The 71,461-nt window shown below is 49.8% G+C and overlaps 3 protein-coding genes, 1 non-coding gene and 1 pseudogene across 4 annotated transcripts; 3 read left to right on the forward strand and 2 right to left on the reverse strand.

The window, feature by feature from the left end:
* Positions 1–25,339: 25,339 nt before the first annotated feature.
* LOC144609496 (uncharacterized) lies at positions 25,340–26,071 on the forward strand (annotated as a pseudogene).
* A 1,170-nt stretch (positions 26,072–27,241) lies between these two features.
* On the forward strand, positions 27,242–27,652 carry LOC144609386 (histone H3). The gene has a single exon (XM_078427849.1). The coding sequence runs from the start codon at positions 27,242–27,244 to the stop codon at positions 27,650–27,652; it is 411 nt and encodes a 136-aa protein (XP_078283975.1).
* An 18,412-nt stretch (positions 27,653–46,064) lies between these two features.
* trnas-uga (transfer RNA serine (anticodon UGA)) lies at positions 46,065–46,146 on the forward strand. Its single transcript has one exon. It is a non-coding gene; the product is annotated as a tRNA-Ser (tRNA).
* Positions 46,147–50,828: 4,682 nt separating this feature from the next.
* Positions 50,829–51,140, reverse strand: LOC144609500 (histone H4). Its single transcript, XM_078427981.1, has one exon. It carries the CDS (start codon positions 51,138–51,140, stop codon positions 50,829–50,831), a length of 312 nt encoding a protein of 103 aa, XP_078284107.1.
* Positions 51,141–51,909: 769 nt separating this feature from the next.
* Positions 51,910–52,656, reverse strand: LOC144609512 (uncharacterized). Its single transcript, XM_078428000.1, has one exon. The coding sequence runs from the start codon at positions 52,654–52,656 to the stop codon at positions 51,910–51,912; it is 747 nt and encodes a 248-aa protein (XP_078284126.1).
* Positions 52,657–71,461: the final 18,805 nt, after the last annotated feature.

Genomic DNA, 71,461 nt, shown 5'->3' on the forward strand with positions numbered 1-71,461 from the left:
TGTATCCTGGGGAGTTCAGTAAAATCTACCTTTACTCTCTGGAATGGTCTGATGGCTAACTGTTGACCTCCTCCCGGCGTTGCCCTCATCACTTTCTTATTTATCTTCTGACAGATTACACAGCTTGAGACGGCTTGTTTAGCCAGAGTATATATCCCCCTACAAGCATACGTACGTAAAAGAGTATCACATAATGCCTGAGCCCCCCAGTGTGACTGGGAATGTAATCTTCCCAATAATTCTCTGATCACCTCCTTATTTAGCAGTTGCTTCCCATCCGGCGTCCACCACCATTGTCCATCTTTTGCTATTCTCGCTCCCAACTCATTCATCCTATCTATCTCGAATTCGGAAAACACGGGTATCTTCTCTATCCCCTCCCTGAGAAGTATCAGAGACATCATCTTTACTGTCTCCTGTAAAGCCGCCCGTTTTGTCATTTCGTCCGCGGCTCTGTTTCCCCGGGCCTCTAGAGAATTTCCCTTCTGGTGTCCCGCCACATGTACTACTGCTATTTGCTCTGGCTTTGCTAATGATTCCAAGGTTTTTTCAATCAACTGTTCATGTGCTAACTCCTTTCCTCTCGCTGTTATCATTCCCCTTTCCTTCCAAATCTTTCCAAAGGTATGCACCACCCCGAAGGCATATTTCGAATCAGTATATATAGTGCCTTCTTGGCCTTCAAATAACTCCAATGCCCGCATCAGGGCATAGAGCTCACAAGACTGGGCTGACCAGCTCCCAGGTAATCGCCCAGCCTCTATATCACTTAACGTATTCCCGTCAATTATGGCGCATCCACTGTGTCTCTTCCCATCTATGCACCGAGATGACCCATCTATAAACCACCGACCTCCCTCGGCCAGAGGCTGTTCCTCCAAGTCTTCCCTACTCTTGGTCTCTAATTCTATTATTTCGCTACAATCATGTTCTGGCTTCTCTGTCTCTTTTTCTTTTTCTTCGGGCGGGTACAAAAACTGAGATGGGTTTAAATTTTTATCCGTAATCAGGGTCAAATCATCCTTTTCCATCAGGATAGCTTCATATTTTAATATCCTTGAGTCTGTCAACCACCTCTGAGACTTCTGTGCCAATATTGTTCTCACCGTATGTGGGGTGGAGACCACCAAAACCCCCCCGAAGGTCAATTTCCTGCTCTCCTCTACTAGGACCGCTGTGGCTGCCACTGCCTGTATACAGACAGGCCATCCTCGTGACACTGGGTCCAATATTTTTGATAAAAATGCCACGGGCTGCCGGTTTCCCCCCCTCCTTTGAGTCAATACCCCGAAGGCTATCCCATTTTCCGCATTTACAAACAGATGTTGGGCAAGGCGTTTCTCAGCCCCTCTAGGTCTCGCGTCGCCCAAGGAATATACTGGGTTTGTCCTGCCTTTTTCAAAAGTAATGGCATCATTCTCCCCCTCAGCTCCTGTCTCTCGTTCACCATCTCCTGTTGTGGTTCTATCTGTATACTTTCCCACCTCATTCTTCTCTGGGCGTACCCCTGGCTTTCCTTTCTTTTTCTTTCCATATCTTTTTCCATCTCCCTTATCTCTATCTCTAAGCGCTTTATGGATGCCTCTATTTCCCTTCTACACTCCCTTGTTCTTTCCCCATCACTTTCTAATTCTGCTTCATTCTCACAGTTTTGCCCTCTCTCTGCTGCCTGCTGATTACTTGCCTGTGTTTCTGCGTTGCTGTCTCCCTCATACTCCTCATTTGCTGCCTGACAGGTCCCATAAATCTTTCTGTCCCTGAGGTCCCTGAGGTCCTGCAGCCTTTTGATGTCTGCTTCTAGTTCCCGTGCTTCTTGCTTCATCTTTTCCTTTTCTCGCTGCCCCCTTCTCTGTCTATATTCCTTTATGTCTTGCTCACCGTTCCAAGTTGTGACTTCTCCCTCTATCTCTATTATTTCCTTTTACCAAAGGGCACTGCTTTGTTCCGTCCTGGCCGGAATAGGGAGGGGGATACCCAGGGTCCCTTAGGCTGGGGTACAGAGTTGATTTTTTCTCCTGAAGCTCCTGACTTTCATGCTGTTTTGGGGGGTTTTCACCCTTGTTTGGGATGGTATTCTTTTCCTGGTATGCTTTCCTCAGCCTTTCTCCTTCTATTCTAAACAATTTAAGTACGTCTAGTTCTTTTTCCTTTTTCGTTACTCGGGTTTCTGATTTATCCTTAGGCTTATAGTTCTTAATTAACACTCCCATTTCATCACACATATTTATATCAAAATATAAATATATCAAAAATTATATCAAAATTCATATCATATTTATATCATTCCGTGGGCCATTTCGTAACCATTTTTTTCGTCCTTTTTCCCATTTCTCAGAGTGTTTTTTAATATCCTCTTTGGATACGGGGAACTTCCTACTTAGTAGTTCAACTGCAGTTATTTTATTCATTGTATTCGTCTTATGTTAGTGCACTTGGTCAGTCAGTTTAAATGCAGTCCTTGTTCTCACTCCGTTCCGTCTCTATAGTCACTGTGCTACCTATTACGCTATTTCTATCTTCTATAGTTCTACTATATTCCTTTAATATATATTCCGAGGCATCGGCAAGCCTGTGATTCCTGTGATTCTTTCAGGATTTATTCTTCGCTTTCCCCTTACAAGCATAACAACTTTCTTCCAGATTAGGGGAAGCTTTTGAATTAACAAACACATTTAGTGGCTGCCGTACTCAATCCTCATCGGAGCCCAGTCGTGGCCACCAGACTGAACTCCCTTTTATTGGTTCCTTTGGCCAATCAAAATAACAGAACTTAATCATAGTCTCCTTATTTTTACCCCCAGTGCCACTTTCTCCCCAGAGTTGCAACATTCGCCCCAACGGACTATCGGGCGGAATGTGGGGACCCTCTTTCCTTGGTCCCTTTTCCTTGGCACATTGTTTATCTCCTGGGTCATTATTCTTAACACAATAATTACCCATCCTCCCTGTCCGACCTCTCCCGTCCGACAGAACCCAATCGCCTGAGTAATACTTAATAGTCACTTTTCTTACCCGGGTCCTGTGCACAGAAATTGCTCGATTGATCCCTTCCTTACTCCGGATTCCCTCTTGTTTCCACAAGTCTCTTGTCCGGATATCACTCGCTCAAACCGCTGATGGCAAGCAAGGAGATCAGAGACTGCTGAAATCAGCAGGGTGCACCTTCCCTTCCTTCCGTGCCTCCGCCAAGCGGCTGAAGTGGCGATCCCGGACGAGCCCCCAAGCTTGTGAGATGCAAATGTGAGTGCTCACAATCACGATGCCAGAGACAAAGTCGTGGAAACAAGACAAGTTTATTCACGAGTCTGCAGAGCCGGGTGCCTCTCCAAACCGAGACACACCGAGACAAAGACAGTGCCTTCTCTTTATACAATACAACTTTGTTGAATCTCCCTCCCCTTCGGGCTCCTTCCAATCAGAGCGCTGAGGTGCACAATCTTCTGTACCCCCCCCCCCCCCCCCCCAGATCATACATTGTATGTGCATGGTAATTAGCAGTTTCCCGATCAGGGGCATATTTGCAATATTCATTTACCTCATTGAGCAAGCGCAGTAGTTATCCACATGACCCATAGTTATCCTCATGACCCATTTCAACCCTTTCCTGCCGCTTAGACACTTTCTTAAATTTATGGCTGTTTGTACAGCCTGTCTCTGTCCCTGTACCACATTATCAGTGCCCTAACGAACGCGGTGATAGTTTAATCATCCTGTCCCTGACGGTTTAATCGTCCTGTCCCTGGTGGTTTAATCATCCTGTTTCTCACAATACGGGTTTTATCTGTCTTGGTCGAGGAGGCTCAGGTATAAAGACTAAAGGCTACCCTGGGGTCAGATGGTGTCCCAAGAGAAGAGAGACTGAGTGATAGAGATGCACACACTCAACCACAGGACCAGACTGGGTCACAGAACAAGGGAATGAAATCTCTCACCGTGACGGGGACATTAACCAGTTAGTGTGTTAGTTAGTTCTCACTCACTCTCATATATACACACACGCATGCACAGGGGATTGCTGCAGCCCTGGCAAAGATTTTTACATCTTTACCAGCCACAAGTAATGACCCAGATGACTGGAGGACAGGAAATGTGGTCCCTTGTGCAACAAGTTCTACATCAGTGGAAAGGAAATTACTGGTCAAAGTTCAAAGGGACAGGATTTATTTACACAGGCAAAGTCGATCATTAGGATAACCAGTAGGGCTTTCTTCATTGAAATGTTGCACCACTGATTTGATCAAATAGTTTGAAGAGGTAACTAAGTGTACTGAGTGCAGTGGGGTACATGTTATTTACACAGACTTCAGTCAGGCCTTTGATGAGATCAGGCATTGTTGGCTGATCTAAAAGCTTAGCATAATCAAACGTTGTTTATGTGATTTTATCAACAGTAAATCATGTTTGACAAACAGACTGCAGTTGGAGGTAAAAACCTAAGATGATTGAGAGGAACATGGAGATATGATGTACAGTACTTAGATTTACAGATGGCATGTGACAAGGTGCCACATGAAAGGCTGATGCATAAGCCAAGAGCTCCCGTTGTTGGGGGAAGTGTGTCAGCACGGATTGAAGACTGGTTGCCACATAGAAGACAGAGATGGAATGAACAAGTCATTTTCAGGCTGAAACAATGTAACTAATAGACAGAGCCATGGATCAGTCCTGGGCTTTCAATTATTTACTCTCCTACCTCAGCATCAATGATCTACTATGGACTGTTCTTTTAGTTGCACTACAGACTTCATTGCCAGTATATGTGACAATTCCACACTTGACTCTTCTCTCGAGGGGGCAGTGTGTATGGATCCAAGTTTGATGATGACACAAAAACGGGTGAGAGGGCATGTTGTGATGAGGATATTTGGACTTTGCAACAGGATACAGAGAGGTTGGGCGAGTGAGAGTAATCTTGGGTAAATGGAGCCTAATGTGGGAAAGTGCGAGGTCATACACTTCAGTAAGAGAAATCAAATGACAGACTGATATAAAAGGAGATAAATTGTAGATGAGTGAAGGAGAAAGGGATCGAGGTTTTCTTGTACACAAATCACAAAAGATCAGCAGGGCAGGTGCCACAAGTGGTGAGTGAGGGAAATGGCATGTCGGCATTTACTGCAAGAGGGTTGGCGTTTAGAAAGAGGAAAGTGTTGTTACAGTTGTACAGGGAGTTGGTGAGGCCACACCTGGAGTACTGGGTACAGTTCTGGTCCCTGAACTGAAGAACGGATACGCTGGCTGAGGACTCAGCCCAGAAGAGCTACAGGAGGATGATTACTGGGAGATGGTTCACTAGGATGTTCCCTGGATCAGAACATTCTAGTTACAAGAAGAGATTGGATAGAATGGTGTGTTTTCCCCGGGGTGGAGGAGTCTGAGGGGTGATCTGAGCTGAGGTGCACAAAATCATCAGGAGATCTATATGGTAAACATAAGATGGTGCGGGCACCCAAATCAAATTGACAGAGATATCAGATTAGAGGGGAGGAGGTTTAGAGTGGACTTGAGTGGTATCTACTTCACACACAGTGGTTGGAATCTGGAAAGCACTGCTGAGGAGGTTGTTGATGCAGGTAAGCTTGCAACATTGTAGCATCCCAATACAAATTCAATCACCAAGCAGAGAAAGCTACGGCCCACCGGGGATAAATGGGACCCATTCCTTCTCTCCAGTGATGCTGCCTGCCCCGCTGAGTTACTCCAGTATTTTGTGTCTATCTTCGATTTAAACCAACATCTGCAGTTCCTTCCTACATACGGAGGCTAATCTTTGTAGGAAAGAAACTGGAGATGCTGGTATAAATCGAAGGTAGACACAAAATGCTGGAATATCTCAGCGGGTCAGGCAGCATCTCTGGAGAGAAGGAAAGCAGACCTCCCAACACTTGATTTTACAAATTCAGAATTTTGATGTCCAAACTTCAGCATTTTACATCAAAATTCATAATATGGCGCGTAATGCAACTTTAAAGCAAAAAAATGTATGCACGCCAAATGCGCGTATGCAATGCGCTACATTCATGTGTGGAAAACTACTATTATTTCCAACAGTCTGTAGTTCTTGTACTACATGTACAATGTCAGGCCTGTCATGAGTATATTCAGTCTGAAGAAGGGTCTCGACCCGAAACGTTGCCCATTCCTTCTCTCCCGAGATGCTGCCTGACCTGCTGAGTTACTCCAGCATTTTGTGAATAAATACCTTCGATGAGTATATTCTGCTATTTATAGAAAGATTATTGAACAGAAATACTTTTCACAACACAAAGAAAAATTGATTTGTTTTGTTTTCTCTGTTTTGGTTTTTCCTACACAAAATGCATGACTAAGTTATGAAGAAAGAGTTTCATTTAAAACTGCACATACCTAATTTCATTGAACACATACTTGCTCCAGTGGTCGTCAACAGCAAATCACAACAGTCCATGTCCCCCCCACCCCCCGCTACCCTCTCCACCATCCCCTCCCCCACTCCCACTCTACCCCAACTCCCCCTTTTCCCCGCCTCCCGTCCAACCCCCCACTCCCGCCTCCCCCCTACTCACCCCCTTTCCCCCCACTCCCAACCCCCCCACCTTTTCCCTCACCTTCACTACCCCTCCCCTCCTCAACCCCCACTCCCCCCTCCCCTGCACCCCATCCCCTCTCAACATCAACGGGCCTCGTGCTACGCAGGGAGGCCAGCGACGAGGCGAGGCCAGCAGCAAGTCAAGGTGAGGCCAGCGGCGAGGCGAGGCCAGTGGCAAGTCAAGGTGAGGCCAGCGGCAAGTTAAGGTGAGGCCAGCGGCAAGTCAAGGTGAGACCAGCGACGAGGCGAGGTGAGGCCAGCGGCGAGGCGAGGTGAGGCCAGCGGCGAGGCGAGGTGAGGCCAGCGGCGAGGCGAGGTGAGGCCAGCGGCGAGGCGAGGTGAGGCCAGCGGCGAGGCGAGGTGAGGCCAGCGGCAAGTCAAGGTGAGGCCAGTGGCAAGTCAAGGTGAGGCCAGCGACGAGGCGAGGCCAGCGGCAAGTCAAGGTGAGGCCAGCGGCAAGTCAAGGTGAGGCCAGTGGCAAGTCAAGATGAGGCCAGCGACGAGGCGAGGCCAGCGGCAAGTCAAGGTGAGGTCAGCGGCAAGGTGAGGCGAGGCCAGCGGCAACGCGAGGCCAGCGGCAAGTCAAGGCGAGACCAGCAGCGAGGCGAGGTCAGCGGCGACGTGAGGCGAGGCCAGCGGCGTGAGGCGGGGCGGGGCTGGGCGAGAGGCAGGACGAGCGACAAGGCATGGGTTTTGCGGAAAATTGTGAGGTGAATTCGGAGTGTCGGAAATGAAATAAGAAAGCGGAATCTTTCCGCCAAATTCGGAAGGGTTGGGAGGTCTGGGAATGGGTGACGTTTCGGGTCGAGACCCTTTTTTAGACCGATGTCGGGCGAGGGGGTGGGACAAAGATAGAATGTGGTCGGAGACAGGAAGACAAGTGGAGGAACTGGAAAGGATGAGGGGATATAGAGGGAAAGCAGGGACTATCTGAAGTTAGAGAAGTCAATGTTCATCCTGCTGGGGTGTATACTACTCATGTGAAATATGAGGTGCTGTTCCTCCAATTTGCGCTGGGCCTCACTCTGACAATGGAGGCCCAGGATAGAAAGATCAGATTGAGAATGGGGATCTAGTCGTGCAGGTGCATTGTTCCTTGAAGGTGGAGTCAGGTGGTCAAGGTACATCAGGTGATCAAAAAGCTTTTGGAACGTAGGCCTTCATCAGCCAGAGTATTGAGTATAGAACGTAGACACAAAATGTTGGAGTAACTCAGGGGGTCAGGCAACATCTCGGGAGAGAAGGAATGGATGACGTTTCGAGACCCTTCTTCAGACTGTAGAATTTGAGAGGTCATGTTGCAGTTGTATAAGACATTGGTGAGGCCGTATTTACAGTATTGTGTTCAGTTCTGGGCACCGTGTAAGAGGATAGATGTCAAGCTGGAAAGGGTGTACAGAAGATTTACGAGGATGTTGCCAGGACTCGAGGGTCTGAGCTATAGGCAGAGGTTGAGTAGGCTAGGACTCTATTCCTTGGAGCACAGGAGCATGAGGGATGATCTTATAGAGGTGTGTAAGATTATGAGACAAATAGATCAGATAGATGCACAGAATCTCTTGCCCAGAGTAGATGAATCGAGGATCATAGAACATAGGTTTAAGATGAAGGGGAAAAGATTTGATAGGAATCTGAGGGGTCACTTTTTCACACAAAGGGTGGTGGATGTATGAAGCAAGCTGCCAGAGGAGGTAGTTGAGGCAGGGACTATCCCAACATTTAAGAAATAGTTAGACAGGTACGTGGATGGGACAAATTTGGAGGGATATGGACCAAATGTTGGCAGGTGGGACAAGCGTAGCTGGGACATGTTGGCCGGTGTGGGAAAGTTGGGCTAAAGGGCACTGTTTCCACACTGTATCACTCTGTGACTATGAAAGGCCTGGATAAAGTGGACGTGGAGAGGAATTCCACTCGTGGGAAAGTCTAGGACTGGAGGCCATAGCCTTAGAATAAAAGGCTTATAGAAAGGAGATGAGGAGGAATTTCTTTAGTCAGTACAGTGAATCTGTGGAATTCATTGCCACAAAAGGCGATTATTATTTTTAAAGCAAAAATTTAGATACTTGATCAGCACGGGTGTCAGGGGTTATGGGAAAAATGCAGGTGAATGGGGTTGAGAGGGAAAGATAGATCAGCCATGATTGAATGGCGGAGTAGCCTTGATTGGCCAAATGGTCTAATTCTGTTCCTATAATTTATGAACTTATAACTACATGCAACACAGGACAGTAATTAGTGACACAAACCCCAACAACCCAGCACTGCCTGTGGGGCCACAGATTCCCAGCACCAACTGCTCTGCTGGACAGATAATGACAGTAACACCACCAACACTGTGAAGTCACAGCCCAGTACAGACCATACCAAGCCCAGTGTGAACAGAGAGCTTTGCACCAACCACAGCAACACTGGAAGGACACAGACTCGTACAAACCAGCTCTGGACTGCAAAGAGACTGCCCAGTAAAAGTTCCAGCACTGAAAGCAGGCAGATAGACAAGGAAAAAACAACCACAGTCCTGGTGCAACCTCAGCACGGGAGGGGGAGGTGAATCTCTGGAACTTTTTTGACACAAATGGGTTGTGGAGACGGGATCATTGGAGATATTTGAAGAGAGGGGGGATACATTGTTGTGGAAGTTCAGTACTAACGGAATGTGGAATTCATTGAGTCATAGGGCCAAACAGCACGGAAACAAGCCCGTCACCTCAGCTTGCTCATGCACATTATTCCCACTTGCCAATACTTAACCCAGATCCCTCTAAATGTTTCCTATCCATGTACCTGTCCGAATGACTTTCAAATGTTATAATTTCTGCCTCATCTACCTCCTCCAGCAGCTCTTTCCATAGACCCACCATCCTCTTGTGAAAAGGTTGCTTCTCAGATTCCTATTCTTTCCCTTCTCACTTTAAAGCTATGTCCTCTGGTTCTTGATTCCTCTGCTCTGGGTAAAAGAACTAGCACAGAAGAGGGGTTGAGGCCTGGGACACATCAGCCATGATCACAGTGAAGGGTTGGCAGGCCAGATGGCCAGCTCCTGCTACTTGCTTTGTGGTAATGAACGGACACAGGCCTTTACAACACAGGGCGCCGCATTGTGATGACACAGACCTTTACTTTAGTTTAGTTTATTGTCACTTGTAAAGAAGTACATTGAAAAGCTTTTGTTGCATGTTACGTGTTGCATGTTACAACGTGGAGCATTGCACTGTGATGACACTGACTTTTACAACACAGAGTGTCGCACTGTGAGGACATAGGCCTTTACAACCCGGGGTGTTACACTATGAGGACACAGGCCCCTAAAACACAAAGCATTGGACTGGAGGACACAGGGCTTTGCAGATCTCAGCAAAGTATAGATATAAATGGCATCATCAGACAACTATCAGTTGAGGACAAAGGCTGATGCGATTAAGATCACCTAAGTGTGAAAGGATAAGGAGTGAGACTTTTGAAGTGCAGTAGATAGTCCATAGATAGTCTGAGTTTGATGGGGTAGCGCTGGACCTAATCCTAAGGAATGAAGTTGGGCAAGCAGATGCAGTCCTGGGAACTGTGGATTTTGATGGATATTGAGGGATTGATTAAAACAAGTCGTGTCAAAAGTGTTTTATTGTCATATGTCCCAGATGGAACAATGAAATTCTTAATTGCTGCAGCACAACACAACATGTAAACATAGTACACCGTAAACAATATGATAAACGAGAGAGAAAAGAAAGAAAAAAAGAAAGGAGAAAAGAAAAAAAACCAGAAGTGTACGAGGATTAGTGACTGGGGAGGTTCTTCAGGGTTACAGAGAGGGTGGGGTTCTGTAGATTGAATTTAGGAGAGCAAACTGTCTTGAAATATTAGTGGCAGCTCAGTTTGGGGAAAACCTCACAGAGCCCGAGATATTTTGAACACAAGAGGGTTGACAAAGACTGAAGCTGTGAGGTACCAAAGTGGCAACCAATGCAGAGGGGCAGAGGGTCTGGGCAAAGTCATAGATTAATGGTTAATTTCATGTCATAGGAGAAGAGTTAGGCCATTCGGCCCAACAAGTCTATTCAGCGATTCAATCATTGCTGATCCATCTTTCTCTCTCAACCTTATTCTCCTGCCTGGGCAGGAGGCACTAAATCCTGAGGTTCCACACCACCAGGTTCAGGAACAGTTGCTTTCATACAACTCTCATATTCTTGAACAAATCTACACAATCCTAATCGTACCTCGAGAATAGAAAACCATGGCACAACTCTTGCACTGTTATACTTTTTTTGTAGCTATTTTTGCACTTTGTTTTGGTTTTGCAGTCATCTTTCTTTAACAAGTTTATTTATTTTAATGTACAATTTATATGTATTTTGTTTTGCGCATTTATCTAAGCATTGATGCAGCTGTAAACTAGATTTTTTATTGTTCCAAAAGCTGATTGTACTCGTGCATATGACAATAAACTCAAATTGAACTCTATTAGGCATGTCCTGTCCTGGTTCAACTTCTTGTCTTATGTGGATTTATCTCCATTATCTTATCTGAGTTAAACTTGCCTACTTTCCCAGTTGATAAATATTCAGTTGTAAACTTGTAAGATAACCTTATTCATCACCGATCCCTCCACAGACCACTGCAGTCACAACAGAGACAGAGTCTCCCTAGTCCTTAAATTTCAACCCATCCCCTGTCCCAAAGTTAGGAAAAGGGGAAGTACAAAGAGATCTGGGTGTCCTTGTTCATCAGTAAGCATGCAGGTACAGCAGGCAGTGAAGAAAGCTAATGGCATGTTAGCCTTCATGACAAGAGTTGAGTAATAATAATAATAATATTCATTTATTGTCATTGCAACGAGTACAACGAAATTAAAAAATAGCCAATCCTGACGGTGCGTACAAACATATATGCAATAAATGCAAAAACAAATAAATACAATTATATTAAGTACAAAGATTTTTAACGGTGTTGCCTAGTGCAAAAGGTAGTGTTCAGTTCTCGTATGGCCCTGGGGTAAAAACTGTTCTTAAGTCTGTTTGTTCGGGGTTTGATCGACCTGAAACGTCGACCAGAGGGCAGATGAACAAACAGACGGTGGCCGGGGTGGGATGGATCTTTTATTATTTTGCCTGCTCTACTGAGGCAGCGTAGGCTGAACAGGTGCTCCAGGGAGGGCAGTGAGCAGCCGATGATCTTCTGGGCCATTGTGATGACCCTCTGAAGGGCCTTCCTGTCCTTTTCTGAGCAGCTGGCATACCATGTGGTTATACAGTATGCCAGCACACTCTCGATGGAGCAGCGATAGAAGGACATCATGAGCTTCTCCTGCAGGTTGGTTTTCCTGAGGATCCTCAGGAAGTGGAGTCTCTGCTGTGCCTTCTTTACTGTGGTGATGGTGTTGGTAGACCAGGTAAGATCCTCTGCGATGTGCGTACCCAGGAACCTGAAAGCGGGTACCCTTTCCACACAGACCCCATTGATGTAGAGTGGGTCGTATTCTACACTGGTTTTCCTGAAGTCAATTATAAGTTCCTTTGTTTTGGAGGAGTTCAGGACAAGATTGTTCACTGAACACCATGCTGCCAGCCTTTGGATTTCATCCCTATAGGCTGTCTCATCTCCTCCTGAGATGAGTCCAACCACAGTCGTGTCATCCGCGAACTTGATGATGGTGTTGGTGGGATGGGTGGGGGCGCAGTCGTGAGTGTAGAGGGAGTAAAGGATGGGGCTCAACACACAGCCCTGTGGTGAGCCGGTGCTCAGTGTAATGGTGGAGGAGAGGTGAGGGCCTATTTTGACGGTCTGGGGGCGGTTGGTCAGGAAGTCCTTGATCCATTGGCAGATGGTTTGGGAAAATCCAAGGTCAGAAAGTTTGGTGACCAGTCTGCTCGGGATGACCGTGTTAAAGGCAGAGCTGAAGTCGAGGAAGAGCATCCTCACATAGCTCCCCTGGTGTTCAAGGTGGGTCAGTGCAGTGTGAAGAGCAGTGTCGATGGCATCCCCTGTAGACCTATTTGCTCTGTAGGCAAACTGGTATGGGTCGAAGGTGGGTGGGAGGCTGGCTTTGATGTGCTGCAGGACCAGTCTCTCGAAGCACTTTGTGATGACCGGTGTGAGTGCTACCGGACGGTAGTCGTTAAGGCCGCTGATGACAGACTTTTTCGGCAGTGGAATGATTGTGGTGGACTTCAGGCAGGGAGGGATGGTGGATTTTAAAAGGGACAGGTTGAAGATTTTTGTGAAGACCTCAGATAATTGGTCTGCACATTCCCTCAGCACTCTGCCCGTCACACCATCGGGGCCTGCAGCTTTCCTGGGATTCACTGCTCTGAGCACGCGCTTAACATCATACTCCTGCACAGTGAAGGTGTTGCTGTCAGGTGCTGGAGAGGGTGTTATGTCTGCCACTGTAGCTTTCACCTCGAAACGAGCAAAGAAACAGTTAAGTTCCTCTGCCAGCGAGGCGTCGCCGTCGGCAGTCGTGCGGTTGCTGGTCTTGTAGTTGGTGATGTGCTGGATGCCTTGCCATACCCGCCGTGGATCATTGTTGGTAAAGTGGTCCTCAATCTTCCTCTTGTAGGACGCTTTGGCATCCTTGATGCCTCTCTTCAGGTTGGTTCTAGCAGCACTGTATAGAGCTCTATCACTAGACCTGAAGGCGGTGTTACGGTCCTTGAGGAGAGACCTGACATCCTTTGTCATCCAGGGCTTCTGATTGGGATACAACCGGATGCGTTTGTCGACGGTGACATTGTCAACACAGTTTTGGATGTAGCAAAGTACAGTTGATGTGTACTCCTCCAAGTCCTGATCCTCAAAAATATCCCAGTTGGTCCTTTCGAAGCAATCCTGCAGCTGCGAGGAAGCTCCTTCAGGCCATGTCTTAACAGTCTTTATGGTGACTGGAGCTTTCCTCCTGAGTGGGGTGTATGCTGGAGTTAAGAATATGGACAGGTGATCTGACTGCCCCAGGTGTGGTAGTGGTGCTGACCTGAAACCCTTCTTAATATTTGAATAAACCTTGTCTAGTGTGTTTTTCCCCCTGGTAGCACATCTTATGTGTTGTTCAAGTTTCGGGAGAACTGACTTTAGGTCTGCATGATTGAAGTCCCCGGCTATGATGTGGGCTGCTTCTGGATATGTGCTCTGTTGTGAGTTTATTGCACCGAGCAGGTAGCCTAAAGCTGTGCTAGCGTTAGCATTCGGTGGGATGTAGACTGCTGTTACTATAACCCCTGTAAATTCACGAGGAAGGTAAAAAGGCCTGCATTTAACTGTTAGGGACTCCAGATCAGGAGAACAATGGCTATCTATGATTTGGATGTTAGTGCACCAGTTGTTGTGCACGTAAATGCATAACCCCCCCCCCCTTTCTCTTACCGGAGTCGATGTTTCTGTCCCAACGAAACGCTGTACGCCCGGCTAGCTCAATGGCTCCGTCTGGGATAAGTGGATGAAGCCATGTCTCTGTTACTAAGAGAATGCAACAGTCCTCCACGAGTTTGTTTGCTGATATCTGTAGTTTTAGTTCGTCCATTTTGTTGATGATGGATCTGGCGTTGGTGAGGAACATGCTGGGTAGCGGTGGTTTGTGTGGCTGTCTCTTTAGCTTGGCAAGTATACCGGACCGGCATCCTCGCTTTTGCTTCCTGTTTCTCCTCCGCCTGCGACGCCTGTTCGCGCCGACAACTATCCACGGAGAGCCCGGTGTCCTGGCTATCTCTTCCGGTATATTTCGCGGGTGTGGAAATTCGCGCATAAGGTCCCGATTGCACTGGAATCCTATGATCAGAAGATCCTTGCGGTTGTAAGTAGGATTTGCCTGATTTGCCTGGTTTGCATGACTAAATTTGACTAACAGACATAACACAGATAACACACATAAAACGCACCGAAAGTGAGAGCTGTGAGCCGCTGCGTCCGTGCGCACCGCCATGTATAGAAGCAAAGAGGTCCTTCTGCAGTTGTACAGGGCCTTAGTGAGACCACATCTGGAGTACTGTGTGCAGTTTTGGTCTCCAAATTTGAGGAAGGACATTCTTGCTATAGGTTCACTAGGTTAATTCCCCGAATGGCGGGCCTGTCGTATGCTGAAAGACTGGAGCGACTGGGCTTGAATACACTGGAATTTAGAAGAATGAGAGGGGATCTTATTGAAACATATTAAATTATTAAGGGATTGGACACGCAAGAGGCAGGAAACATGTTCCCAATGTTGGGGGAGTCCAGATCCTGGGGCCACAGTTTCAGAATAAGGGGTAAGCCATTTAGAATGGCGATGAGGAAAAACCTTTTCACTCAGAGTTGTAAATCTGTGGAATTCTCTGCCTCAGAAGGCAGTGCCGGCCATCCCTCTGGATGCTTTCAAGAGAGAGTTAGATAGAGCTCTTAATGATAGCGGAGTCAGGGGGTATGGGGAGAGGGCAAGAACGGGGTACTGATTGTGATCAGCCATGATCACATTGAATGGCTCGAAGGGCCGAATGGCCTACTTCTGCAGCTATTGTCTATTGTCTATTATCGCATACAACACATAATGCTCCTACATATTCGCCATTTCCAACGGGTTCCTAACACTAGTCACATCTTCCCATCTCCACCCCTCCCCAGGTACCTTCCCAGGTACCTTCCCCGCAACCACAGGAGATGCAACCTGTCCCAAAACCTCCTTCCTCGACTCTGTCCAGGGATCCCGAAAGTCCGTTCTCAGCGAGACCAAATGCAGAATGTGCGATCGTTTCGCTGAACACCTTTGCTCAGTCCACCTGAACCTACCCGATCTCCCGGTTGCTAAACACTTTAATTCTCCTTCCCTTTCCGACACTGACCTTTCTGTCCTAGGTCCCCTCCATTGTCAGAGTGAGGCCAAACACAAATTCCAGGAACAGCATCTCATATTTCTCTTGAGCAGCTCACAGCCCACAGTATATTGATTTCTCTAATTTCAACTCTCCCTCTCTCTATCCCTCCCTCACCCAAATCGCACCAGCTTCTCGTTTTCACCCAACATCTAACAATGGCCTGTTTCCTTTATCATTATTACTTTTTTGCATATCTTTCATCCATTGTTCTTTATGTTTCTACATAATACTCTAGATCTCTCATTTCCCCTTTTCCCAACTGAAGGGTCTCGATCCGAAAGTCACCCATTCATTCTCTCCAGCTTTTTGTGACACTGAGGCCTCCAAATTGTGAAGCCAAAGAATGTGAGCAAGAAAAAGGGGGCCACAGATAGAGGAGAACCAAGATTTCAGAGGGTCACAGGAGTGGAGGAGGTGACAGACTGAGTGAGGGTGTGAGGACCAAGGAGGGATTGGTACACTAGGATGAGAATGCTCAAACTGAGGCAGGGAGTAAGACACTAACACACTCACTATTCACTGCCCGGCGGGCAGGAAGAGAAGAGCAGTCAGGCCCACAAGACTCCACCAGTCAGGCCCCAGATCCACACGGGAATGGCAGAGAGCAAGGACCAGCTCGTCTGATACAATCGCCGCTTTCTCCATCTCTCCAAACCAGTCTGCAAACCACAAGAGCATCCGTGAGATCACCTCTCATTCTTCTCAACTCCAGCAAGTACAGACCGACCCCACTTCAGTCCAGTCCTTTACCTCAGGTTCCATCCCCGGGCCCAGGCCCCTCCCCCTCCGTGGGCCTCGACGCCGCCCCGCGCCCCGACCGGCCGGTTGCCGGGGGAACGACGTCAGTGACCTGTGTGACGTCATCGCGCAGATGGTTCGCCGACCATTTCCCGCATCACGTGACAGGGGCGGCCGCAGCCCGGGGGGAGGGGTAGAGTGAGCTGTTAATCAGGAGGGAAACTGATCTGCCAACAGTCATAAAACACAAGGTACATGATATTTGATATTGAGTTGACAGAATCTGAATATATTAATAATTGTAAAAATAATACTGTCGTCGGTAGGGGTGCCAACTATCTCACTCCCAAATGTGGAACAGATGACGTCCAGAGTGTTTGGAGCTAAAATGTCGGAAAACTCGATTGTCTGGACCTAAACTTAGCTCAAAATATGGGATGTCCCGGCTAATACGGGACAGTTGGCAACACAACTGGCAACAGTCATAAAACACTAGAAACACGAAACACGAAACATGAAATTAAAGTGACGTGTGGAAAGGGTTGGGGATGTGCAAAGATTTGAGGGTGGGGGAGGGGAGTCAGTCTACCCCACGACAGAGAGGGGAGGAGTTGCACAGTTTGATGACCTCAGGGAAGAGGGATATCCTGTGGCGTTCTGTACTGCATCATGGTGGAACCAGTCTGTTACATAGTGTGTCATTGAGTAGCATCCTCCCCTCCAAGACCAGCTCCTATGAATCCACTTCCGCTCCCAGGATGGAGCCAGATGAGTTTGTGAATTCTGATGGTGTCCGCGGCCTTTGCCCTGCTGCTCCAGCACACAAGAGCGAAGAAGGTGTCACTGGCTACAACCGTTTGGTACAACATGTATTTCAACCCACACCACTCAACAAAGTCTTTGACCACACCTCTGCATTCAGCTTCCCTCCCCTCAATGATGCAGCCCACAGTTGCAGAGTCATCCAAAAACTTCTGCAGGTGGCAGAAGTCCGAGTTATATCTGAAGTCCGAGGTGTAGATGTTGAACAGGAATGGAGAGAGAACCATCCCCTGTGAGGCCCCCATGTTGCTCACTACCATGTCCGAGACAATGTTCTGTTGCCTGACATTGTGGTCGTCCAGTCAGGTAGTTGGTGATACAGGACACCAATGGTGCATCCACCCGCATCTTCGTCAGTTTTCTGCCTAGCAATGCAGGCCGGATGGTGTTAGGCACTGGAGAAGTTAAAAAAGATGACTCTCACAGTGCTTCCCGGCTTCCGGAGACATTTTGGTGTCAAATGTGCAACTGGGGAAGCGAAATAGAAACTGTTTTCTCAAGACAGAAAATTGAACAAAATAAATTGTTTCCAAGGCAGAAGCAATGAAACAGATCAGAGAAAATGTAATGAAAGCGATAAAGAGCAAAGTAAGAGGCGAGAGATGCAGCCAGTCAGAATCGTGTAAAGAGTAAGCATTTCTGGTGAGATAAAATAAAATGGAAATTTATTGAGAAAGTCAGCGGTGATTCTGTGCAAAGTGAGTCTGAGGGGCAATGGTGGTAAATTGTTGAGAGCAGAATGAGTGAGAAATACTACCAGGTAAGGAAGGCGAGAATTAGACGGGGCCTGAGTGTTGTATTACACTCAGAACGTGCATGCAATGTGGGACATGGTGCCTGAGAATGTGGAATGCTATATTGGCAGCCATTGAGAAAGTCACATAAACTGGGGAATTCAGGGACGAGAACAGTGATGTCTGCAAACATGTCCCATGTTTAGACGCATAGAAAAGGTCGACAGTCAAAACTTTTTCCCAGGTGGCAAAGAACAGTATTCGCGGGAAGAGCTGTAAGTTGAGAGGGGGGAAGTATAAAGGAGATATGTGGGGCAAGTGTTTTCACCCAGAGTGGTGAGGGCCTTGATCGCATTGTCTGGGGAGGTGGTGGAGGCAGATGTACAAGTGATGTACAAGAGGCTTTTAGATAGGCACACCAATGTGCAGGGAATAGAGAGGTATGGATCATGTACAGGCAGATGAGATTAAGGGCTTTGTGACCAAGTTTGCGGATGATACGGAAATAGGTGGAAAGGCGGGTAGTGTATCTTCGAACACATCAGTATAATATGGCTAGGGAGGAACTGCAGATGCTGTTTTAAATCGAAGATAGACACAAAATGCTGGAGTAACTCTGGCAGACAGGCAGGATCTCAGTCTAATGATCATTTGGAAGAAGGGTTTCGAACCAAAACAACACCCATTCCTTCTCTCTAAAGATGCTGCCTGTCCTGCTGAGTGACTCCAATGTTTTGTGTCTATCTTACTGCAATATGGCACCAGTTTCAGACAGTCAAGCTGAGGAAGGATGTGCTGACTCTGGAGAGGGTCCAGAGGAAATTTACAAGAATGATCCCAGGAATGAGTAGGTTAACCTACGATGAGTGTTTGTCAGCACTGGGCCTGTACTTGCTGGAGTTTAGAAGAATGAGGAGGGACCTCATTGAAACATACAAATAGTGGAAGGTTTGTGTGGGGTGGATGTGGAGAAGATGTTTCCATTCGTGGGAGAGTCTTGCACTATAGGAGCCTCAGAATTAAAGGACGTTCCTTTAGGAATGAGACAAGGAGAAATTTCTTTAGTCCGAGTGTGGTGAATATGTGGAACTCTTTGCCACAGAAGGCTGTGGAAGCCAAGTCAGTCGATATTTTTAAGGCAGAGATAGATAGATTCTTGATTTGTACAGGTCTCAAATGTTATGGGGAGAAGGCAGGAGAATGGGGTTAGGAGGGAGAGATAGATCAGCCATAATAGAATAGCGGAGTAGACTTGATGGGCCAAATGGCCTAATTCTACTGCTCTCACTTCTGACAATATGACCTAATTAGGCATCATGTTTGGCACAAACATTGTGGGGTGAGGGACCCACACTGTTCTTTGCACCATTACGAAAGAGTGGTCTTAAAGTGCATAAAGTGTAAATCCTTGGAGCCTGATCAAGGGTATCAGAGGACAGTGTGGGAAACCAAGGAAGAAAATGCAGGGGCTCTGCAGAGTTATTTGCATCACTGTTAGCCATGGATGAGGTACTGGAAGACTGCGGGGTGGCTATAGTGGTGCCTTTACTTAAGGACTGCAAGGAAAAGGCAGGGAACTACAGGCCAGTGAGCCTAAAGTCAATTGTGTGAAAGTTACTGGGGGGGAATTCTCAGAGACAAGTTCTGCCTGCAATTGTAAAGGCAAGGACTGAGTAGGAACAGTCACGGTGGTTCTGTGAATGGAAAATTGTGACTCACAAATTTAACTGAGTTTTTCAAAAAGGAACCATGAAAATTGGTGAGGGACAGGCAGTTGATGTTGCTACATGGACTTTAGCAAGGCTTTTGACATGGTGTTGTATGGTATGCAGGTCCAGAAGTTAGATCACAAGGGATGCAGAGTGAGCTCGCCAATTGATACAAAACTGGTTTGGTAGAGGTGATTCTGTAGGTCAGTTTCACAGTTTGGAGGCCTATGACCAGTGGTGTGCTGCAGAGATCAGTGCTGGATACACTGTTGTTTATCATCTATGTACAACATTTGGATGATTATGTGATTGTCTTGGTTAGTAAATTTACAGATAATAAATTAGTGGTAGAGTGGACAGTGAATAAGATTATCGAAGATTGATGTTGGATCGAAATTAGTTGGGACAGAGGCCCAAGGAATGGCAGAAGGAACTTAACTCACACAACTGCACAGTGTTGCATTTTGGCTGAACAGTAAACGGCACCAGATTGTAGGAAGGATGTGGTTTTAACATAGAAACATAGAAAATAGGTGCAGGAGGAGGACATTCGGCCCTTCGAGCAAGCACAGCCATTTATTGTGATCATGGCTGATCGTCCCCAATCACTAATCGTGCCTGCCTTCTCTCCATATCCCTAGATTCCACTAGCCCCTAGAGCTCTATCCAACTCTCTCTGAAATCCATCCAGTGATTTGGCCTCCACTGCCCTCTGTGGCAGAGAATTCCACAAATTCACAACTCGCTGGGTGAAAAAGTTTTTTCTCACCTCTGTTTTAAATGGCCTCCCCTTTATTCTAAGACTGTGTCCCCTGGTTCTGGACTCGCCCAACATTGGGAACATTTTTCCTGCATCTAGCTTGTCCAGTCCTTTTATAAATTTTATATGTTTCTATAAGATCCCCTCTCATCCTTCTAAACTCCAGTGAACACAAGCCTAGTCTTTTCAATCTTTCCTCATATGACAGTCCCGCCATCCCAGGGATCAATCTCGTGAACCTACGCTGCACTGCCTCAATTACAAGGATGTCCTTCCTCAAATTAGGAGACCAAAACTGTGCACAATACTCCAGATGTGGTCTTACCAAGGCGCTATAAAACTGCAGAAGAACCTCTTTACTCCGATACAGAAATCCTCTTGTTATGAAGGCCAACATTCCATTAGCTTTCTTCAATGCCTGCTGTACCTGCACGCCAACTTTCAGTGACTGGTGTACAAGGACACCCCGGTCTCGCTGCACCTCCCCCTTAACTAACCTAACTCAATTGAGAAAATAATTTGCCTCCATGTTTTTTCCGCCAAAGTGGATAACCTGACATTTATCTATATTATACTGCATCTGTCATGCATGTGTCCACTCACTCAACCTGTCCAGGTCACCCTGCAACCTCCTAAAATCCTCTTCACAGTTTACACTGCCAACCAGCTTTGTGTCATCCGCAAACTTGCTAGTGTTGTTTCTAATTCCCTCTTCCAAATCATTAATATATATGGTAAACAGTTGCGGCCTCAACACCGAGCCTTGCGGCACTCCACTCGCCATTACCTGCCATTCTGAAAAGGACCTGTTTACTCCTATTCTTTGCTTCCCGTCTGCCAACCAATTTTCTATCCATGTCAACACCCTACCCCCAATACCATGCGCTCTAATTTTAATCACCAATCTCCCGTGCGGGACCTTATCAAAGGCTTTCTGAAAGTCTAGATACACTACATCCACTGGCTCCCCTTCATCCATTTTTGCCTATCACATCCTCAAAAAATTCCGGAAGGTTAGTCAAGCATGATTTCCCTTTCATAAATCCATGCTGACTTGGACTTATCCTTTTACTGCTATTCAAATGCACTGTTATTACCTCTTTAATAATTGACTCGAGCATCTTTCCCACCACCGAAGTCAGGCTAACTGGTCTGTAATTCCCCGTTTTCTCTCTTGCTCCTTTCTTGAAAAGTTGGATAACATTAGCTATCCTCCAATCCACAGGAACTGATCCTGAATCTATTGAACATTGGAAAATGATCATCAATGCATCCACTATTTCTAGAGCCACCTCCCTGAGGACCCTGGGATGTAGACCATCAGGCCCAGGGGATTTATTATCCTTCAGTCCCATTAGTCTACCCCCCAAAATCCTCTGTCCTCCAATACATCTGGGAGATTGTTTAGTTTTGCTGGAGAGAGTGCAAAGGAGATTCAGCAGAATGTTTAGGAAAGAACTGCAGATGCTGGTTTAAATCGAAGGTCGACACAGAATGCTGGAGTAACTCAGTATCTCTGGAGAGAAAGAATGGTTGATGTTTTGGGTCGAGATCCTTCTTCAGATCAGTATGAAGAAGGGTCTCGACCCGAAAAGTCACCCATTCCTTCTCTCCAGAGATGCTGTATGTCCCGCAGATTTACTCCAGTATTTTGTGCCTACCTTCAGCAGAATATTGCTTGGACTGGAGGACTTTATCCATGGGGAGAACCTGGAGAGGATTTTCTTGTTTTCCTTGCAGTGAAGGAAACAGGAATGACCTATTGGAAGTATATGAGGTTAGGATAAATAATCAATATTGTTTTCTCATGGTCAGTATTTCAAAAACATGAGGGGATAGGGTTGAGGTAAAGCACAAGAAGTTTTAAAGGGAATGTGAGGGCTATTTTTTTTACACAGGGTTGGTTGATATCTGAATCATGTGACAGAGAAGGTGGTGGAAATGGTTGCAGTCACCATGTTAAAGAAACATATGGACAGATGAATAGGCAAGGCATAGAAGATTTCAAGAGAGAGTTAGATTTTGCTCTGAGCGCTATGGGAATCAAGGGATAAGGGGAAAAAGCCGACATGGGGTACTGATTTTGGATCAGCCATGACTTGGATGAAGGGATTAAAAGTACCATTAGCAAATTTGCAGATGATACAAAGCTGGGTGGTAGTGTGAACTGTGAGGAAGATGCTATGAGGTTGCAGGGTGACTTGGACAGGTTGAGTGAGTGGGCGGATGCATGGCAGATGCAGTTTAATGTGTGAGGTTATCCACTTTGGTGGTAAGAATAGGAAGGCAGAGTTTTCTCTGAATGGTGTCAAGTTAGGAACAGGGGACGTACAACGAGATCTGGGTGTCCTAGTGCACCAGTCACTGAAAGGAAGCATGCAGTTACAGCAGGCAGTGAAGAAAGCCAATGGAATGTTGGCCTTCATAACAAAAGGAGTTGAGTATAGGAGCAAAGATGTCCTTCTGCAGTTGTACAGGGCCCCAGTGAGACCGCACCTGTAGTACTGTGTGCAGTTTTGGACTCCAAATTTGAGGAAGGATATTCTTGCTATTGAGGGCATGCAGCGTAGGTTTACTAGGTTAATTCCCGGAATGGCGGGACTGTCATATGTTGAAAGACTGGAGCGACTAGGCTTGTATACACTGGAATTTAGAAGGATGAGAGGAGATCTTATCGAAACGTATAAGATTATTAAGGGGTTGGACACGTTAGAGGCAGGAAACATGTTCCCAATGTTGGGGGAGTCCAGAACAAGGAGCCACAGTTGAAGAATAAGGGGTAGGCCATTTAGAACTGAGATGAGGAAAAACTTTTTCAGTCAGAGAGTTGTGAATCTGTGGAATTCTCTGCCTCCGAAGGCAGTGGAGGTGAATTCCCTGAATGCATTCAAGAGAGAGCTAGATAGAGCTCTTAAGGATAGCGGGGTATGGGGAGAAGGCAGGAATGGGGTATTGATTGAGAATGATCAGCCATGATCACATTGAATGGTGGTGCTGGATCGAAGGGCCGAATGGCCTCCTCCTGCACCTATTGTCTATCTTATTGTATGGCAGTGCTGCCTCAAAGGGCCGAATGGCCTACTCATGCACCTATTTTCTATGTTTCTATGAAGTCACTATGCCAGCAAATGGAACTAATACAGATGGGCAAATTGATGTGGTGGGCCAAAGACTCTGTTTATTTGTCTGTATTACTGTTCATCTGAATACAAAATTATCAAATTTGGGGGAAAAAAGAAGCATGTCTAAACATATCACCAACTATTTGTTCTGGTACAACTACATTGATTCTACGATAAGGCACCACACCAACACCTACACTTCTTCAGGATACCAAAAAATCTATCGGATCTCCAATGTCTATCAATTTCTGTTGATGCACCACCATGGAAATCATATATCCATAAACATCATAGATTGCTGGTCTGTCCTGGTCTGTCCAGGATCTCAATAAATTGCAGAGAGTTGTGGAAATAGCCCAGTCCAAAACAAACCAGGCTGCTCCATCAACATAATCCACACTTCATCCTGCCTCGGGAAAGCAACCAACATAATCCAAGGACCACTCACAGGTCTCAAGAAGGGTCTCGACTATCCCGCTGAGTTACTCCAGCTTTTTGCGTCTATCTTCGGTTTAAACCAGCATCTGTAGTTCCTTATTACACCCTGGTCACTCACAACCTGGTCATTGTATCTCCTCTTCTCTGCCGTCAGGCGGAAAATATTATAGTTTGAAAGCACGTGTCACCAGATTCAAGATTAGCTATTTGCCCGCTGTTAGCAGACTCTTGAACAGACCTTTCATATGTTTCCAATCTTCCAATCCACCTCGTGACCCCTTGCACTTTGTTTCCTTTTTGCTCTCATGTATTGTGTGAGTGTACGATTTGCCTGCCTGACATGCAAAATAAACGTTTTCACAGTATACTGCTACGTGACAATAATAAACCAACTCCAAATACCGAGATGACAACGGCCTGAGGTTCACAGAGATCTTAGGGTCTCGAATGCAGACGCAGATAGAATGACTTTTTCCACTTCTTCTTTCTTAGCCCCCCTCGGTCATGGCTGACCATGGGTGATGCATCCTAGTTGGCTGCTTGCTCCACACCTCGGCTGGAGCAGATAGAATGTGAATTAGTGGATTTTACAGGTTACCTGATGTAAGGGAGGGGGGGTTGCAGAAGCCTGTAAGTGTAACAGGATCATACTGGTAGGTGATTTCAACTTCCGTCATGTTGACTGGGACTGCCACATATTCGAGGCTATGGAAGGGGAGGAATTTGTTAAATGCGACCAGGAAAGATTTCTCAAACAATATGTGGAAGGACCTGACAGAGAGGAGGCGATACTGAGCCTCCTATTGGGAAATCAGGTAGAGCAAGTGACTGAAGTGTCAGTGGGGAGTCAGTGACCATAATACTATCCGGTAAAAATAACAAGTATATAAATTATATTTCAGACATACAGTGAGCTGTTGATACCACAACTTGAGTCTGTGTCAGGTGTTGGACTGTTTAAAAATACAGGGCCGCTCATGCAAGAAAGAGACGAGACGAATCCGAATCCAGGGATCAGAGACTCTGATGAGCGGAGGCGTCAGCGAGTTTAACAGTTACTGAGCTGGGAAACTACACGCAACCCCCGAGAATCCACAGGACAGAGGTTATCCCACCCTGGGAACTGTGCAACGGGCTGGCTGTCCGAGCTGTGAATGTGTAGATGTGAACATTGTGTCAGAGAGTGTGTTAAAGGGGTGGGCGGCTCAGATTGATGTCACTGTGTTTGTGGGTCCGAACACTTTGCCGGATTTCCCAGCCGCTCTGGTGAAAAATGTAAAAATATCAGTGGCACGGGTTCGCCCCACTTCCCAGCTCAGTTCTGAAGTGGGACTTAACCGCAAAGTTTATCGATATTTGTGCCGAAAAGCAGCGAACATGTCAGCGATCGAGACAGAGAACGTGCTCAGTGCATCAGTGAAACGGGTTTAAATGGAAAGCGCTGCCTTTAATTCGTATCAGACTTACTCTACAATAAACATTCCGGTCTCAGAGATGTACCGAGGTCAGTCTGTGTCTCCGAGGTGTCCGATTTTAATTGGAATTGGAGGGTTTTTGAAGACAGAGAAACACAGCGAGGCGGAGGGGCCGGGAGCTGACAGCAGGATGTCTCCGCCCCGTCCGCTCGCTGCCTTTAAGTTGCTCTGTGCCGCCGCCACTCGCTTCATTTCTCACTCAGTCTTGAGTGTCAGAGAGAGCTTGTGCAGAGTCGCCGACATGACCTAGACCGCAGCCGCCGAAGAGGCTCCTCCAGCCGTCCCCGCCGCTAAAACCAAGGCTCCCAAGAAGAAGGCGGCCGCCCGGAGCAAGGCAGCCGGTCCCAATCTGGGCGACCGGGTCGACAAGCTTGTGGCGGATTGCCACGATCGCCATGGACTGTCTTTAGTTGCGATAAAGAAAGGTCTGGCCGCTGACGGCGTGGATGTGGACAAGTTTCGCCAGGTGATCCTGAGGTGCATCAGGAGGAGAGTAGCAAACGGTGTCCTGGTTCAGAACAAGGGCTCCTTCAAGATCGGTAAGGGAGAAGCCGCCGTGAAATCGGTAAAGAAAGCAAAGGTTCCAGCAGCCAAGACATCCATGAGCAAGAAACCGACGGCCAAGAAAACCAAGACCAAGAACTCACTGGCAAAAAAATCTACCACCAAGAAATCTACCGCTAAGAAAGTTGTGACCAAGAAACCAGCGGCTAAAAAAACGGCGGCGAAGAAATCATCACCGAAGAAGGCATCGCCGAAAAAACCCAAGAAGGTCGCAGTGAAAAGGGCAGCAAAGAAGCCGGCAAAACGCCAGACAAAGCCGAAATCGGCGAAACCCAAGAAGGCAGCGACCAAAAAGTGAAATAAAAAGCGCTGTCTGTAAAGACCTGAACCCAACGGCTCTTTTCAGAGCCACCCACTCAATCAGGAAAGAGCAGATCCAAACTCAAACGTCCCCTGTCCCGGGACCAGGCTCAGTGCGAGGCGGAAATCATTTCAATTACCCGGGGGTTCATCATCCTAACTCGCTGTCTCCCACCACCCTCTCTATGTGATCAGGGATGCGGTCACCTACACCAGCACGCCAAGCGCAAAACAGTCACTGCCATGGATGTGTTCGCTCTGAAACGCCAGGGCCGCGCTCTGTTCGGAGGCTGAACCATTCCCTTTATTCGAACACAAAACAAAGGCTCTTCTAAGAGCCGAAGATAGCCATAAAAACCTAGAGTAACTCAGCAGGACAGGCAGCTTCTCTTGAGAGGAAGGATCGGCGACGTTTCAGGTGGAGACACTTCTTCAGACGCTATTGTATCTCTTCAGAGAGCCACCCACAGAGGGAGCAGTGACCCAGGAGTGAGAGTGGATGCAGATTGCGATGTACATGATTAATGCAGCAACAGGAGTCGACTCGAAACCGTTCCCTCAGTCTGAAGAAGGGTCTCGCCCTAAACGTCACACATTCCTTCTCTCCCGAGATGCTGACTGACCCGCTGAGTTACTCCATCATTTTGTGTCTACCTTCGATTTAAACCAACATCTGCAGTTTTTCTCCTACATCCTCTGCAACCCGATCCGGTCTGTAAGTACGCGCCGCATATTCGGACTCGGTGATTTAAAGCAAAAGTTAAAGTGGATTTGATATTAAGTTGATAGAAACGGAATATTATTTGTAATTGTATAAATAATACGGCCGTCAGTTCCCGACTGCTGTGAAATTGGCGGGCAATTTGAAATTCAACCCGCAACTAATGATAGTGCAGTCCGTGCTCTCTGGTTGGCTGAGCTTCCCCCACCCCACCCGCCGGTCACAAATCTCTATCCCCCCACCCCCCCCCCCCCCCCCCCCCCGGCCTCAGACCTTCTGAAACCGCCGCCTGGTGCTGACAGACCTGCAGCCACTCGCAGGCATGGGACACCGTGAGTGACATCTCTGCTCCAGCCATTCAGAGGCTGTGGGCCGGCGCTTCACCAATGCTTTAAAAGCCGGTCCCAGTGCCTGTATTTCACGCTGAGCTCCGACTGTTGAAGGAGAATGGCCCGGACCAAGCAGACAGCGCGCAAATCGACCGGAGGGAAAGCTCCTCGCAAACAGCTGGCGACCAAAGCGGCGCGGAAGAGCGCTCCAGCCACGGGCGGAGTGAAGAAGCCTCATCGCTACAGGCCCGGCACCGTGGCTCTGAGGGAGATCCGGCGCTACCAGAAATCCACCGAGCTGCTCATCCGCAAACTGCCCTTCCAGCGCCTGGTGCGGGAGATCGCTCAGGACTTCAAGACAGACCTGCGCTTCCAGAGCTCGGCCGTCATGGCCCTGCAGGAGGCCAGCGAGGCTTACCTGGTGGGGCTCTTTGAGGACACCAACCTGTGCGCCATCCACGCCAAGCGAGTCACCATCATGCCCAAAGACATCCAGCTGGCCCGCCGCATCCGCGGGGAGCGCGCCTGAACCCCACCTCAAACGGACCAAGGACACCAAACGGCTCTTTTAAGAGCCACTAACCCGGCAGAAGAAAGTGCTGCGCCTTTGTCTTAATGTTCTGTTATTTCCGCGGGGTTTTAGTCTGAATTGATGCCGCAGACTCTGCTGCTGAGCCCAGTGAGTCTTGAGTCCAGTGATTCAAGTGTAACTGGTTACGATGTAAACGTCAAAGCTGCTCATAATGCTGTGTACACGCCGCGCACAGACCAGCCCCTGTTCGCTCTGCGCCCCATTTTCTCGCGCTCTGGGTTCAAGGACAACAAACACCTTTATTACGCACTTTCCCCGCGCGGACCTCAGTCGCTGATCAGCCCTTCCACAGTCACTGAGTTACTGCATCTACATCTACAAAGTGATGAGGCCGGTTGGAGGGACAAAGGCAGCGACCAGATACACCAGCTCCAAGTAACGACCCACCCACACAACGGAAATCCTAACGGCTATGTTCAGAGCCACGCACAGTCTCGCTGAAAGTGTTGTGCCGATATTTCGACACCTCATTGCTCCAACTGGTTCGATATTTCATTTTCAGACGATGATTCTCATTCTGTTTAATTTGATCAAATTAGCCTTCCAGACCACGGTATAATCCAGGTATCGCTCTGCATTCATGCCAACTGCACTGAAACCGAAACGTCACCCTCTGCTTCCCCGTTAGTTTGTCTCAATCTTCATACACTTCTCTCAATGATCTATCCCTTCAGATTGGATTAATGTGAACAAGATGTTGGAGTGTTTGTTGCTGCTGCTGCTGTTTTAATTGTGAAGTGACTGACTTTTTGTGACTGCAGGCTGGTGTTTTAAACGTGTGAGTTGTTTGCTATTCGAGAAACAAACATTAAGTGCTGCTCCGTGAGTCATTAGACCATTGGTCATCAATAGTCTAATGCCCTTTATGCAAAGAGCGATCTCTAACATGTTCTGTGAACCTCGTTTGTTCCGACAGGTTTGCGGTTTAAAATAGTAAGTAAGCGGGACCGGGACAAGATGGAGTCACAGATGGAGCAGCAGGACACCAGGCGCCTTTGGCAGGGGCTACGGACTATAACTAGCTACAGGTCCAGCACCCCCTCAACCGGAAGTGCCGGCTCCTCCTTAGCTGATGACCTGAACTCTTTTTACGCACGGTTTGAGACGGGTAACACCACCAGCTCGCCGTCTAAAAACAGCACCGAAGGGGCGCTGGCTAGCGAGGCTGGAGGGGGATCCACCGCCGGGGATGTGCACACATTCTCGGTGTCCGAGCATGAGGTGAGGTGGGCTCTGACGCGTGTGAACACGAGGAAAGCTGGAGGCCCAGATGGTATATCTGGGCGAGTACTAAAGTCTTGTGCTACTCAGCTTGCTCCAGTGCTCACCACAATATTCAACCTCTCCTTGGCAAAGTCCGTGGTCCCTGCATGCTTCAAAAGATCCATCATTGTACCGGTGCCAAAGAATGCCTCTCCAGCGTGTTTAAATGACTACCGACCGGTGGCCCTCACCTCGGTTGTCATGAAATGCTTGGAGAGGCTAGTCAAGAAGCACATCTGCGCCCTCCTTCCTCGCAACATGGACCCACTACAGTTCGCATACCGTCCGAACAGGTCCACGGATGATGCGGTCTCCCAGGTTCTACACACCGCTCTCTCTCATCTGGACAGCCAGGGGGGCTATGTGAGGATGCTGTTCATTGACTTTAGTTCAGCATTCAACACAATAGTCCCCAGCAGACTGGTTGAGAAGCTGCTGGAACTGGGGCTTAGCACCCCTCTGTGTGCCTGGGTCCTGGACTTTCTCACTGCCAGGCCCCAAGTGGTCAGGATGGGGGAACACACATCTAGCTCCCTCACCCTGAACATAGGATCCCCCCAGGGCTGCGTCCTTAGCCCCCTATTGTACTCCCTGTACACACATGACTGTAGGGCCAGGTTCAGCTCAAACTCCATCATCAAGTTTGCTGATGACACTGTGGTGGTGGGCCGGATCTCCAACAACGATGAGAAGGCCTACCGGGAGGAGGTGGCTGATCTGGCACTCTGGTGTCAGGACAATAGCCTCCTCTTGAATGTCACTAAAACAAAGGAGCTGATTGTGGACTTCAGAAGGGCTAAACATCCAAGGACGTACACGCCACTGGAGATAAATGGGTCTATTGTGGATAGGGTGAGCAGTTTCAAATACTTGGGAGTCCGCATCGCAGAGGATCTGACGTGGGCAACGCACATTGCCGCACTGGTGGGTAAGGCTAAGCAGCGCCTTTACCACCTTAGACAACTGAGGAAATTCAGAGTGTCGCAGAGGATCCTTCATTGCTTCTACTCTGGGGCTGTAGAGAGCATCCTGTCCGGCAACATTACAGTCTGGTTTGGGAACAGCTCTGCCCAGGACAGGATGGCCCTGCAGAGAGTAGTGCGTTCGGCAGAACGCACCATGGGAACTACACTCGTCCCCCTGCAGGACCTATACATCAGGAGGTGCAGATCCAGAGCAAGCAAGATCATGAGGGACCCCTGCCACCCCAGTAACGGACTGTTCCAGATGCTACGGTCAGGCAAACGCCTCCGCTGTCACGCTGTGAAAACGGAGAGGATGAGACGGAGCTTCTTCCCACAGGCCATCAGGACTGTCAACTTTGATAACCCCAGAGACTAAATTTTTGTCGACACTTTTTGGTGCTATGTTTAGTAACTTATTAACTTTATTTATTGTAACTGTAATTATTTTTGTGCACAACCCGCAGTCATTGCCACTTTCATTTCACTGCACATCGAGTATGTGTATGTGACAAATAAATTTGACTTGACTTGACTTGACTTGAATCTCTCACCATGGAATGAATTCACACTCAGGATTCAGGATATCTTTATTTGTCATCCAAAAAACAAGTTTTTTGGACGAAATTTAGTCACCCACAGTCCAACAATAAAAGCAGTAAAATAAGCAAATTACACAACCCCAACCAACACAAAAAAAAGAAACATGCATCACAGTGATTCTCCTCCAGTCACCTCCTCACTGTGATGGAAGACCAGAATGTCTTTTCTCTTCCCCTGCCGTCTTCTCCCGCGGTCAGGCTGTTGTCGTTGCCTCGTTCCAGGCCGCGCCGGACGATGAAAGGTCCGCAGCGGGCCGACCCAAGCCCCGCGATTCAGGGCGGGCGTACACGCCGCTGCCGCTGCACGTCGGGCGGTCATGGCTCCGGACATTGAAGCCCCCGCCAAGCAAAGAAAAATCCCGCGGCCTATTTCAGGCCGAGCCGGACGGTGAAATGTCCGCTGCGGGCCGACCCAAGCCCCGCGATCCGGGGCGGGCGAACACGCTGCCGCTGCCGGAGCTCCCGATGTCGGCCTCCTCGCAGCCCGAGCCTAAGGCGACTCGCAGCCGCTCCCGCAGCCTCCGAGGACGGCCGGCTCCGCTGATGGTGAGTCCCTACCCATCAGTGGGCGGGGCGATGTGACGTGAACGCGCCTTGTGGTGACGACACCGAGCGACGCTCAGCCGGGACTTTCCCCAGTTCAATTTCCCCAGAGTCTGAGTGATGGGTCCGGGGCGGGGGCGACAGACACATATCGGTCGGAAATCCAGGAACTGGTTCATTTGGGGATCTGATTTTTTTAAGGGTTGCTCCGGAGCCTGTCCTCCCACCCAATCCCGCAGGCACATTGAAGGAAACATAAGGAACTGCAAGTGCTAGAATCTTGCATACTTTTTCCAAGTCTTGTACACTTTTTCCAAGTCTAAATAATAGTATTTCCACTTTCGGTGGTGGCCAATCTAAACGCTACTTCTTGGTTCAATCACGCCTTCCCACACAGTGTAAATCTACTGACTCCCACAGCTATCCAGCCGACACTCCTTCCCACCCTGCCTCCTGCAGAGACTGTCGCCTGCTCACAATTTTCCATTTACGTCGCATCTGCGCTCAAGAAGTGGTGTCCGATGCCAGGACAGGCGAAATGTCCTGATTCTTTAGTGAACGGGGGTTCCCCTCTTCCAACATGGATGACGCCCTCGCACTTGTCTTCTCAGTATCCCGCAGCTGCGTTTTGACTCCCTTTCCCGCCAGTCGTAACAGGGACAGAGTCCCCCTGGTCCTTACCTTTCGCAGCATCGGCCATCGCAAACAGCACATAATCCACCGACATTTTCGCCACCTCCAACCGGATCCCACCACTAACCACATCTTTGCATCTCCGCCCCTTTCGGAGGAGACAGTTCCTTGCGCAACTCCCAGATTATAGAAACATATAAAATTCTTAAGGGGTTGGAGAGGCTAGATGCGGGAAGATTGTTCCCAATGTTGGGGGAGTCCAGAACCAGGGGTCACAGCTTAAGGATAAGGGGGAAGTCTTTTAGGACCGAGATGATAAAACATTTCTTCACACAGAGAGTGGTGAGTCTGTGGAATTCTCTGCCACAGAAGGTAGTTGAGGCCAGTTCATTGGCTATATTTAAGAGGGAGTTAGATGTGGCCCTTGTGGCTAAAGGGATCAGGGGGTATGGAGAGAAGGCAGGTACAGGTTACTGAGCTGGATGATCAGCCATGATCATATTGAATGGCGGTGCAGGCTCGAAGGGCCGAATGGCCTACTCCTGCACCTATTTTCTATGTTTCTATGTTTCTATACCATACAATGAGACAATCAGTTCAAACTCGTACAATAGATAGAGCAAAGGGGAAGACACAGAGTGAGGAATAAACCTGTTAGCAGTTTAGCACATTGGTTCCTTTGACATTGTCCTCAATGGGATAGAGGAGAATCGGACAGTTAAGAGGGAGTTAGATGTGGCCCTTTTTGCTAAAGGGACCAGGGGGTATGGAGAGAAGGCAGGTACAGGCTACTGAGCTGGATGATCATATTGAATGGCGGTGCAGGCTCGAAGGGCCGAATGGCCTACTCCTGCACCTATTTTCTATGTTTCTATGTTTCTATTAAATCATCCCTTCCCACCCAAACCATCCCCTCCACAGGTACTTTCCCCTGCATGAGATTAAGAGGCATAGAAACCATGATGCTTTGGTCGTGTGGATTTAGAACTGCCATATTCATAGAAGATCGATGGCTGTGGAACAAAGCTGTCATTCTGGCTGAACATCAGACAAGTGGGGATCCGCAGGGTTTGCGCTAGGTCCTCTGTTGTGTGTCGTATCTCTGAAAGCTTGGACCTGCATACAGATGGCGGGGTAGAATACTGCCAAGTGTAGAGGATAGTCATTGTTTGGACAGGGTGAACAAACGTGGAATGTTTTCTCCGGTGTATCAGAGATGTAATAGTATTTAATGTTATGAGATGTATAAGCAGGCTAAATAGTCAGAGGTTTTCTTCTGGGTGAAAATGCCCAAAACTAGACATACACTGGAAATGGTAGGGCTTTGGGGAGTGTTGTGGAGCAGAGGGAGGCATCTAGCAGTGCAGTGCATGGTTCCTGGAAAGTCCTGTCATAGGTGGTCAAAAAGGCATTTGTAACACTGGGCTTCATCAGTCAGAGTTTTGGGAGGTCATGTTGCGGTTGAGTAAGTCGTGGTGAGACCGCATTTGGAATATTGTGTCCAGTTTTGGGCACCATGTTATAGGAAAATATCAGAGGCTGAGACTCTATTCTCTGGAGCGCAGGAGGATGAGCAGTGATCTTATTGAGGTGTACAAATCATAAGAGGAATAGACGAGGTTGTTGCATAGTCACTTGCCCAGAGTAGATGAATCGAGGAGCAGAGGACACAGGTTTAAGGTGAAGGGGAAAAGTTCTAATAATAATCTGACGTAACTTTTTTCACACAAAGCGTTGTGAGTGTACGGAACAAGCTGCCAGAGGAGGTAGTTGAGGCAAGGATTATCCCCACGTTTAAGAAGCTGTTAGACGGGTACACGAGTAGGATAGATTTGGAGGGATGATATAGACCAACCCCACACAGGTGGGACTAGTGTAGCTAGTCGTTTCCGCCTCACTCCCATCCAAAACATCCAATGCAGCAGGAGGCAAGCTCAAGACTCCCCCCCCCCTTTGCATGCAGGCACGGTACAACCCCAATTTAACGAGGGGAATTAAACAACCTTTCGCGTTAGAGAACCAAAATGTACGTTTGTTATTGTACACTTGGAAAGGCAGATGAAGAGACTGCGTTAACCTCAACTATTTGCTTAGGAAAATACCTGCAGATGCTGGTACAAATCGAAGGTATCACAAAATGCTGCAGTTACTCAGCGGGTCAGGCAGCATCTCTGGAGAGAAAGAATGGGTGACATTTCGTGTCGAGACCCTTCTTCAGAGTGTTGTCAGGGGGACGGGACAAAGAAAGGATTATAGGTGGAGACAGGAAGACAGTGGGAGAACTGGGATGGAGAGGGAAGAAAGGGACAGAGGAACTATCTAAAGTTAGAGTAGTCAATGTACATACCGCTGGGCTGTAAGCTGCCCAAGCGAAATATGGGGTGCTGTTCATCCAATTTGCGGTGGGCCTCACTGTGACACTGGAGAAAGCCCATGACAGAAAGGTCAGACTGGGAATGAGAGAGATAATTGAAGTGCTCAGCCACCGGGATATCAGGTTGGTTAAGGCAGACTGAGCGAAGGTGTTGAGCGAAACGATCGCCGAGCCTGCATTTGGTCTCGCCAATGTAGAGAAGTTGACATCTGGAACAACGGATACAAGAGATGAGGTTGGAGGAGGTGAAGGTGAACCTCTGCCTCACATGGAGAGATTGTTTAGGTCCTTGGATGGAGTCGAGGGGGAATGTAAAGGGACAGGTGTTACATCTCCTGCGGTTGCAGGGGAAAGTGTCTGTGGAAGGGGTGGTTTGGGTGGGAAGGGACGAGTGGACCAGGGAGTTACGGAGGGAACGGTCTCTGCGGAAATCAGAAAGGGGAGGAGATGGGAAGATGTGGCCAACCAATAGTGGACTCCCGTTGGAGGTGACGGAAACGTTGGAGGATACTTTATTGGAGACGTTAGCTGATGGGGTGGAAGGTGAGGACAAGGGGGACTCTGCCTTGTTATGAATGGGGGCTAGGTGGAACAAGCGCGGAGCTGCGGGATATAGAGGGGGCCCTAGTGAGAGCCTCATCTGTAATGGAGGAGGGGAAGCCCCGTTTGCTAAAGAATGAGGACATCTCTGATCTCCTAGTGAAAAAAAACACCTCATCTTGGGCGCACATGCGGCTTAGACGGAGGAATTGGGAGTAGGGGATAGACTTTTTTTGCAGGAGACCGGGTGGGAAGAACTGTGGGAGTCAGTGAGCTTGTAGTAGATATCAGTCACTAGTCTGTCTCCTGTGATGGAGATGGTGAGATCCAGAAACCGTAGGGAGATGTGGGAGATGTGGGAGATGGTCCAGGTATATTTAAGAGCGGGATAGAAATTAGTGGTGTGCTATTTGCTTCGTGATTTTATACACCTTTAAAGTTCAAGTTCCTGTCCTCAAAGGCGAAAAGTGCTAGCTAGACAAACCTCACCCAATAGCTCAGGCATTCGAGTCCTGGCCATATTCTTATGTATCTCTGCAATTTGAAAATCAACTGCTTATTTTCCTGAACTGAATAACCCAAACTGTGCAGAATGTTCCAAGTTCGGTATCAACAACGTCTTCTACAACTAACCACGTCCCAAATTCCATGCTCATTGCCTCGAATGTTGAAGGCCAATGTAACGAAGACCTTCGCCCCAGGAGCAGAGATAGAATGAGCGCAACAAATCTGGAATCTAATTTTTTTCATAGCCCATTGTTTGCTAGAACAGTCCAGTAACCGCGCATCCAGAATATTAAATCCAGTCCACATACCATTTCTATACTTTATTCGCTCTCTAACCACATACGTGAACCACTACCGTCATTGACCCGAAACTCTTGACCGTCGGGAAAGCCGGGAGAACCGTCCACTGACCGTCGCCGATGCTCAGTGTACTAAGATGACAGAACGCAAAGGAATTTAGCAAATATCTCCACGATCTCAGGTGGAGCCGCCATCAAACGGCCCGACCAAAGAGTAACCCTCAGTCAGGCAATTGCCCGACACACTCCGACAAGTGAAACAGAGTTCGACCGATTGAATTCTGATGCAATCGGAGCCGAAAGTTTGGTGCTGATGCCATCGACTATAATCACCAACAACGCACTGGAATGCGGAGCAAAGCGCTGCGAATAAAAAAGCAACGCGAGCGGGGGTCAGTGACAGCGGCAGTTTATTCTCCAACAGCCACCTACAGTTCCAGGGAGCTGCTCACACAACCCGCCCTCACACCAGTCTCCCGTTTCCATAGAGCCATAGTGCCGACCAATAGAGCCACGGAGAGCAGCGCCGTCCCGGCCGCAATTCCAGGAAGGACAAGGGACGGAACATCAGCAGCAGCGTCTGTGGGAACAAGACAGGGTTAGAGCGGCTCCAGGAACTCGCGCCCTTGCCAGTTACAGCCACCTCCTTTACCTTCCTCCTGCTGGGGGATCCCAGCAGACAAGCGCTCCTCGTCTTCCAAGAGAATGATGGGACCAGCGGCCGTCACCAAGATCCCAGCCCGCTCCTCTGCGCTTCTTCGACTTTCTGGGGGATGGGATAAGACAAGAGGGTGTACAGTTTACCACAGTTGCCGGTGCAACGGTCAGTCGGTTCTCCAGTTGGGGGAAGAGCCGAGGCAGAACGACGGTTAGGTCTAAAATTAACAGCTTCACAGCACCTCCACGCTGCAGAAGACGCTGAGATCTGGGACCACTCTCGTAGTCAATATCACGAGCACCGGCCACCACCAGATTCGGCCACTCCTAGGGCCGTAGTTGGACCTTATCCCCGATAAACTACTCCAAGTGCCGGCCAGTCGGTCCCGACAGGGAGCGAGCGCGGATAGAAAACTTTACCCGATCGTCCGTCCAACGTCTGGGGCGCTGTGAATGTTGGTTCATTCACCGACGTTACCTCCCGCCACGAACAAACGCGAGGCTGTAAATTCTACCCGAAAACTGTCAACTTAGTCTTTCCACCGCCCGCCATGGGTAACTACTTGCATCGAATAACGTCCTAACCGCCCATAACCAGGCTGTCAGTATCTCCGGCAACTGACCGCGGGGCTCACACTCCCTCAACCACCGCGCACGCTGGTCACGTTGTGCATCGGCGACGCAGTTGCAGTACGCGAACAAAAGCCACCAGTCAAGGAGTAGGTTCCCGCACTGCTTCCGCCCCATTCCTATTTAGCAATATCGCAGTTCCTCCGAGGACCGGTTTAAACCCTGAACAGCCGGGGGCAGCGGACGAATTACGGCCGTTCACTGCACTTGAGGGGGAATAGGGGCGGGCAATCAACGAAACCTGATCAACGACCCCCTCCCGCCGTCAGATGTACTTACTGGGGCTGCAGGAAGCCGCGCAGTTCTCACGGTGGGAGGGAAAGCAAACCTCAGCGCTACAGTGGAAGTAAACCTGGAGAGGGAGAGTGTGGGATGGTCAGTGCCACGGCCCAAGGTCAATGCTTCTCCAGTCAATGGGGAACAGGGGCCGCCCCACTGTTCCAAAGACTCGCGGAAGCAGCGCAGCCAAGTGAGCGCCCGCGCAAAACCGCCGGAAACTCACCTCTCCGCATAGAGCCCGGGCCGAAACGCGGTCCCTGAAAGTGAAACTGCTGACTACAAACCGCTGATGGTGCGTTGGGAAGCGCAGGTGGGAAGCGGCGCTCACGGGGACCAGGCGGGTTTTGTAGTTGTCACCAACAAACGGGCACCTGCGACAGAGGAACACAGAGTTCAACAGAGAAAGACAGCGAGAGGATCTTCAGCGGGCCTCACACTCACCAATGGCTTCCCCAATCTGACTCACTGTCCCTGCCCCTCACCTGTTCACCAAGAGGTCCCAGCGGAGCCCCGAATAAGGCTCGGGCCCTGAGGTCGCCCAGCAGTCATCGAGAACCAGCACAAGGGTCGGTCGTTGCGGTTCAGCTGTGTGTGTGAGGCAGGAGGCAGAAAAGGGAAACACTCAGACCCAATATGTAGGAGAGAAAGAAGGGAAAAGAAATAAACTGAGAATAAGAAATGATGGGTCCCTTAAATGTGTATATTTTAATGCTAGGAGCATTGTAAGAAAGGTGGATGAGCTTAGAGCCTGGATTGACATCTGGAAGTATGATGTTGTGGCGATCAGTGAAACATGGTTGCAGGAGGGTTGCGATTGGCAATTAAATATTCCAGGATTTCATTGTTTCAGATGTGATAGAATCGGAGGGGCAAGAGGTGGGGGTGTTGCATTGCTTGTCAGGGAGGATATCACAGCAGTGCTGTGGCAGGACAGACTAGAAGGCTCGATTAAGGAGGCTGTTTGGGTGGAACTCAGAAATGAGAAAGGTTTAGCAACACTTATAGGGGTGTATTATAGACCGCCAAATAGGGAACGAGAATTGGAAGAGCAAATATGTAAGGAGATAGCAGATATTAGTAGTAAGCACAGAGTGGTGATTGTGGGTGATTTCAATTTTCCGTATATAGACTGGGAATCACATTCTGTTAAAGGGCTGGATGGTTTGGAGTTTGTAAAATGTGTGCAGGATAGTTTTTTGCAGCAATACGTAGAGGTGCCTACCAGAGAAGGGGCAGTGTTGGACCTCCTGTTAGGAAATGAGATGGGTCAGGTGACGGAGGTATGTGTTGAGGAGCACTTTCGGTCTAGTGATCATAATGCCATTAGTTTCAATATCATTATGGAGAAGGTCAAATCTGGACCAAGGGTTGAGATTTTGGATTGGAGAAAGGCTAATTTTGAGGAGATGAGAAAGGATTTAAAAGGAGTGAAATGGAAATTGTTGTTTTATGAAAAGGATATAATAGAGAAATGGAGGATATTTAAAGGTGAAATTTTGAGAGTATAGAGTCTTTATGTCCCTGTTCGGTGGAAAGGAAAGAATAATAATTTGAAAGAACCGTGGTTTTCCAGGGAAATTGGACACTTGGTTCGGAAAAAGAGGGAGATATACAATAAATATAAGCGGCAGGGAGTAAATGAGGTTTTTGAGGAATATAAAGAATGTAAAAGGAATCTTAAAAAGGAAATTAGAAAAGCGAAAAAAAGATATGAGGCTGCTTTGGCAAGTAATGTAAAAGTAAACCCCAAGGGGTTCTACAGATATGTCAATAGCAAAAGGATAGTGAGGGATAAAATTGGTCCATTAGAGAGTCAGAGTGGACAGCTATGTGCTGAGCCGGAAGAAATGGGGGAGATATTAAACAATTTCTTTTCTTCGGTATTTACCGAGGAGAAGGATATTGAATTATGTGAGGTAAGCGAAACAAGTAGAGTAGTGATGGAAATTAGGAGGATTAAAGAAGAGGAGGTACGGACACTTTTGAAGAATATAAAAGTGGATAAGTCTCCAGGTCCTGATAGGATATTCCCTAGGACATTGAGGGAAGTTAGTGCAGAAATAGCAGGGGCTATGACGGAAATATTTCAAACGTCATTAGAAACAGGGATGGTGCCGGAAGATTGGCGCATTGCGCGTGTTGTGCCTTTGTTTAAAAAAAGGTTCTAAAAGTAAACCTAGCAATTATAGACCTATTAGTTTGACGTCTGTGGTGGGAAAATTAATGGAAAAGATACTTAGGGACAATATATATAATTATTTGGATAATCAAGGCCTGATTAGAAACAGTCAACATGGATTTGTGCCTGGAAGGTCATGTTTGACTAATCTTCTTGAATTTTTTGAAGAGGTTACCAGGGAAATTGATAAGGGCAAGGCTGTGGATGTTGTCTATATGGACTTCAGTAAGGCATTTGACAAGGTTCCACATGGAAGGTTGATTAAGAAGGTTAAATCGTTGGGTATTAATAGTGAGGTTGCAAGATGGATTCAGCAATGGCTGAATGGGAGATACCAGAGGGTAATGGTTGACAATTGTATGTCAGGTTGGAGGCCAGTGTCTAGTGGAGTGCCCCAAGGATCTGTGTTGGGTCCACTGTTGTTTGTCATTTACATTAATGATCTGGATGATGGTGTGGCAAATTGGATAAGTAAATATGCAGATGATACTAAGATAGGTGGAGTAGTTGATAGTGAGGTAGATTTTCAAAGTCTACAGAGAGACTTGGGCCTTTTGGAAGGGTGGGCTGAAAGATGGCAGATGGAGTTTAATGCTGATAAGTGTGAGGTGCTGCATTTTGGTAGGACAAATCAAAATAGGACGCACAGGGTAAATGGTAGGGAATTGAGGAATGCAGTGGAACAGAGGGATCTGGGAATAACTGTGCATTGTTCCCTGAAGGTGGAATCTCATGTGGATAGGGTGGTGAAGAAGACGTTTGGTATGCTTGGCTTTATAAATCAGAGCATCGAGTATAGAAGTTGGGATGCAATGTTGAAATTGTAAAGGGCATTGGTGAGGCCGAATCTGGAGTATGGTGTGCAGTTCTGGTCGCCAAATTATAGGAAGGATGTCGACAAAATGGAGAGGGTACAGAGGAGATTTACTAGAATGTTGCCAAAGACGTACAGGTTTGTAGGTTAATTGGCTGGGTAAATGTAAAAATTGTCCCTAGTGGGTGTAGGATAGTGTTAATGTACGGGGATCACTGGGCGGCACGGACTTGGTGGGCCGAAAAGGCCTGTTTCCGGCTGTATATATATGATGATATGATATGATATGATGATATGATATAGACAACCTTTGACGTTATAATCAAATTTGCATGGTCCTTGGTCATTTAAGGTTCCGTTAACTTTCCTCCTTATCCTCCCTTCTTACAGGACTATAGTGCAACTGAATTCTGAATAACTAGAGATTAATCAACTCCCATGTGGACTTTTACCTAATAATATTCTCTCATTTTGTTTCTCGCTAGCTCCTGCTCATAATGGCTTACCCCAATACGTTACCCCAAGATCCACACTTATCCTTACTCATGACTATCTTAAAGTACGTATGTGCTGACGGTACGGACAATATTATCCACTGAAACACCAGTCATCTGGCCATATTTGTTTCTCCGTACATGGTCCAGTCTGATCCCCCCTCTAGTTGTACTATCCAGATACTGTTTCAGGAAACTTTCTTGGATGCACCAAATAAAATAAATACATTCTACCCCTTCCAGGTCTTTTGTACTGAGCAGGTCTCTTGAATATTGGGGAAGTTACATTTGCCCATAACGCCAACACTGTTGCTTTACTATCTTTCCGTAGTTTGTCTTCAAAGATATTGTCACGATGGGAAGATTGCAGAGAAGATTCACGAGAATGTTGCCGGACGTTAAGGGTCTGAGTTGTACAGAAAGGTTGGGCAGGCTCGGGCATTTTACTTTCGAGAGCAGCAGGAAGAGGGGTGATCAGATAAAGGGTATAAAATCATGAGAGGAATACATAGGGTAGATGCACTGAGTATTTCATCCAGAGTAGTGTATTAGAGAACCAGAGGATGTAGGTTCATGGTGAGAGTGGAAATATTCAGTGGGAATCTGAGGGCCAACCTTTTCACACAGAGGGTGGTATGTATTTGGAGCGAGCTGCCAGGGGACATAGTTGCAGCAGGTACTGTAACAACATTCAAAATACATTGATGCAGGTACATGGCTTAGAAAGATTTAGACGAATATCGGCCAAACATGGGTAGGAGGGACAAGAATACATTTCAAACATTCATCCAGACTTTACGTTCATCTGCTTTACACTCGATATACCTTTGCGTTAAAATAAACACACTTCACCCCATCTACCTCACCATATTGCGTAATTTCTCCCAGTTTGAGAATGAGTGATCATTGCCTCCACCTATCAATCACCCCTTACATTTGCTGACCATCTACTTCGCTTCCCTTCCTCCTGCCTCTCTAGTTTACGCCGCCTCAGTAGTACTAGCAAGAATATTGGTACTCTCTAGTTCAGGCGCAACCCTACCCTATTATAATGGTCATCTTTGGTCCAGAAGATATCCCAATGATCCAACAATTTGAATCCCTGCTCCCACATCCAACGCCTGACAAAAACAATAATCTGTCCTATCTTCCTATTATTACACCCAATACCGCGTGTCTCGGGAATACTCTGGAGATCACTGCCGTTGAGATTCTGCTTTACAAACGTTTTGTTTAACTCCATATGACGTGCATAATGACTTATTGCTTCTCCTCTTCACCCGTGAGAATGTTCTGCAGTCGCTCCTCCAGACCCTCGTAAACGTTCTGCAGTCGCACCGAGATTCCTTCGCATCAGAAAAGCAACACACTATTCTGCTGTCTGGGAGTGCAGACACCCAGTCTGCGGCCACATAACCTACTGCCGTCCCCCTAACAAGTCTCCTATCAGTATTGCTCTGTTGGTCTTCGCCCTTCTATGTTGTGTCTCAGGGCCTGGCATGGTGCCACTGTCTGCTGATGCTACTCGTCGCTGACAGGTCATCGCCCAACAGTTTCCAAAGAGCATGCATGTTTTAGAGGGAAATGGCCACAGGGGATTCCCGCACTCTCTGCTTACTCCTTATCCGGGTGGCAACCCATCTACGTTGTCCCTGCACCATAAATGTAACCATCTCAATATTGTCCCTATTTATGTCGCGCTCCGTCTCACCGGCAGTGCTGAGGTTGTCCGGACGGAACCATAGTTTCCTCACTCGGTCAGTGAGCAGCTGCAGCTGGAGGAACCTCAAACGGCAAAGTGGCTAAAGACATCAGCCTTGTCAAGGAGACTGGTACTGGTTTAGGAGAGAAGAAAAAGAGTCAAGACAAACTACTCTTCTCCCTGCACGGGAACTATATCTAACTGAGACCAAAAGGGTATATTTATATGGATATTTATATGACAATTTAAAAGCATCTTAACCTCCATAAACTATTTGCTTCGAACAGCAACAGTGACAGAGCGATCGAGGCACCATGCTCTCTGGAACGTTCTGCTTGAGCGGATGATACAGGCTGGTACTCTGAAAGAGGTTGGAGCGAAAGGAAAAGCAGACAATTCGTGGATAGTGAATTGGTTTCATGGAGTTAATCCGATCGTGAACGGTCGAAAGTTGTATTTCGCACTGGCCGTGAATATAGATGTAGCTCAGTCATCGGTGCTGAGTCCATCGCTCTCTGCCGTTTAAAAAAACGATTTGGTGATATCTTAATTAACGAGGAAGGTTACCAGAAAATTACTGCATTATATTGATCAGTTCGGCAAGTGGGCTACGGGATTATTATTTTAGTTTAATGCGGGAAAGTGCGAGCTGTTGCATTTTGGTAAGTCAATCTAGCGCAGGCCCTTCACAGTGAATGGCAGCCCCCTGGGGAGTGTTGAAGGATCTAGGACTGCAAGTACATAGTTCGTTGAAAGTGGGAAATGTAGGAAGGAATTGCAGATGCTAGTTTAAACCGAAGATAGACACAAAATGGTGGAGTAACTTAGCGGGAGAGGCAGTATCTCTGGACAGAAGGAATGGGTGACGTTTCGGGTTTGGACCCTGCTTCAGACTAGTCAGGGGAATGGGAAACGAGAGATACTGACAGCGATGTGGAGAGATATAGAACAAATTAATGAAACGTAATGACGATAAAGGAAACGTAATGACGATAAGTTGCAAGATGGATTCAACAATGGCTGAATGGGAGATGCCAGAGGGTAATGGTTGACAACTGTATGTCAGGTTGGAGGCCAGTGTCTAGTGGAGTACCCCAAGGATCTGTGCTGGGTCCACTGTTGTTTGTCATTTACATTAATGATCTGGATGATGGTGTGGCAAATTAGATTAGTAAGTATGCAGATGATACTAAGATAGGTGGTGTAGTTAATAATGAAGTAGATTTTCAAAGTCTACAGAGAGACTTGGGACTTTTGGAAGGGTGGGCTGAACGATGGCAGATGGAGTTTAATGCTGATAAGTGTGAGGTGCTGCATTTTGGTAGGACAAACCAAAATAAGACGTACAGGGTAAATGGTAGGGAATTGAGGAATGCAGTGGAACCGAGGGATCTGGGAATAACTGTGCATTGTTCCCTGAAGGTGGAATCTTATGTGGATAGGGTGGTGAAGAAGACGTTTGGTATGCTTGGCTTTATAAATCAGAGCATCGAATATAGAAGTTGGGATGTAATGTTGAAATTGTACAGGGCATTGGTGAGGCCGAATCTGGAGTATGGTGTGCAGTTCTGGTCGCCAAATTATAGGAAGGATGTCGACAAAATGGAGAGGGTACAGAGGAGATTTACTGGAATGTTGCCTGGGTTTCAGCACTTAAGCTACAGAGAGAGGTTGAACAGGTTGGGTCTTTATTCTTTGGAGCGTAGAAGGTTGAGGGGGGACTTAAAATTTTAAGAGGGACGGACAGAGTTGACGTGGGTAGGCTTTTCCCTTTGAGAGTGGGGAAGATTCCAACAAGGGGACATAACTTCAGAGTTAAGGGACAAACGTTTAGGGGTAACATGAGGGGCAACTTCTTTACTCAGAGGGTGGTGGCTGTGTGGAATGAGCTTCCGGTGGAAGTGGTGGAGGCAGGCTCGATTTTATTATTTAAGAGTAAATTGGATAGGTATATGGATGGGAGGGGATTGGAGGGTTATGGTGTGAGAGTAGGTAGATGAGACTAGGTCAGAGAAAGTGGTCGGTGTGGACTGGTAGGGCCGAACGGGCCTGTTTCCGTGCTGTAATTGTTATATGGTTATGTAAAGGAAACAGGCCATTGTCGGCTGTTTGCTGGGCGAGAACGTGAATTTGGTGCGACTTGAGTAGGGGAGGGATGGACAGAGAGGAAGTGCAAGGGTTACATGAAGTTAGGGAAATCAACATTCATACCACTGGACTGTAAACTTCCCAAGCGAGATATGAGATGCTGTTCTTCCAATTGGCCATTAGCCTCACTGACAAGGGAGGAGGCCGTGGGTATAAAGGTCAGTGTGAGAATGGGAAAGGGAATTAAAGTGTTTGGCATCCGGGAGATCAGGTAGGTAAAGGCGGACCGAGCGAAGGTGTTCAGCTCAATGATCGCCCAGTCTACGTTTCGTCTCGCCGATGTATGATAATCCACATGTTGAACAATGGATAAAGTAGATGAGTTTGGAGGAGGTGCAAGTGAACCTTTGCCTAACCTGAAAGGACCGTCGGTGTGTCTGGACAGAATGGAGGGAGGAGGTATAGTGAATGTAGACCTGCAGCAGAGTGAGAAATGATCCGTCACGAAGGAGCGCGGGACTTTTCCACCCCACCCGAGAACTGAGGACCTGCTGATCTGATTATTAGTCTGAACACGTCACCGTGCCCTGTTAGATGATGCTCAGCGGCAGAGCTGGTCGCTTGCCTCTCTGTTGAAAGAACACTTCCGATGATATTTAGACGAAAGTAATAATTCCAGACCGGCGTCCTTTTGCAATGATTGTTAATGTATCGTTTTCCAATTACTTCCGTTACCTCACGAGGATCTTTATTTGCAACAGGTCCCTCGTTTATACTCATCTCGGTGACATCATACACCAGCCGTCGGTTTCTGATAGAAAGCGGTTTGATGTGTTTAGGGTGATACCATGGGAATAATACCTATCAGGATTAATGGATTTAAACGTACGCATGCCACCGGATGGACGTTTGCTTTTACCCATTGTGTGAAGTGACGTGATATCACTCAAATGAGCCATGTCCTATTTGTGCATCGGGTGAATTAAACGTCTGAGGGAACAGCTTCAAATCGAAGCATTCATCAGTGCTCACCTGAACGACTGATGTGTCGTTCGTCGTTCCCCGTGACGTGACGTGTCGTTTCTCCACTGGCTGGGCATTTGGACTTCTCAGGAGTAATGGAAAACGAATCATTTACAATCACGCATATGGAGTAATTTAGGGAACAATGAAGGAACATGCCGAGACGACTGAATAGCCATCAGGCGGATGAAATACCGTGGAATCGGTAAATCCGGCTGCGGGCCACTTTGATACAAAAGGAAGAGAGATATAAAAGTGTGTAAGATTGAACTGCAGATGCTGGTTTAAACCGAAGATAGACACAAATAACTGGAGTAACTCAGCGGGACAGGCAGCATCTCTGAAGAGAAGGAATGGGTGACGTTTCGGGTCGACACCCTTCTTCAGATATGAAAGTGTTACAATAGCAGAAAATAAGGAAAATTGAACAACTCGGCTGCGCGCCGTTGTACATATTAATGACGGAGAATAACTGGGAATGGACAAAATTTGGGTCGTACGAAACCTCTTTTTAATTTGTACAGAAGGCAGGAACGAATCAGTGTCCACACGTTTTCTTTGCTAACCGTGCGAAAACAATGCAATATCAACCATTTATTCAAGTGTAATTGGAACGCTGCTTAGCATCGTCTGCCGTTTTATCCGTGTACAAACAACAAAGGAGACAACATTTCAAACCCAGACCAACATATGCACCAATTACGATTTCTCACAGCGCTATTATTTTCTAAATCGCGGTGCAGCAAATGATATCAAGAGAGCTGCGATGGCCGAGTGGTTAAGGCGTTGGACTTGAAATCCAATGGGGATTCCCCACGCAGGTTCGAACCCTGCTCGCAGCGACATCATCTTCAGCGCTTGGTGCTGAACGACCGACTACTCCTCACAGTTTTACTTCACTTTCAGGTCTCATGAGGCCTCACCCATTCCTCTCCAGATTCATCGGGACCCCTGTTTGGTTTTGGCGACCTCTGAATTGGGCAGTCGGTTACCTTCGCTGTTCAGGTGATGGGAGCTGAGATAACTGTGCTGTCGGAATATATGTGGCGCAGATTCCCTTCGAGAGCGGAATGAGGCTCAAAATATTCCTAGTGGGGGAACGGACTTTTGCTCTTGGGTTGGTGCCCCTCATCTTATTCAAAATTCGATGATGAAATAAGACGGAAAAATTAAAATAAAACGCTCTACCGGCCGCTGAACCTCGTGAACAAAAGGTAGATTCATCTTGCACCTGTCACTGAACTGTTTTTAGGCCTGGTCGTCTGCAATTCTGACTGAACCCACCCCAATCCAGGCGCTCCCCTCTGATTCTGCCCCGAGGAGGAAGGAATCGGCGACTTCATGGGGGACGGCCATTAGATTCTGTATCCAATGCCTTATCGAAAGCACATCGCTACTCGGTTGAATGGATGCAAATTACACGGTTGCCGATCTCAGTGAACTAAAACGCGGAGTGAGATGCTAAACAGCAGCAAATGCGAGCGGGATGGGGGACGCTGTCAGATAAAACGGGTCATCGGAGCGGTCACACACTGCAGCGGTTGCCGGGGATTTCAGCGACGGATAAAGCCTCAAGTTTAAGATGCGGTCACTGAAATAGTGTCGGATACAGGAAGGGCCACCGCCAAATTCTGTTAAGAAGAAGTGGTGTTAATACATCATCAGCGCATTTGCTTCCGCAGGTAGTTCCCGAAGCGCTCGGTTTCTCCAATCCATCCATTTCTCCTTCCCCCATCGGCACTCTTTGCACCTCCAACGCATTACTTAGTCCAACAAAGCCCAAATGATTCCACCAGTACAAGTACGGAACGGAGTGACGCTCACTTTCACTGTTGCTCCGAGAGAAACAAACCCCCCTGACAAAAGTACTGTGCAAAGTGACTGGAATAAGTGAAGCGGTTTACCAAGCCGAAATTCCGTCTTTACTCGACTAGTTGTGCTGAATTGGTGTGTGATGCGCTCTTCGGTCGCGGAATGGATGTCGGCCGGAAATGTATTTATCCAGAGTATAAAATATTTTCTCGCCTACATAAAAATAATTCATGAATTCATGGAATTGCGATTGAAAACCTCGCTGAAGGAGTTGTTGGGCAGCAGAATAGTTGGGTCAGTGCCTCAGAATGTTCGCACGCTCGTACTGAAAAAAAAATACAGAATTTGCTCCAAATTCTATGGATACGTTGGAATGCCGTGAATGGAGAGGTTCCCAACACACAACAATATTAATGTGTGCACAAGGTAGACACAAAATGCTGGAGTAACGCAGCGGGTCAGGCAGCATAGCTGGAGAGAAGGAACGGATGACTTTCTGTGTCGAGACCCTTCTTCAGACTAATGTGTGCACAATTGTGCTCGGTTTGGCAATGTTGAGTTGAATTTTGAAATAACCGACCACATAAAGGGGATCACGTATTCCACGCACCATGTCGCTCATACGGGCGCGAAACCAAGCAATTTGTTCAGTCCGATGAAAATTCAAGAATTATTCCTGTTTTCTTTGGCTATATTTTTGGTTTACCGAATTATTGTGCTTAATACAGTGGTTTGAATATAAATTGGCGGCGGAGATGCCCTCATTCTTTAGGAAACAGGGGTTCCCCTCTTCCATTATAGATGAGGCTCTCACTAGGGTCACCTCGATATCCCACAGCTCCGCTCTTGCTCCTCACCCCCCCCCACCCTTTCGCAACAAGGACAGAGTCCCCTTTGTCCTCACCTTCCACAACATCAGCCGTCGCATAAAACAAATTATCCTCCAACACCTCCAACGGGATCGCACAACCGGCAACATCTTCCCATCTCCACCCCTTTCTGCTTTCCGCAGAGACAGTTCCTCTGCAATTTCCTGGTCAACACGTCCCTTCCCACCCAGACCATTCCCTGCACAGGTACTTTCCCCTGCAACTGCAGGAGATGCAACACCTGTCCCTTTACCTCACCCATCGACTCTATCCAAGGACCCGGACAGTCTTTTCAGGTGAGGCACAGGTTCACTTGCACCTCCTCCAAACTCATCTACTGAATCCGCTGTTCCAGGTGTCAACTTCTGTACATCGGAGAGACCAAGCGCAAACTCAGCGATCGTTTCACTGAACACCTCCGCTCAGTCCGCCTGAACCTACCAGGTCTCCCGGTTGCTCAGCACTTTAACTCCCCATCCCATTCCCAATCTGACCTTACTGTCCTGGGCTCCTCCATTGCCAACGCAAATTGGAGGAACAGCACCTCATATTTCCCTTGGGTAGCTTACACGCCAGCGGTATGAACATTGACCTCCGTAAATTCAAATACCCCTTGCTTTCCCTGTCTTTCCATCACCTCCCCATTCCCAGCTCTCCCACCAGTCTTACTGTCTCCGACTACATTCTATCTCTGTCCCGCCCACTCTCCCGACATCAGTCTGAAGAAGGGTCTCGACCCGAAACGTCACTCATTCCTGCTTTCCAGAGATGTTGCCTGACCCGCTGAGTTACTCCAGCATTGTGTGTCTGCCTTCGATTTAAACCAGCATCATCAGTTCTTCCCGACACATTCTTATCACAAGGCATTTTCACGATCTTAAGTAAAACTCTCCTAATTTGGAAACCACGCTCTTCTCCATAAAATTTGAAATTTGAACTCCATCCAGGAGAAAGCTGCTCCCTTGATTCGCATCCAATCAAGTTCACAATATATTCACCGCGCACCTTTGGCATGAGGTTGTGTAGTGTGTATCAGTGTGTATTGCTTCTTATAAACATGGCAATTCCTGCACAGGACCACTGGAATAACATCTCCCAAACCTGCGACCACAGCCACTAACAACACCAAGGGCAGTGCACGTGCGAGGCATCGCGCTCAGCACCTGCGCCCAAGCCGCACACCGCCGTGACTTGGAGAAATTCAGCAGGTCCTGCAGCATCTACGAAGGGAATGAATTGTCATAGTTGCGGTTCAATACAGTAGAAGAGAACTAGGTCAGGAAAAAAAGACAAGGCAAGCAAGGGGGACCATATGATGTCGGGAAGGAAAACGACAAAAGATAACAAGGGAAGACGTAACGTTCACAATAGAACAACATAACGCACTCGTTTACGTGCTACTCACTAGCAGAGTGGCGCAGCGGGAGCGTGCTGGGCCCATAACCCAGAGGTCGATAGATCGAAACTATCCTCTGCTATTTAACTCGGTTTTTATTTTCCATTCCGCATTTGCCAACGGAAACCACATTTCTTACAGATCCATAAATAGAACCGGTAAAGATGGTTAAAAAATGACGATAAACCAATGACAGCCGCGCGGATAACAGTGGGGATATTCCCGAGGAGCAGAGGGAATGAATGGGTCTTAGAGCGCAAAGGAGAGGGTGCAGGGGATGCACCAACATGTTGCCCGAGGTGGCGCGGATCAGTCTAGAGGCGAGACTGGAAAGATTGGGTTTATTGTCCAGGGAGCCGAGTCTGCAAGAGAACTGATTGGGGTTCACCTACCAATGAGGGGCTTCGGAAGGTCATTCCATCCCCACGAAGCGTCCACGGAAGTTGAAATCTGGATCCGACCCCATGTGTGGGTGGTGGGGATTCTCACAGTGTTTATGTATCTCTAGCCCTTGAATCACCAAGGCATTGAATATAGTGTCGGTACTGTTAAACGCGTTTAGTATGGATGGATACTTAATGGTCGATTTCCGCGCTGTCTGCTTGGTCCGGGCCATTCTCCTTCAACAGTCGAAGCACAGCGTGAAACACAGGCGCTGGAATGACGGAGCCGGCTCTGGGACCGGCTTTTAAAGCGTTGGTGAAGCGCCGGCCCACAGCCTCTGAATGGCTGGAGCAGAGGTGTCACTCACGGTGCCCCATGCCTGCGAGTGGCTGCAGGTCTGTCAGCACCAGGCGGCGGTTTCAGAAGGTCTGAGGCCGAAAGGGGGGGGGGGGGGGGGGGGGATACAGAGATTTGTGACCGGCGGGTGGGGTGGGGAAAGCTCAGCCAACCAGAGAGCACGGTCTGCAGTATCGTTGGTTGCGGATTGCATTTTAAATTGCCGCCAATTTCATTTCACCGGGGAACCGGGGACGGTATTTTATTGATATTTCTGAATAAATTCAGTTTCTGTCAACTTAATATCAAATCCATTTTAACTTATCGCTTAAATCATTGACTGAATACGCGGCGCGGATTTACAGACCGGATCCCGGTGCAGACGGAATTCAGCTCTGCTCGTGACTGGAAATAAGCGACGGTTACCCAGAGAACGGTTTCGAGTCGACCCTCCTGTTGCTGCAGTAATCATGAGGTATAAAGGTAAAAGGGAAACTGACATCGCCTTGTGTGTAATCTTTTACTGTTGGCTGCCGATGTTCTTTGCATTTCTAATGACCGCGGTGATCAAACCAAACACTCTTGTGTTCAGTGGTCGAATAACTCGTTTCATAAAGCACATTACAATCTGCATCTACTCTCACTCCCGAGTCACTGCTCTCTCTGTGAGGCTGTGGGCGGCTCTTAGAAGAGCCTTTGTTTTGTGTTCGAATAAAGGGGTAGTTATTTAGCCGCCGAACCCGTAGAGAGTGCGGCCCTGGCGTTTCAGAGCGTACACCACATCCATGGCAGTGACCGTCTTGCGCTTGGCGTGCTCGGTGTAGGTGACCGCGTCCCTGATCACATTCTCCAGGAAAACCTTCAGCACCCCGCGGGTCTCCTCGTAGATCAGACCCGAGATCCGCTTGACCCCGCCACGCCTAGCCAGGCGGCGGATGGCTGGCTTGGTGATGCCCTGGATGTTATCGCGAAGCACTTTTCGGTGCCGCTTTGCTCCGCCTTTGCCCAGACCTTTGCCTCCTTTCCCTCGGCCAGACATGGTGCTGCTTCACTCGAGTCTCTGTTCAATGATAAACTGACTGCTGTTGTCTCCTTTTATACACAGCGCCCCGACCCGCCCGAGATATGCAGAGAGAGAAAGAGAGCGAGAGAGAGGCGGAGAGAGGAAGAGACAACGTGACAGACAGCACCCTCTCATATTCCAGCTCCACGCCCCAGATTTCTGAAACCAATTTCCAACGGTTAGTCGACAATCGATCCCAAAATTAGCGCTCCGGACAAACTGTCAGAGACAGGCATTCCGCGGTAAAAGTCACTCAGTGGTATTATCGCTGTGTCAAATTAATTTGTAACCCTCCAGTTCATTATCGGAGTCCGTTCCCTCTGCCCATATCGCCCACCCCACGCGGTTCAGCAGTTTACAGTCGCTTTTTAAAGGATGATTTGGGGAACATGCCGAGTTGGTGCTTGTGCTGAGAAGGGGATTCTGTCAGTGTTATCGTCTCACTGACAATGAAAGGCTTTGAATTCAGCTTGCAGCCAAACGTATGCCCAGTCCGAGTGATGCTGAGCCCGGTCACACCATTTAGTTGTATTCCAGACACTGGATACCGGGGGGAGGGGTGGGGGATGCAGCGAATGTCAGCGAGTTACGAGGGACCTCCGGTAATTTAAATGATTTCCCCCCTGGCACTGAACTTGTCCCGGGACAGGGATTGCTTGAGTCTGGATCAGCTCTTTCCTGGGAGATGTGGGTGGCTCTGAGAAGAGCCGTTGGGTTCAGGTCTTTACAATGTGCGCTTTTTAATTCACTTTTTGATCGCTGCCTTCTTGGGTTTAGCCGATTTCGGCTTCACCGGGCGTTTCACCGGCTTCTTTGCTGCCTTTTTCACTGCGACCTTTTTGGGTTTTTTCGGCGATACCTTCTTGGGCGATACTTTCTTCGCCGCCGTTTTTTTAGCCTCTGGTTTCTTGGCCCCAACTTTCTTGGCGGGAGATTTCTTCACCGTTGGTTTCTTGGTGGTAGTTTTTGCCAATGATTTCTTGATCGGGGTTTTCTTGGCCGTCGGTTTCTTGCTCTTGGATGTCTTGGCTGCTGGAACCTTCGCTTTCTTTATCGGTTTCACGGCGGCTTCTCCCTTACCGGTCTTGAAGGAGCCCTTGTTCTGAACCAGGACACCGTTTGCTACTCTCTTCCTGATGCACAACAGGATCAGGCGGCGGGACTTCATCAGATCGACGCCTTCTGCCCCCAGACCCTTCTTTATCGCAACTAAGGACAGCCCATGGCGATCGTGGCAATCCGCAACAAGCTTGTCGATCCGGCCGCCCAGATTGGGACCGGCTGCTTTACTCCGGGCGGCCGCCTTCTTCTTCTTGGGAGACTTGGTTTTAGCGGCGGGGACGGCTTGAAGAGCCGCTTCGGCGGCTGCGGTCTCGGTCATGTCGGCGACTCTGCACAAGCTCTCTCTGACACTCAGGACTGAGTTTGAAATGAATCGAGTGGCGGCGGCACAGAGCAATTTAAAGGCAGCGAGCGGACGGGGCGGAGACATCCTGCTGTCAGCTCCCGGCCCCTCCGCCTCGTTGTGTTTCTCTGTCTTCAAAAACCCTCCAATTCCAATAAAAATCGGACACCTCGGAGACACAGACTGACCTCGGTACATCTCTGAGACCGGAATGTTTATTGTAGAGTAAGTCCGATACGAATTAAAGGCAGCGCTTTCCATTTAAACCCGTTTCACTGATGCACTGAGCGCGTTCTCTGTCCCGATCGCTGACATGTTCGCTGCTTTTCGGCAGAAATATCGAAACCAACGTAAACTTTGCAGTTAATTCCCACTTCAGGACTGAGCTGGGAAGTGGGGCGATCCCGTGCCACTGATATCTTTACATTTTTCACCAGAGGGACTGGGAAATCCGGCGAAATGTTCGGACACACAAACACAGTGACATCAATCTGAGTCGCCCGCCCCTTTAACACACTATCTGACACAATGTTCACATCTACACATTCACAGCTCGGGCAGTTTGCCCGTTGCACAGTTCCCAGGGTGGGATTACCTCTCCGCTCGACCCGTGCTGTGGATTCTCGGGGGTTGCGTGTAGTTTCCCAGCTCAGTAGCTGTTAAACTCGCTGACGCCGCCGCTCATCAGAGTCTCTGATCCCTGGATTCGGATTCGTCTCGTCTCTTTCTTGCATGAGCGGCCCTGTATTTTTAAACAGTCCAACACCTGACACAGACTCCAGTTGTGGTATCAACAGCTCACTGCATGTCTGAAATATGATTTATTTACTTGTTATTTTTTACCGGATAATATTATGGTCACTGGCTCCTCACTGACACTTCAGTCACTTGCTCTGCCTGGTTTCCCAATAGGAGGCCCAGTATCGCCTGCTCTTTAGAGAAGGAATGGGTGACGTTTCGTATTGAGAAATATCTATCTTCGATTTAATCCTGCAGTTCTTTCCGATACATTTTCCTGTGACAGGTGGTTGTGACTTGCCTGGTGTTTCCTGCTCCCCCGCCCCCTCCACCTTTGTTGATATGGAATTATTCTCTTTGTTGTTGTCGGAAGGATACTGCCCTTAATCTGGGGATATTTGGAAAAAAAATAAAAATGCCAGCTCAACAGCAACTTTTTTTATAACTCTGGAATGATGAGAAGATGCCCCAGAGAATTGTCTGCCCTCAGCTCCAAAGCTGTCGAGATAACAATTTTGATTGCAATTTTTCAGGGATTCCCCTAACTTCCAGTTCCTGATTTACAGCCATTTCTGCGAGGTTCATTGTATCCTCTGTAGTGACTCTGACAGACTTATGGGATTGTGCAGTACAGAGACAGCCCATGTGGCCCTCCATACTGTCGAACAAGAGCCCCCCTGTATCAGTCCAGTTTATCAGCACTTGCTCCATAACCTTCTACACTGCAACGCTTCAAGTGCTGTTCCAGTTACTTGTTCACTTGTGTGAGTGTTCTTGCATCCACCACATTCTCAGGCACCATGTCCCACATTGCAACCACGTTCTGAGTGTAATACAACCCTCTAATTCTCGCCTTCCTTACCTGGCATTGATTCCCACTCACTCTGCTCTCAACAATTTACCACCATTGCCCCTCAGACTCACTTTGCACAGAATCACTGCTGACTTTCTCAATAAATTTCTATTTTATTTTATCTCACCAGAAATGCTTACTCTTTACATGATTCTGACTGACTGCATCTCTCGCCTCTTACTTTGCTCTTTATCTCTTTCATTAAATTATCTCTGATCTTTTTCATTGCTCTGCCTTGGAAACAATTTATTTTGTTCAAGTTTCTGTCTTGAGAAAACAGTTTCTATTTCACTTCCCCAGTTGCACATTTGACACCAAAATGTCTCCGGAAACCGGGAAGCACTATGAGAGTCATCTTTTTTAACTTCTCCAGCGCTTAACACCATCTGGCCTGCATTGCTAGGCAGCAAACTGACGAAGATGCGGGTGGATGCACCATTGGTGTCTTGGATCACCAACTACCTGACTGGACGACCACAATGTCAGGCAACAGAACTGTGTCTCGGACATGGTAGTGAGCAACACGGGGGCCCCACAGGGGACGGTACTCTCTCCCTTCCTGTTCAACATCAGATATAACTCAGACTCCTGCCACCTGCAGAAGTTTTTGGATGACTCTGCAATTGTGGGCTGCATCATTGATGGAAGAGAAGCTGAATGCAGAGGTGTAGTCAAAGACTTTGCTCAGTGGTGTGGGTTGAAATACCTGATGTTGTACCAAACAGTTGTAGTCAGTGCCACCTCCTTCGCTGTTGTGTGCTGGAGCAGCAGGGCAAAGGCCACAGAAACCATCAGAATTCACAAACTCATCTGGCTCCGTCCTGGGAGCGGAAGTGGATTCATAGGAGGTGGTCTTGGAGGGGAGGATGCTACTCAATGACACATTATGTAACAGTTCCACCATGATGCAGTACAGACCACCACAGGATATCCCTCTTCCCTGAGGTTATCAAACTTTGCAACTCCTCCCCTTTCTGACGTGGGGTAGACTGACTCCCCTGCCCCCACCCTCAAATCTTTGCACATCCCCAACCCTTTCCACTCGTCACTTTAATTTCATGTTTCATGTTTCTAGTGTTTTATGACTGTTGGCAGTAGGGTGCCGTACTTTGGGCTAAATTGGTTTGTCCCGTATTAAATTGGTTTGTCCCGATGGGGGGGGGGGGGGGGACGGTGATGTAAGCCTGGACGCTGCAGGCCCCGACGTTGTAGGTCCGGACAGTTTAGGTCCAGACAATCTAGGTTTCCGACATTTTAGCTCCAAACACTCTGGACGTCATCTTGTCCCGCATTTGGGAGTGAGATAGTTGGCATCCCTACCGACGACAGTATTATTTTTTATTTAGACGAGCACTAAATTTTTGGAATCACCTTAAATCTAGTCCCCCAGACACCCTCCAGTTCAAAGCCCTCCAAATCCAAGAGGGGAACCCAGAAAAGAGCTCCCTGTGTTAGTTGGTACTGAGACTAACTACCCCAACTCAGTTAAACCTTGACCAGTCTCAGATCAATACTGCTTTCCAATCACCAGTTAGAGTGAACCAAATTATTAAACAATGCAAAGAAATCTATTTGGAATATTGGGATAAAGTAACTAAAAGCCAAAGCAGATTAGAGTGCTACCGTGCCCTCAAAAGAGATTATAAATTGGCAGACTATCTCTCAACTGTTAGAGACATAAAGCAGAGACAGACCCTCACCATGTGCAGGTTAAGTGACCATCATTTGGCAGTTGAAAAAGGAAGACAGAAGAGATCTTGGCAACCAAGAGAAAATAGAATATGCGGTCACTGCTTGGCAGATGTGTTTGAAACAGAGGTGCATTTTCTCTTAAAATATAAAAAAATCGATAAAATAAGAAAAATATATTTTGAAAAACTCAGTCTGGCGACCCCAGATTTTAAAGAACTAGACGATATATCAAAACTAAGAATAATCATTGGCGAAGGAAATACGGCACATCTTGGCGCACAATATGTAACAGCATGCCACAATCTGAGGGACAGTGAATGACCAACATGTACACATACACTCATACATAAATTGACTCTAAGGAAATTAATATCGACCTGCTAAACGTGCTACCTTGCTGTACTGTTTACAACTGCAAGAACCAGTAGCAATCGATAAAAACTATAAATGTATTGCGTGAATAAATATATATATATATATGTACCCATGCATCGTATACTTGTTTTTATATTCATGCATTTTAAATATATATGCTATGTTCTATACTTTAGCAATATAATGATGTATCTTATCATGCCAATAAAGTATTTTAAATTGAAAAATTGAATTTAATTATTTTTACAATTATTAATATAATTCAGTTTCTGTCAACTCAATATCAAATATCATGTACCTTGTGTTTTATGACTGTTGGCAGATCAGTTTCCCTCCTGGGAAAATTGACTGCCCGCAGCGGCTCTTCTGATTGACAGCTCACTCTTCCCCTCCCCCCGGGCTGCGGCCGCCCCTGTCACGTGATGCGGGAAAACGTCGGCGAGCCATTTGCGCGATGACGCCACAGACATCGTGTAGCGTCACTGACGTCGTTCCCCTGGCAACCGGCCGGTCGCGGCGCGGGGCGGCGGCGAGGCCCACGGAGGGGGAGGGGCCTGGGCCCGGGGGTGGAGCCTGAGGTAAAGGTCTGGACTGAAGTGGGGTCGGTCTGTACTTGCTGGAGTTGAGAAGAATGAGAGGTGATCTCACGGATGCTCTTGTGGTTTGCAGACTGGTTTGGAGAGATGGAGAAAGCGGCGATTGTATCAGACGAGCTGGTCCTTGCTCTCTGCCATTCCCGTGTGGATCTGGGGCCTGACTGGTGGAGTCTTGTGGGCCTGACTGCTCCTCCACTGTGGACATCGGGGTCTTCTCTTCCTGCCCGCCGGGCAGTGAACAGTGAGTGTGTTAGTGTCTTACTCCCTGCCTCAGTTTGAGCATTCTCATCCTCGTGTACCAATCCCTCCTTGGTCCTCACACCCTCACTCAGTCTGTCACCTCCTCCACTCCTGTGACCCTCTGAAATCTTTGTTCTCCTCTATCTGTGGCCCCCTTTTCTTGCTCACATTCTTTGGCTTCACAAATTGGAGGCCTCAGTGTCACAAAAAGCTGGTGTAACTCAACGGGACCATCAGCGTCTCTGGAGAGAACGATGGGGTGACTTTCGGATCGAGGCCCTTCAGTTGGGAAAAAGGGAAATGAGAGATCTAGAGTATGATGTAGAAACATAAAGAACAATGGATGAAAGATATGCAAAAAAGTAACAATGATAAAGGAAACAGGCCATTGTTAGCTGTTTGTTGGGTGAAAACGAGAAGCTGGTGCGGCTTGGGTGAGGGAGGGATAGAGAGAGAGGGAATGCCGGGGTTAGTTGAAATTAGCGAAATCAATATACCTCTGGGCTGTAAGCTGCTCAAGCGAAATATGAGATGCTATTCCTCCAATTTGTGTTTGGCCTCACTCTGACAATGGAGGGGACCTAGGACAGAAAGGTCAGTGTCGGAAAGGGAAGGAGAATTAAAGTGTTTAGCAACCGGGAGATCGGGTAAGTTCAGGTGGACGGAGCAAAGGTGTTCAGCGAAACGATCGCACAGTCTGCATTTGGTCTCGCCGATGTATATGAGTCCGCATCTTGAACAACGGATACAGTAGATGAATTTGGAGGAGGTGCAATTGATCTTCTACCTAACCTGAAAGGACTTTTGGGATCCCTGGACATAGTCGAGGAAGGAGGTTTTGGGACAGGTGTTGCATCTCCTGTGGTTGCAGGGAAGGTACCTGGGGAGGGGGTGGTTTGGGTGGGAAGAGATGAGTTAATCAGGGAGTTGCGGAGAGAACGGTTTCTGCGGAAGGTGGAAAGTGGTGGAGATGGGAAGATGTGACTAGTGTTAGGATCCCGTTGGAAATGGCGAAAATGTAGGAGCATTATTTGTTGTATGCGGCCATTCAATGTGATCATGGCTGATCATGCACAATCAGCACCCCGTTCTTGCCCTCTCCCCATACCCCCTGACTCCGCAATCATTAAGAGCTCTATCTAACTCTCTCTTGAAAGCATCCATAGAATTGGCCTCCACTGCCTTCTGAGGCAGAGAATTCCACAGATTTACAACTCTGAGTGAAAAGCTTTTTCCTCATCTCCATTCTAAATGGCTTACCCCTTATTCTAAAACTGTGGCCCCTGATTCTGGACTCCCCCAACATTGGGAACATGTTTCCTGCCTTAATAATTTTATATGTTTCAATAAGACCTTCATCCTTCTAAATTCCAGTGTATACAAGTCCAGTCGCTCCAGTCTTTCAACATACGACAGTTCCGCCATTCGGGGAATTAACTTTGTGAACCTATGCTGCACTCCCTCAATAGCAAGAATGTCCTTCCTCAAATTTGGAGACCAAACCTGCACACAGTACTCCAGGTGTGGTCTCACTAAGGCCCTGTACAACTGCAGGAGGACCTCTTTGCTTCTATGCTCAACTCCTTTTGTTATGAAGGCCAACATTCCATTGGCTTTCTTCACTGCCTGCTGTACCTGCGTGCTTCCTTTCAGTGACTGATGCTCGTAAGTCTTCTCTACACCCTTTCCAGCTTGACATCTTTCCTCTAACACGGTGCACAGAACTGAACACAATACTCTATATACGGCCTCACCAACGTCTTATACAACTGCAACATGACCTCCCAAATTCTACAGTCTGAAGAAGGGTCTCGACCGAAGCGTCATCCGTTCCTTCTCTCCCGAGATATTGCCAAACCCCCTGAGTTACTCCAACATTTTGTGTCTACGTTCTATACTCAATACTCTGGCTGATGAAGGCCTATGTTCCAAAAGCTTTTTGACCACCTGATCTACCTGCGACTTCACCTTCAAGGAACGATGCACCTGCACGACTAGATCTCCATTCTCAATCTGATTTTTCTATCCCGGGCCTCCTCCATTGTCAGAGTGAGGCCCAGCGCAAATTGAAGGAACAGCACCGCATATTTCACATGAGTAGTTTACACCCCAGCAGGATGAACATTGACTTCTCTAACTTCTGATAGTCCCTGCTTTCCCTCTTTATCCCCTCCCCCTTTCCAGTTCTCCCACTAGTCTTCCTGACCACATTCTATCTTTGTCCCACCCCCTCTCCTGAAATCAGTCTGAAGAAGGGTCTCGACCAGAAAAACGTCACCCATTCCCAGACCTCCCAACCCTTCCGGATTTGGTGGAAAGATTCCGCTTTCTTATTTCATTTCCGCCACTGCGAAGTCACCTCACATTGTTCCGCAAAACCCATACCTCGCCGCTCGTCCTGCCTCTCGCCCCGCCTCATGCCGCTGGCCTCGCCTCACCTCACCTCGTCGCTGGCCTCGCCTTGACTTGCCACTGGCCTCGCCTCGTCGCTGGCCTCGCTGCATAGCGCGAGGCCCGTTGATGTTGAGAGGGGATGGGGTGCAGGGGAGGGGGGAGTGGGGGTCGGGGTAGTGAAGGTGAGGGAAAAGATGGGGTAGGGAGGGCGGGAAAGGGGGTGAGTAGGGCGGAGGCGGGAGTGGGGGGTTGGACGGGAAGCTACCCCAACTCAGTTAAACCTTGACCAGTCTCAGATCAACACTGCTTTCCAATCACCAGTTAGAGTGAACCAAATTATTAAACAATGCAAAGAAATCTATTTGGAATATTGGGATAAAGTAACTAAAAGCCAAAGCAGACTAGAGTGCTACCGTGCCCTCAAAAGAGATTATAAATTGGCAGACTATCTCTCAACTGTTAGAGACATAAAGCAGAGACAGACCCTCACCAAGTACAGGTTAAGTGACCATCATTTGGCAGTTGAAAAAGGAAGACAGAAGAGATCTTGGCAACCAAGAGAAAATAGAATATGCGGTCACTGCTTGACAGATGTGTTTGAAACAGAGGTGCATTTTCTCTTAAAATGTAAAAAATCGATAAAATAAGAAAAATATATTTTGAAAAACTCAGTCTGGCGACCCCAGATTTTAAAGAACTAGACGATATATCAAAACTAAGAATAATCATTGGCGAAGGAAATACGGCACATCTTGGCGCACAATAGGCAACATCATGCCACAACCTGAGGGACAGTGAATGACCAACATGCACACATACACTCATACATAAATTGACTCTAAGGAAATTAATATCGACCTGCTAAACGTGCTACCTTGCTGTACTGTTTACAACTGCAAGAACCAGTAGCAATCGATAAAAACTATAAATGTATTGCGTGAATAAATATATATATATATATATATATATATATATATGTCTATATATGTACCCATGCATCGTATACTTGTTTTTATATTCATGCATTTTAAATATATATGCTATGTTCTATACTTTAGCAATATAATGATGTATCTTATCATGCCAATAAAGTATTTTAAATTGAAAAATTGAATTTAATGATTTTTACAATCTATCTATCTATCTATCTATCTATCTATCTATCTATATACTACTAAAACTCTGCGGTCCAACATTCCGTATGTATGGATGTATATGTGTATGTACGCAAAGATTCCGAAGAGTTTCTGTCCATAACTTACAAACCCTACTCCTCCCTGACGGTACACCAAAGCGCTACGATTTTTGTACCGCCATATTCACCATTAACATGGGCAACTATTGTAAGTACTTTCGTTCAAATTGAAGCTACCTTTTTAAAGCTAGAGAGATATTAAAGTTTAATTTTCATTTCTAACCCTTTTCTTGAAGGGGCTTCAGCGCGTGATGTCACAATGGCACCCGTGCACCAATGAGAGATCAGCTCGGTTTTAAATTTACATCTTCAGCTTGTGACGTCACAATGCTTGTGTGAGATGGTTTGCAACATTGTTGCGAAAGGCAACTGCCAGTTTTTTAAAGTTGTGCAAGTCACTTAACATACACAGATCAGCATGGGGCCCCTATTCCCTCCCTCCCCCCCCTTCCCCCCTCAACCCCTTCCTCCCCACTCCTTCCCACCTCCATCCCCACTCCCTCCACCCCTCCTCCCCAACTCCCTCCCCACCTCCCTCACCCCTCCTCCCCTAACTCCCCCCCCTCCCTCCTTCCCTCCATCCCTCCCCCCCTCCCTCCACCCTTCCATCCCTCTCCCCCTCCCCCCCTCCTTCCACCCTCCCTCCCCCCTTCTGGTTACAAAGGAAACCCTACGGGGACGGGCCCAACGGGGAAAGAGGGGTACTGGGAAAAGGGGAGGTCCCCCTCCCTCCCCTCCCCTCCCCCTCCCCCCTAACCCTCTCCCTCCCCCTTCCCCCTCCCCTCCTCCCTCCACACCTCCCTCCTCCCTCCCTCCCCTCCTCCCGGTTACAATGGAAACCCTACGAGGACGGGCCCAACGGGGAAAGAGGGGTACTGGGAAAAGGGGAGGTCCCCCTCCCTCCCCCCTTCCCCCATCCCATCCCCCCTCCCTCTCCTCTCCCTCCCCCTTCCCCCCGTTCCCCCCTCCCCTTCCCCCATCCCTCCACACCTCTCTCCTCCCTCCCTCCCCTTCCCTCCCTCCCATCCTCCCAATGCTTGTTTGAGATGGGTGCTACATTGTTTCGAAAAGCACCACTAACAGATCGCAGTGAGAAGCACTATGTGACCGCGAATGTTTCAAAACAAGCACTTAAAAAGCACTTATCTTTTTTTAAAGTATTTTTTTTAATTGCAAGTCACTTAACATACACAGATCAGCATTGGGCCCCTATGCTCGTGGGCCACCGGGGCAAGTGTTTCCCGGTTACAATGGAAACCCTACGGGGACGGGCCCAACGGGGAAAGAGGGGTACTGGGAAAAGGGGAGATCCCCCTCCCTCCCCTCCCCCCTACTCCCTCCCCCCTTCCCCCCTCCCCTTCCCCCCTCCCCTCCCCCCTCCCTCCCCCTCCCCTCCTCCCTCCACACCTCCCTCCCTCCCCCCTCCCGGTTACAATGGAAACCCTATGAGGACGGGCCCAACGGGGAAAGAGGGGTACTGGGAAAAGGGGAGGTCCCCCTTCCCCCCTCAACCCCTTCATCCCCCCTCCTTCCCACCTCCATCCCCACTCCCTCCCCCCCTCCTCCCCCTCCCTCCCCAACTCCCTCCCCCCTCCCCCCTAACTCCCCCCTCCCTCCTTCCCTCCCTCCCCAATCCCTCCCCCCCTCCCTCCACCCTTCCATCCCTCTCCCCCCTCCTTCCACCCTCCCTCCCCCCCTCCCGGTTACAATTGAAACCCTACGAGGACCGGCCCAACGGGGAAAGAGGAGTACTGGGAAAAGGGGAGGTCCCCCTCCCTCCCCCCTTCCCCTCCCCCCTACCCCCCTCCCTCCCCTCCCCCCTCCCTCCCCTCCCCTCCTCCCTCCACACCTCCCTCCTCCCTCCCTCCCCCTTCCCGCCCTCCCCTCCTCCCGGTTACAATGGAAACCCTACGAGGACGGGCCCAACGGGGAAAGAGGGGTACTGGGAAAAGGGGAGGTCCCCCTCCCTCCCCCCTACCCACCTCCCTCCCCTCTCCCTCCCCCCTTTCCCTCCTCCCTTCCCCCCTCCCCTCCCCCTCCCATCCCCCCCTCTCCCCCTCCCTCCCCCCTACCCCCTCCCTCCCCTCTCCCTCCCCCCTCCCCTCCCCCCCTCCCCTCCCCTCCTCCCTCCCCCAACCCTCCCCCTTTCCTCCCCTCCCGGTTACAATGGAAACCCTACGAGGACGGGCCCAACGGGCCCACTCGGTCTAGTATACTACTAAAACTCTGCGGTCCAACATTCCGTATGTATATACGGAAGATTCCGTATGTTTGTACGGAAGATTCCGAAGATTTCTGTCCATAACTTACAAACCCTACTCCTCCCAGACGGTACACCAAAGCGCTACGATTTTTGTACCGCCATATTCACCATTAACATGGGCAACTATTGTAAGTACTTTCGTTCAAATTGAAGCTACCTTTTTAAAGCTAGAGAGATATTAAAGTTAAAATTTCTCATTTCTAACCCTTTTCTTGAAGGGGCTTCAGCGCGTGATGTCACAATGGCACCCGTGCACCAATGAGAGATCAGCTCGGTTTTAAATTTACATAATTTTTTTTCTGACCTTTTTTTTCAAGGTCTTCAGCTTGTGACGTCACAATGCTTGTGTGAGATGGTTTGCAACATTGTTGCGAAAAGCAACTGCCAGTTTTTTAAAGTTGTGCGAGTCACTTAACATACACAGATCAGCATGGGGCCCCTATTCCCTCCCTCCCCCCCCCTTCCCCCTCAACCCCTTCCTCCCCACTCCTTCCCACCTCCATCCCCACTCCCTCCCCCCCTCCTCCCCAACTCCCTCCCCACCTCCCTCACCCCTCCTCCCCTAACCCCCCCCCCTCCCTCCTTCCCTCCATCCCTCCCCCCCTCCCTCCACCCTTCCATCCCTCTCCCCCTCCCCCCTCCTTCCACCCTCCCTCCCCCCCTTCTGGTTACAAAGGAAACCCTACGGGGACGGGCCCAACGGGGAAAGAGGGGTACTGGGAAAAGGGGAGGTCCCCCTCCCTCCCCTTACCCCCTCCCCCATCCCCCTCCCCCCTAACCCTCTCCCTCCCCCTTCCCCCCTCCCCTCCCCCCCTCCCCTCCTCCCTCCACACCTCCCTCCTCCCTCCCTCCCCTCCTCCTGGTTACAATGGAAACCCTACGAGGACGGGCCCAACGGGGAAAGAGGGGTACTGGGAAAAGGGGAGGTCCCCCTCCCTCCCCCCTTCCCCCATCCCATCCCCCCTCCCTCCCCTCTCCCTCCCCCTTCCCCCCGTTCCCCCCTCCCCTTCCCCCTCCCTCCCCTCCTCCCTCCACACCTCTCTCCTCCCTCCCTCCCCTTCCCTCCCTCCCATCCTCCCAATGCTTGTTTGAGATGGGTGCTACATTGTTTCGAAAAGCACCACTAACAGATCGCAGTGAGAAGCACTAAATGACCGTGGTCGTGAGAAGCACTAAATGACCGCGAATGTAGCAAAAACAGCACTTTAAACCACTTTAAACCACTGTTTTCAAGTAGTCTTTTTTATTGCAAGTCACTTAACATACACAGATCAACATGGAGCCTCTATGCTCGTGGGCCACCGGGGCAAGTGTTGCGAAACAGCACTTGGAGTGTGTCTGGGGGAGAGAGAGAATGGGGGGGGGGTCTGAGAATGGGGACTGGGGAGGGGGACAACAGGGGTCGTTGCGGAGGGGGCTTGGTGGTGGGGGAAAGAGGGGTACTGGGAAAATGGGAGGTCCCCCTTCACCCCTCAACCCCTTCCTTCCCACCTCCATCCCCACTCCCTCCCCCCCTCCTCCCCCTCCCTCCCCAACTCCCTCCCCCTCCCTCCCCACCTCCCTCAAACCTCCCCCCTAACTCCCCCCCTCCCTCCTTCCCTCCATCCCTCCCTCCCCCAATCAATCCACCCTTCCATCCCTCTCCCCCTCCCCCCTCCTTCCATCCTCCCTCCCCCCTCCCGGTTACAATAGAAACCCTACGGGGACGGGCCCAACGGGGAAAGAGGGGTACTGGGAAAAGGGGAGGTCCCCCTCCCTCCCCTCCCCCCTACCCCCTCCCCCCTTCCCCCCTCCCCTCCCCCCTCCCTCCCCCTCCCCTCCTCCCTCCACACCTCCCTCCACACCTCCCTCCCCCCCTCCCGGTTACAATGGAAACCCTATGAGGACGGGCCCAACGGGGAAAGAGGGGTACTGGGAAAAGGGGAGGTCCCCCTTCCCCCCTCAACCCCTTCATCCCCCCTCCTTCCCACCTCCATCCCCACTCCCTCCCCCCCTCCTCCCCCTCCCTCCCCAACTCCCTCCCCCCTCCCCCCTAACTCCCCCCTCCCTCCATCCCTCCCTCCCCAATCCCTCCCCCCCTCCCTCCACCCTTCCATCCCTCTCCCCCCTCCTTCCACCCTCCCTCCCCCCCTCCCGGTTACAATTGAAACCCTACGAGGACGGGCCCAACGGGGAAAGAGGAGTACTGGGAAAAGGGGAGGTCCCCCTCCCTCCCCCCTTCCCCCTCCCCTCCCCCCTCCCCTCTCCCTCCCCTCCCTCCCCCTCCCCCCTACCCCCCTCCCTCCCCTCCCCCCTCCCTCCCCTCCCCTCCTCCCTCCACACCTCCCTCCTCCCTCCCTCCCCCTTCCCGCCCTCCCCTCCTCCCGGTTACAATGGAAACCCTACGAGGACGGGCCCAACGGGGAAAGAGGGGTACTGGGAAAAGGGGAGGTCCCCTTCCCTCCCTCCCCCCTACCCACCTCCCTCCCCTCTCCCTCCCCCCCTTCCCTCCTCCCTTCCCCCCTCCCCCCTCCCATCCCCCCCTCTCCCCCCTCCCTCCCCCCTACCCCCCTCCCTCCCCTCTCCCTCCCCCCTCCCCCCCTCCCCTCCCCCCTCCCTCCCCTCCTCCCTCCCCCTTCCCTCCCCCAACCCTCCCCCTTTCCTCCCCTCCCGGTTACAATGGAAACCCTACGAGGACGGGCCCAACGGGCCCACTCGGTCTAGTCTATATACTACTAAAACTCTGCGGTCCAACATTCCGTATGTATGTATGTATATGTGTATGTACGGAAGATTCCGAAGAGTTTCTGTCCATAACTTACAAACCCTACTCCTCCCAGACGGTACACCAAAGCGCTACGATTTTTGTACCGCCATATTCACCATTAACGTGGGCAACTATTGTAAGTACTTTCGTTCAAATTGAAGCTACCTTTTTAAAGCTAGAGAGATATTAAAGTTTAAATTTTCATTTCTAACCCTTTTCTTGAAGGGGCTTCAGCGCGTGATGTCACAATGGCACCCGTGCACCAATGAGAGATCAGCTCGGTTTTAAATTTACATCTTCAGCTTGTGACGTCACAATGCTTGTGTGAGATTGTTGCAACATTGTTGCGAAAAGCAACTGCCAGTTTTTTAAAGTTGTGCGAGTCACTTAACATACACAGATCAGCATGGGGCCCCTATTCCCTCCCTCCCCCCCCCCTTCCCCCTCAACCCCTTCCTCCCCACTCCTTCCCACCTCCACCCCCCCTCCCTCCCCCCCTTCCCCCCTCCCCTCCCCCCTCCCTCCCCCTCCACACCTCCCTCCCTCCCCCTTCCCTCCCTCCCCTCCTCCTGGTTACAATGGAAACCCTACGAGGACGGGCCCAACGGGGAAAGAGGGGTACTGGGAAAAGGGGAGGTCCCCCTCGCTCCCCTTCCCCCTCCCCTCCCCCCCTACCCCTCTCCCTCCCCCCTCCCCCCCTCCCTCCCCCTCTCCCTCCCCCCTCCCCCCCCTTCCCCCCTCCCCTCCCCCCTCCCTCCCCCTCCCCTCCCTCCACACCTCCCTCCTCCCTCCCTCCCCCTTCCCTCCCTCCCCTCCTCCCGGTTACAATGGAAACCCTACGAGGACGGGCCCAACGGGGAAAGAGGGGTACTGGGAAAAGGGGAGGTCCCCCTCACTCCCCCCTTCCCCATCCCATCCCCCCTCCCTCCCCTCTCCCGCCCCCTTCCCCCCCCTCCCCTTCCCCCCTCCCTCCCCTCCTCCCTCCACACCTCCCTCCTCCCTCCCTCCCCTTCCCTCCCTCCCATCCTCCCAATGCTTGTGTGAGATGGTTGCAACATTGTTTCGAAAAGCAGCTGACAGAAGCACTAAGTAGCCGCGAATGTTTCAAAACCAGCACTTAACCGCGAATGTTTTTTAAAAAAGCACTTAACCGCGAATGTTTCAAAACAAGCAATTAAAAAGCTCTTTTTTTTTTTAAAGTATTTTTTTTTATTCCAAGAGAATGGGGGGGGTCTGAGAATGGGGACTGGGGAGGGGGACAACAGGGGTCGTTGCGGTGGGGGCTTGGTGGTGGGGAAAGAGGGGTACTGGGAAAAGGGGAGGTCCCACTTCCCCCCTCAACCTCTTCCTCCCCCCTCCTTCCCACCTCCATCCCCACTCTCTCCCCCCTCAATCCCAACCTCCATCACCACTCAGCCCCTAACTCACCCGTCCCTCCTTCCCTCCATCCGACCCTCCCCCACTCCCTCCACCCTTCCACCCCTCTCCCCCTCCCCCTCCTTCCACCCTCCCTCCCCCCCCTCCCGGTTACAATGGAAACCCTACGGGGACGGGCCCAACGGGGAAAGAGGGGTACTGGGAAAAGGGGAGGTCCCCCTCCCTCCCCCCTTCCCTCCCCCTCCCCTCTCCCTCCCCCTCCCTCCCCCTCCCTCCCCCTCCCCCCTACCCCCTCCCTCCCCTCCCCCCCTCGCTCCCCTCCCCTCCTCCCTCCACACCTCCCTCCTCCCTCCCTCCCCCTTCCCGCCCTCTCCTCCTCCCGGTTACAATGGAAACCCTACGAGGACGGGCCCAACGGGGAAAGAGGGGTACTGGGAAAAGGGGAGGTCCCCCTCCCTCCCTCCCCCCTACCCACCTCCCTCCCCTCTCCCTCCCTCCCCTCCCCCCTCGCTCCCCTCCCCTCCTCCCTCCACACCTCCCTCCTCCCTCCCTCCCCCTTCCCGCCCTCTCCTCCTCCCGGTTACAATGGAAACCCTACGAGGACGGGCCCAACGGGGAAAGAGGGGTACTGGGAAAAGGGGAGGTCCCCCTCCCTCCCTCCCCCCTACCCACCTCCCTCCCCTCTCCCTCCCCCCCTACCCTCCTCCCTTCCCCCCTCCCCCCTCCCATCCCCCCCTCTCCCCCCTCCCTCCCCCCTACCCCCCTCCCTCCCCTCTCCCTCCCCCCTCCCCTCCCCCCCTCCCTCCCCTCCTCCCTCCCCCTTCCCTCCCCCAACCCTCCCCCTTTCCCTCCCATCCCGGTTACAATGGAAACCCTACGAGGACGGGCCCAACGGGCCCACTCGGTCTAGTATACTACTAAAACTCTGCGGTCCAACATTCCGTATGTATATACGGAAGATTCCGTATGTTTGTACGGAAGATTCCGAAGATTTCTGTCCATAACTTACAAACCCTACTCCTCCCAGACGGTACACCAAAGCGCTAACGATTTTTGTACCGCCATATTCACCATTAACATGGGCAACTATTGTAAGTACTTTCGTTCAAATTGAAGCTACCTTTTTAAAGCTAGAGAGATATTAAAGTTAAAATTTCTCATTTCTAACCCTTTTCTTGAAGGGGCTTCAGCGCGTGATGTCACAATGGCACCCGTGCACCAATGAGAGATCAGCTCGGTTTTAAATTTACATCTTCAGCTTGTGACGTCACAATGCTTGTGTGAGATTGTTGCAACATTGTTGCGAAAAGCAACTGCCAGTTTTTAAAAGTTGTGCAAGTCACTTAACATACACAGATCAGCATGGGGCCCCTATTCCCTCCCTCCCCCCCTTCCCCCCTCAACCCCTTCCTCCCCACTCCTTCCCACCTCCATCCCCACTCCCCCTCTCCCTCCTCCCCAACTCCCTCCCCACCTCCCTCACCCCTCCTCCCCTAACTCCTCCCTGCCTCCCCCTTCCCTCCCTCCCCTCCTCCCGGTTACAATGGAAACTCTACGAGGACGGGCCCAACGGGGAAAGAGGGGTACTGGGAAAAGGGGAGGTCCCCCTCCCTCCCCCCTTCCCCCATCCCATCCCCCCTCCCTCCCCTCTCCCTCCCCCTTCCCCCCTTCCCCCCTTCCCTCCCCTCCTCCCTCCACACCTCCCTCCTCCCTCCCTCCCCTTCCCTCCCTCCCATCCTCCCAATGCTTGTTTGAGATGGGTGCTACAGTGAGAAGCACTATGTGACCGCGAATGTTTCGAAAAAAGCACTGAGAGTGTGTATGGGGGAGAGAGAGAATGGGGGGGGGGGTCTGTGAATGGGGACTGGGGACAACAGGGGTCGTTGCGGAGGGGGCTTGGTGGTGGGGGGAAAGAGGGGTACTGGAAAAGGGGAGGTCCCACTTCCCCCTCAACCCCTTCCTCCCCCCTCCTTCCCACCTCCATCCCCACTCCCATCCCCACTCCCTCCCCCCCTCCCTCCCCCCTCAATCCCAACCTCCATCACCACTCAGCCCCTAACTCCCCCCCTCCCTCCTTCCCTCCATCCCACCCTCCCCCACTCCCTCCCCCCTCCCTCCACCATTCCATCCCTCTCCCCCTCCCCCCTCCTTCCACCCTCCCTCCCCCCCTCCCGGTTACAATGGAAACCCTACGGGGACGGGCCCAACGGGGAAAGAGGGGTACTGGGAAAAGGGGAGATCCCCCTCCCCTCCCCCTACCCGCTCCCCCCTTCCCTCCCCCCTTCCCCCCTCCCCTCCCCCTCCCTCCCCCTTCCCTCCTCCCTCCACACCTCCCTCCACACCTCCCTCCCCCCTCCCTCCCGGTTACAATGGAAACCCTACGAGGACGGGCCCAACGGGGAAAGAGGGGTACTGGAAAAGGGGAGGTCCCCTTCCCCCCTCAACCCCTTCATCCCCCCTCCTTCCCACCTCCATCCCCACTCCCTCCCCCCCTCCTCCCCCTCCCTCCCCAACTCCCTCCCCCCTCCCTCCCCTCTAACTCCCCCCTCCCTCCTTCCCTCCATCCCTCCCTCCCCCAATCCCTCCCCCCTCCCTCCACCCTTCCATCCCTCTCCCCCTCCCCCCTCCTTCCACCCTCCCTCCCCCCTCCCCGTTACAATGGAAACCCTACGAGGACGGGCCCAACGGGGAAAGAGGGGTACTGGGAAAAGGGGAGGTCCCCCTCACTACCCCCTTCCCCCTCCCCTCCCCCCTTCCCCTCCCTCCCCCTCCCCCCTACCCCCCTCCCTCCCCTCCCCCTCCCTCCCCTCCCCTCCTCCCTCCACACCTCCCTCCTCCCTCCCTCCCCCTTCCCTCCCTCCCCTCCTCCCGGTTACAATGGAAACCCTACGAGGACGGGGCCCAACGGGAAAGAGGGGTACTGGGAAAAGGGGAGATCCCCCTCCCTCCCCCTTCCCCCCTCCCCTCCCCCTCCCTCCCCCTTACCTCCCCCCCTACCCCCCTCCCTCCCCTCTCCCTCCCTCCTCCCCCCTTCCCCCCTCCCCCCCTCCCCTCCCCCTCCCCTCCCCTCCTCCCTCCACACCTCCACACCTCCCTCCTCCCTCCCTCCCCCTTCCCTCCCTCCCCTCCTCCCGGTTACAATGGAAACCCTACGAGGACGGGCCCAATGGGGAAAGAGGGGTACTGGGGAAATGGGAGGTTCCCCTCCCTCCCCCTCACTCACCCCTCCCCTTCAGCCCCTAACTCACCCCTCCCTCCCTTCTCCCTCCCCCCCTCCCTCCCCCTCCCCTTCCCCCTCCCTCCCCTTCCCCCCTCCCTCCCCCTCCCCCCTACCCCCTTCCCTCCCCTCTCCCTTCCCCCCTCCCCTCCCCCCCTCCCTCCCCCTCCCCTCCCCCCTCCACACCTCCCTACTCCCTCCCTCGAAAAGCAACTGACAGAAGCACTAAGTAGCCGCGAATGTTTCAAAACCAGCACTTAACCGCGAATGTTTTTTAAAAAAGCACTTAACCGCGAATGTTTCAAAACAAGCAATTAAAAAGCACTTTTTTTTTTAAAGCATTTTTTTTAATTCCAAGAGAATGGGGGGAGGTCTGAGAATGGGGACTGGGTAGGGGGGACAACAGGGGTCGTTGCGGTGGGGGCTTGGTGGTGGGGGAAAGAGGGGTACTGGGAAAAGGGGAGGTCCCACTTCCCCCTCAACCTCTTCCTCCCCCCTCCTTCCCACCTCCATCCCCACTCTCTCCCCCCTCAATCTCAACCTCCATCACCACTCAGCCCCTAACTCACCCCTCCCTCCTTCCCTCCATCCGACCCTCCCCCACTCCCTCCCCCCATCCCTCCACCCTTCCACCCCTCTCCCCCTCCCCCCTCCTTCCACCCTCCCTCCCCCCCTCCCGGTTACAATGGAAACCCTACGGGGACGGGCCCAACGGGGAAAGAGGGGTACTGGGAAAAGGGGAGTTCCCCCTCCCTCCCCTCCTCCCTCCCCTCCCCCCTACCACTCTTCACCCCTCCCCCTCCCCTCCCCCCCTCCCTCCCCCTCCCCTCCTCCCTCCACACCTCCCTCCACACCTCCCTCCTCCCTCCCTCCCCCCCTCCCGGTTACAATGGAAACCCTACGAGGACGGGCCCAACGGGGAAAGAGGAGTACTGGGAAAAGGGGAGGTCCCCCTCCCTCCCCCCTTCCCCCTCCCCTCTCCCTCCCCCTCCCTCCCCCTCCCCCCTACCCCCCTCCCTCCCCTCCCCCCTCCCCATTACAATGGAAACCCTACGGGGACGGGCCCAACGGGGAAAGAGGGGTACTGGGAAAAGGGGAGGTCCCCCTCCCTCCCCCCCTTCCCCCCTCCACTCCACCCTCCCCTCCCCCCCTCCCTCCCCCTCCCCTGCTCCCTCCACACCTCCCTCCTCCCTCCCTCCCTCTTCC

The sequence above is a fragment of the Rhinoraja longicauda genome, chromosome 34 (assembly GCF_053455715.1).
Source record: "Rhinoraja longicauda isolate Sanriku21f chromosome 34, sRhiLon1.1, whole genome shotgun sequence".
Lineage (NCBI taxonomy): Eukaryota > Metazoa > Chordata > Chondrichthyes > Rajiformes > Arhynchobatidae > Rhinoraja > Rhinoraja longicauda.

Excerpts from the sequence above, each read along its gene's own strand:
- LOC144609386 (XM_078427849.1), top strand. The coding sequence starts at position 27,242 with ATGGCCCGGACCAAGCAGACAGCGCGCAAATCGACCGGAGGGAAAGCT.
- LOC144609500 (XM_078427981.1), bottom strand. The coding sequence starts at position 51,140 with ATGTCTGGCCGAGGGAAAGGAGGCAAAGGTCTGGGCAAAGGCGGAGCA.
- LOC144609512 (XM_078428000.1), bottom strand. The coding sequence starts at position 52,656 with ATGTCTCCGCCCCGTCCGCTCGCTGCCTTTAAATTGCTCTGTGCCGCC.